This window comes from Lactuca virosa, chromosome 2, assembly GCF_052849685.1.
Source record: "Lactuca virosa cultivar CGN04683 chromosome 2, Lactuca_virosa_CGN04683_v6, whole genome shotgun sequence".
In the NCBI taxonomy this organism is placed as follows: Eukaryota; Viridiplantae; Streptophyta; class Magnoliopsida; order Asterales; family Asteraceae; genus Lactuca; species Lactuca virosa.
In genome coordinates this window covers 172,181,426-172,253,514 of record NC_136427.1, presented here as the reverse complement: position 1 = coordinate 172,253,514, position 72,089 = coordinate 172,181,426, and the positions used below count along the sequence as shown (strand labels likewise).

The 72,089-nt window shown below is 37.4% G+C and overlaps 2 protein-coding genes, 1 long non-coding RNA gene and 1 other non-coding gene across 4 annotated transcripts; 3 read left to right on the top strand and 1 right to left on the bottom strand.

The window, feature by feature from the left end:
* Positions 1–3,041: 3,041 nt before the first annotated feature.
* On the bottom strand, positions 3,042–3,148 carry LOC145161995 (small nucleolar RNA R71). Its single transcript, XR_013738848.1, has one exon. It is a non-coding gene; the product is annotated as a small nucleolar RNA R71 (small nucleolar RNA).
* An 18,634-nt stretch (positions 3,149–21,782) lies between these two features.
* Positions 21,783–31,669, top strand: LOC145159744 (RIBOSOMAL RNA PROCESSING 5). The gene is made up of 37 exons (XM_079078783.1): positions 21,783–22,048; positions 22,592–22,763; positions 22,849–23,201; positions 23,301–23,483; positions 23,562–23,768; positions 23,867–23,989; positions 24,089–24,160; positions 24,226–24,318; positions 24,425–24,538; positions 24,629–24,751; positions 24,915–25,100; positions 25,184–25,258; positions 25,344–25,480; positions 25,563–25,703; positions 25,798–25,943; positions 26,029–26,094; positions 26,209–26,315; positions 26,427–26,507; positions 26,595–26,669; positions 26,746–26,847; positions 26,945–27,113; positions 27,190–27,335; positions 27,430–27,513; positions 27,594–27,694; positions 27,782–27,935; positions 28,031–28,105; positions 28,179–28,323; positions 28,439–28,985; positions 29,082–29,142; positions 29,209–29,354; positions 29,435–29,618; positions 29,720–29,818; positions 29,900–30,246; positions 30,325–30,501; positions 30,586–31,069; positions 31,159–31,242; positions 31,324–31,669. The coding sequence occupies exons 2-37, from the start codon at positions 22,595–22,597 to the stop codon at positions 31,429–31,431; spliced, it is 5,664 nt and encodes a 1,887-aa protein (XP_078934909.1). The 5' UTR covers positions 21,783–22,048; positions 22,592–22,594; the 3' UTR covers positions 31,432–31,669.
* Positions 31,670–44,893: 13,224 nt separating this feature from the next.
* Positions 44,894–51,578, top strand: LOC145159743 (Cleavage and polyadenylation specificity factor (CPSF) A subunit protein). Its single transcript, XM_079078782.1, has 15 exons — positions 44,894–45,330; positions 45,573–45,707; positions 45,808–45,887; positions 46,007–46,093; positions 46,183–46,270; positions 46,373–46,533; positions 46,616–48,488; positions 48,562–48,872; positions 49,713–50,007; positions 50,087–50,242; positions 50,326–50,467; positions 50,553–50,629; positions 50,694–50,839; positions 50,917–51,025; positions 51,129–51,578. The coding sequence occupies exons 1-15, from the start codon at positions 45,157–45,159 to the stop codon at positions 51,327–51,329; spliced, it is 4,035 nt and encodes a 1,344-aa protein (XP_078934908.1). The 5' UTR covers positions 44,894–45,156; the 3' UTR covers positions 51,330–51,578.
* Positions 51,579–52,298: 720 nt separating this feature from the next.
* LOC145159742 (uncharacterized) lies at positions 52,299–53,815 on the top strand. The gene is made up of 2 exons (XR_013737893.1): positions 52,299–52,624; positions 52,870–53,815. It is a non-coding gene; the product is annotated as an uncharacterized LOC145159742 (long non-coding RNA).
* Positions 53,816–72,089: the final 18,274 nt, after the last annotated feature.

Here is a 72,089-nt window from a genome sequence, read left to right as displayed (position 1 = left end):
CGATCATGCCTTCGCCTTGCCGCGATCCCCTGATGTACCTGAAACAATAAACTGAAACTGTAAGCCCGAGAGCTTAGTGAGTTCCTCCAAAATACCGATACACATACAATCCACATAACCATGTCAGCAACATCATATCATAATAAACCGAACAGAACAACACATAACGGATCCATAGCCCTACAGACTGTAATACCCACGAGCCCACAATACGAGTCTCCCTCAGCCCGTAACTGGAATGCTCCCGAGCACACAGTACGAGTCTCCCTTAGCCCGTAACTGGAATGCTCCTAGGGTTTGTTAGCTACGGCACGAAGCAGTACAACCTCAACCCATCCCATATAACAAACACATAACATAACCACTGAGCATGCAATAATCATATAACATCACAGGTAGTCCTACAGGTCTACCTAACTGGCATAAGCACTAGCATGCAACACTAAATCATACTCAACATATAATACTGCTAGGATAACATATCCAATGGGCCGGCCTTGGTGCCTTAGACCCCTTAGTATAGTGAGGACAACTCACCTCGTAACTGTCGTCTGAAACTAGAAAGCTCAACTCCCGGATCACCAACACGAACTCCACCACCTCCAATTGGTGATAAACTGAGGTGGACTTCAGATCTCCAGTTGTTCCTTGCTCAAGGCTCCTTGATCTTCAAACCTTTCCTCACCAAAATCCCTCTTCCAAGTTGAGAATCGGGGCGTTACAGACTTAGTCGAACTAAGTGGGGGAGAGACTTTTTGTAAAGTTCTCCAAATGTGAGTTCTTGTTGCTGATGTTGCCATATTTATACATAGTTTTAGGCAATATTGATCTACATTTTTTTTAATATTTTGGTTATTTTCATAGAATTATGGTACTTATAAGGATAAAATGTTATTTGCAGCCAAAATAAAGCATTTTAGAAGAAAGGGACCAGAAGTGACAATTTATGGAACATTGGAGGCTTGAAGCATAAAAGATGAAGTAATTCACGGAATATACTGGGGCCATGACGTGAACCTGATAACCACGACGTGGAATCGATCTTTTCGGAAGATAAGTACGCGAAGAAAGAATCCTTGGCGAATACGGATAATTCCTGAAGTCACGGCGTGGAGCTTCCTGCCACGACGTGGAACGTGATTTTCCAGAAAATATATAAACCCCTCTCCATTGCGATTTGAGAGACTTTTGGCTGAAGGAAGAGGTTCCAGGAGGCGATTTACAGCAGAAGTAAGGTCCTGGAAAAGGGTTTTCAACACCAAAAGAGTAAAAGTTCATAATTTGTTTACTTGTTTGATACTTATAGACATGTTTTCTTATTTGAGTTGTGTTTATATGTTAGTTGCTACTATGAGCAGCTGAATCTAGCTACTCTTATCTAGCTAGATGAAGCTTCAAACTTATGAATAACATAACTTTATATGGATTTATTTAGTTGGTGAATTGCTTGTGTTTGATTTATTGTTACCTAGTGTGCTTATGTTGTTGCTTTAATTGCTTAAACTCATGTTATGTGTAGCTTAGTGACCATTAACTGCATGAACTTGATAACCTAGTAATTTAGTGAACATTGAATTACTAGAGCTAGGATCAACCAAAATCTTAGTTAGTAATTTAAGTAATTAACTTTGTTGTGCTAGAGAACATAGATTATGATCATAATTGTGTTTGCATGATAAATCTTACATAGCATATTCATAACATAATTGATTATGTGTTTAATTGTGTGTGACCATACATAGCTTTACATGAATTAATTAACTATTGGTAAATTTAGACCTAAATTACTAATATAATAATAACCAACTTAATAATCCATAATTATTAGCTAGCCATAAGGACGAAGTGGATTCGAACTAGATAAAAGTGTCTTTTAATTATTGATTGAATTTGAGTTAAGTTAGTCTGATCTTGCAAAATCAGATAAAAACCCCCATTTTAGCTTGTTAATAATTAGATTAATTTAGTAGTAAATAGATTAATTAATAACACCGTTCCCTGTGATCGACACCCGACTTACCTAAGCTATATTGTAATCTGACTAGGTACATTGCCTACAAGTGCATAGTTAGTCTAAGTTTGTTAGGTTATAAATATTAAAAGTAGTGGGTACTTCCATGCACATCAAGTTTTTGGCGTCGTTGCCGGGGAACGGCTTAGTTTATTGTTTATTTATTTGCTTTAGATTAATCGATCCTTTTTGTGGGGTAAAACCAGCAAAAAGTTATTTGTTTTCGTTACAGAAGTCACGACGTGGAGTATCCTTCCACGACGTGACACCTGTGATTCACAATTTTTTCCCTTTTTCTTAGTTCAGTTTTACGTTTTATTTTCTTTTCTTATTTCAGGAGTTCATGACCAGAGGTTTTAACACACCTTTGGTACCACCACTTGAAGATCCAGAGTCTACACCTCACAAAAAGAAGGATAAGAGCGTGAAAGAAGATCAAACACCAAAGAAGACACCTTTACAAGAATTCAAATCAGTGTTCTCAAAGAAGTCGGGGAAGAAAACGGAGGAGTCAAGTTCATCTTCAAAGAACAAGAGCAAGCTTGAACACTTAGATCAAATACCCGTCCAAGCCGAGTCCGCGTACGATATTGAGCCTGAATTTGAATTACATACAAGTGAACCCGAGAATGAGCTGGAGAACGAGATGGCAAACATTGATGAGATGGCCATGGGGGACTATAAGAAGCGCATTCAAGATGATGTGGGGCCGGGTTTAGTACATCCTACGATTCCTGCCAATGCCACATTCGAGTTGAAGGGACATATCCTTACTACACTTAAGGATATCCCATTTTACGGGAAGGATCACGAGGATGCTTTCAAACACTTAGACGAGGTGAACGATATTGTGGATTATTTTAATACTCCTAATATCCCAAGGGAGACAACTTTGCTAAGGATGCTACCAGTTACTTTTAAGGGAGCAGCAAAAGACTGGTTAAAAGCACTCCCACCTGGTACGATCACCACATGGGCCCAATTGCGTGAGAGATTTCTAGATCAGTTTTGTCCACCCTCCAAAATCTCTAAACTCAAGAAGGCAATTGCCAACTTTGAGCAAAATCCGGGGGAGTCATTATACGAGGCCTGGGAACGCTACAAGGGGTTGTTAAGGAATTGTCCTCAACATGACCTCAATATTCAGCAAGAGATGTCAATATTTTATGATGGGATGCATGTCATGACTAGACAACTCCTTGATTCGCAAGGACCACTAACGAAGAAGAATCTAAATCAGGCCAAGGAGCTGATTGAAGAGTTTTCAAGGCACTCTCGTGAGTATCACAACCCAGGGCGTGATGGAATAAAAGGCGGTGGAGGTACACAAACTGAAGAGATGGCTGTTGTAATGGCAATGCTTATCACTATGGATAGGAGATTGACTCAATTGGACCAATCAATTCATGCAATTCGAGTTGGTTGCGAGAGATGTAGTGGCCCACACTTGACAAAGGATTGCAATATGGATGAATATGGAAACAAGAAAGCTCAAGTATGCTACTCAAGCGGGGACAAATATGATGAAGATTGGAGGAAACCAAAGAAAGAGTGGCTGCCTTACGAAGAATACAAGAAGCAAAAAGAAGAGAAATTTAGTCAAACTGGTCGGGGCTTCTACCAAAGAGAGCAACCACTAGTTGAGAAGAAATCAGAATTAGAGACCATGTTGATGAAATTCATGGAAGCTTCAGAAAAAAGACATGATGTTACTGATGCTGCAATGGAAGAACAAAGAAGTATCATGAAGAATCATCACGCAATGATGATAGATCAGCAAGCATTAATAAAGAATCAGCAAGCCTCCATTAATAACCTTGAAGTACAACTTGGTCAACTTACCACTTTGGTTAATGAGAAGATATTCCCGAAAAATCCTGAAAACAAAACCCAATCTCACGTAATGGCCATAGATATTGAAGAAGAGGCGATTTCTGAGTTCCTAGAGGCCTTGGAAGTGGAGCCCCAGCACCCCGATCCAAAACCGAAGAAGCTAAAATTCGAGAACAAAAATGTAGCTGAAGTACAGAAACCACGTCGTGGGAATCATATGTCCACGTCGTGGCCTTGGTCTGATCAGAAAATTCCAGAAACTGTCTCGACTTATAAACCACCTTTGCCATTCCCGTCTAGAGCTAATCTCAGTCCACTGGAGAGAGAACATCTGGAGTTTATCAAGCAATTAAAGGGTATTCCTATCAATACTCCTTTTATTGATTCGCTTGCAAAAATTCCAGAATATGCTAAGTTCCTACAAGACTTGTTAGACACTCGTCAGCAATTAAAGGAGAATTCTAAGGTGATTCTAAGTGAGCAAAGCTCAAAAGTTGTGTTGGGAGAAATACCTAAGAAAATGGGGGATCCTGGACGACTCACTCTCCCATGTGAGTTTGGGAATAATATGAAGGTTTATGCTTTAGCCGATTCTGGGGCTAGCATAAATTTGATGCCTTATTCGTTTTATCAAAAATTAAATATTCAGAAGTTGAAGACTACAAAGATGACTATTCACATGGCGAACCGTTCAGTGACACAACCCCGGGGCATTGTGGAAGATATTTTAGTAAAAATTGGGAAATTCATTTTTCCAATAGACTTTGTGGTATTGGATATGAAAGAAGATCCCAATGTACCGATTATTCTTGGTCGCCCATTACTTAACACTGCTGGAGCTCTTGTTGATATTCGGGAGTCTAAGCTCACCTTGAGGGTTGGTGATGAAAAGGAAATTTTTGGGATAGAAAATGGCTTTCAAGGGAATCATGCTCAAGAAGAGGTTTTCAACATTGATGAAGAAAATGAACTTGAAGAATTAGAGAAGCTCATGGAAGAAGAAATCAAAACAATTCAACAAGTTAAAAGAACAAAACCGAGAACATCTGTTCCATTTTTGGTTGAAGTCATTGCCTACACGAATCCAACTTCTTGGGTGAGCAAGGAAGATGATGAGATGTCGAGTGATGAAGAGGAGGTTACTTCAAAAGTAACAAGTCCAGTGGTGAAAGAAGAGAAGGATACTTTGGAGCTTAAAGATGATGGAAAATTGAAGACTAAAGGGACTAAACGCAAGCTTGATGGAGACGAGGTCAAAGCTAAAAAGGAAAATTCGAAAAAGGCGTATAAAAGACGTGTTCAAGCTTACAAGAGGCGTTTCAAGGAACAAAAGATCCTAGTGGTGGACTCTTCAGATGATTCAACGTATGAGGCACGGAGTCCAGCTCAAGACTCCTCAAAAAGAAGCGCTTCTCGGGAGGCAACCCGAGTTTGGTTTGCTTTTTCTTTTCTTTTCTTTTTAGTTTTTGAGTTTTTTTTTGAAGGTTATCAAGTCATCATCTATAGACTATTACTTGGTAATAAAAAAATTAGTTGTGGGATGCTTTGGTAATAATTGGAACACAAAGAACATAAATAAAAATTGTTAGATTAGCAAATTTTTGTGACCAGACATCAATCACGTCGTGGTTAGGAGCGCCACGTCGTGATTTTAAGGAACAATTCGGGGACTGATTGCGACTTGACCAGTTTATCTATTATTACAAGTCACGACGTGGTATAGTCTGCCACGACGTGACCTTTAAAAGTCACGGGGGGGGGGGGGGGGGGGGAGGGGGGAACCAGTTATTAAACCCTTTGACCACAAACTTCTTCCCCATTTGTTTACTTCCTCACGAACGGAAGCAAGGTCCCCACAGCTGATTTTTTTTTCAACTTTTCCTCCAAATTTCCTGCATTCTCTTGTCCTTTTACTCCATATGGTATGTATTTCATCCATTAATTGTAGATATTACTTACAATTTATACATTTTCATGGTTAAGGTTTATGTGAATGATAGGATTTCCGAAATTGGATGAAATTGGTTACTGTTTTTAGGTTGCATGCCCTTAGAATAGCAATAGAAACAAACCCCAAGTATTGTTTTTGGGTAAAATCGCGTATTTAGTGTTTGATCTGTGCCAACGATCCGACTGCGAGACCACGACGTGGCGAGCCAAGCCACGACGTGATTCCTGGACGACAAGTTTTCTGCATTGATTTTGATAACATATTTTAGGCGTTTTGTTTTTGTTTTGGTTTGTTTTTGAACATTGCAGAAAGATGGCACCTAGAAGGGATGTTCAACAGGACAATGACCCGATTGATGTCTCGAATATCCATCCGTTATATCGATTTCCGCGAACCATTTCACGAGCCTTGTTGACGTCTTATCAGAACCGTTTGGGATGGTTATACAATAGGGAGTTTGCTATAGCTCCGATTATTGACTGGGGATGGCTTGGCGGTGTTGGAATGGTTGTTGAGTTGGAGCGTCACTGGACAAAAGTATACGAGGGAAACCATTGTTCCTTTACTTGCCATGGATGGAGGAACTTGTTCGCGATCCAAGAACCCGTGTACCGGGAATTATCAGTGGAGTTTTTCTCTACTGTGAACTTTGAAGAACGCACCATTGATTTTGATTATAACCGGGCACTAGTTTTCCGGTTGGGCGGGGTGTATCGGGAGTGTAGTCTCCGGGAATTTGCATGGCGCATGGGGATCTATACGGAAGTGGAGACTCAATCCCCGTTCTTTGTTCCATTTTTACTTGGTTGTGTTCGGGATTTTGCGCCCGGTATTTTTGATGTTCAATTTTGGCGCACTATCGCAAATCACGAGTACAGTTCTCGTGATTCAAGTGAAGCACAAATTCGGAATCCGGTGCATCGTTTTTTTCACCGCCTTATCACCTTTTCTATCAATCATAAACATCACGGTGATAAGGTTTCTTTACAAGATTTGTTCTTTTTGTGGAGTATTATTACTCCCGGGGTGTGTTGTGATATTCCTTACATGCTAGCAAGGTTTCTGGGAAAGAGAGCGGTCAGTTCACGACAAGGAAGTCCAATTACAGGTGGACATTTGGTCACCCGTCTTGCCCGGTTATATGGGATTTTGTCCCAAGAATTTGTGCGGAACCTTACCCGTTTGCCAGATAATGATTTGACTATTCAGTTTTTGGGTGTTATGCGAGTGGTGGTTGATGTCGGGGGAGGTTATGTTATACCCCCAGAAGATAGAGAACAAGAGGTGGAACAACCCGACCAACCTCCTGCGAGAAGACAAAGAAACGTTAGAGCCCGGGGAGAAGTTGAGAGAGACCGTCACCCGGGAGGAGTACCCACCGACCCGTTTCAAACCAGGGTTGGATCATATTTGGATAATCTCCGCGGTGGGATGAATTACAACACACAAATTTTGGAAGCGATGTTTTCCCACATGGGTGTGGTGCGACCACCCGCGGTGCCACCACAATGTCCTTATATTCCGACATGGGAAGAGCTGTGGATCCCGAGGGACGATGGGGAAGGACCGAGTGGAGTGCAGGGACGAGAGGATGATGATTAATTTCTTTTCTGTTTAGTTTTTAGTTTTTTTTATTATTTATTTTATGTGGTGTTAGTTAATGTTGAACTTGGTTTGTTGATGTAAGACTTTAGTAAACTATTATGTTACTCTTTTAGTTCTTTTGGTTGATTACAGCTTGCTAAGGAATCATGAAGAGGAGTAAGGTCGAGTCAAGAGTCATGACCCACAATTTGAAATAAGTGTGGGGTGCGTTAAAGAGAGAGAGGATAGAGTCCACAAGTGTCTTATACAACATTAGAAGAGTCTTAACCCATTCAGATGTTAGTCAAGGTGCTAGGTTGAATGAAGAAGCGGAAAATCTTAATTTTCTGATGGTCCAGTTTCCACGACGTGGTGATTAAATTTTCACGTCGTAGAGTGTTATAACTGGGATATTCTGTTCATGTTTTTATACAATACCACGACGTGGTATTATACACCACGACGTGATTTCTGTTCATTTCACTGTTTTGAAGACCATTGGGTGTTTTTCCATATGGCTTTCCACGCATCTTCTTGGGGTCATTTTAAAGACTATTGTGGTTCGTTTTCCTCCACCATATACTGTAGCTTCAAGTCCGAGTTCTTATTTTAAAGAGGTCCATATTCGAGATGCAATTTTTTTCCACACTTTTGGAGTTTCGTTCACCCCACTATCCCAGGGGAGTCTGTTCCTTTTTCTCCCTTCTCTTAATTTTTATATTATTTTAAGCATACAATGAGGGCATTGTATGAAATAAGTGTAAGGTAGGGGGTAGAAAAAGTAAATTGCTAGATAATTTGGTAAACTTTTAAAAATTTTAAGTTTTTAGTAATTGGATCTAGTAGTAATAATTTGAACTGTACTTGCTAGTGGAATGATCCGATAAGAGCTCAAATGTTTAGTTGAGCCGATATACGTTATAATGCATTTGTGGCCTCCCTTATTTTAGTGAAATCATGGAACAAAAACATGACCCTACTTAGTTTGAGGAATGCAACATGTTTAGCAGCCTAAACCTGAAATGTATCCAGGAAAGATATGTCTTAACCAATAAAGGTTGAAGTTAAGCGCCCCTGCTTAAGCATGTAGGTTTTTGAGTGATATAAAAAAGTGAGTTATACATGTAAAAAAAAGAGAGAAATTACCGAAAAGTAAAAAAATTCTTGAAGAATTTTGGAGCTATCAAAGTATGAAGATCAAAGATCAAAGTTCTGAAGAAATTCAAAAATTTGAAGATGCCAAAAATCATGAAAGAAGTAAATTCAATGAAGTGAAAGATCAAACATTAAAGAAAAGAAGAATTCAAGAGCTCCGAGTTGTGGTATCTTCTAAAAAGTTATAATTCTCTAGTTTATGTATGCTTGGATAGCTTTACAAAAATATCTTGAGGTTAGAAAGCTTTCTGAGGATGGATTCGGAGGGTTGCATAAAATGAGCATTGTTAGTGGGTAATTGTTTATGAAGATTGTGAGTATTTAAAGTATGGGGGGTCATTTAGGAAAAATTTAGACACAAATGCATGCGTTGAGGTCTTGGCATAATGTTTGAGCTGGAATTGGATTGTTTTATAGTGATGAAGGTTTAAGTTTAAATAAGTAGATTTGCTTGAGGGCAAGCAAAGCCTAAGTGTGGGGTATTTTGATGTTGCCATATTTATACATAGTTTTAGGCAATATTGATCTACATTTTATTTAATATTTTGGTTATTTGCATAGAATTATGGTACTTATAAGGATAAAATGTTATTTGCAGCCAAAATAAAGCATTTTAGAAGAAAGGGACCAGAAGCGACAATTTATGGAATATTGGAGGCTTGAAGCATAAAAGATGAAGTAATTCACGGAATATATTGGGGCCATGACGTGAACCTGATAACCACGACGTGGAATCGATCTTTTCGGAAGATAAGTACGCGAAGAAAGAATCCTTGGCGAATACGGATAATTCCTGAAGTCACGCCGTGGAGCTTCCTGCCACGACGTGGAACGTGATTTTCCAGAAAATATATAAACCCCTCTCCATTGCGATTTGAGAGACTTTTGGCTGAAGGAAGAGGTTCCAGGAGGCGATTTACAGCAGAAGTAAGGTCCTGGAAAAGGGTTTTCAACACCAAAAGAGTAAAAGTTCATAATTTGTTTACTTGTTTGATACTTATAAACATGTTTTCTTATTTGAGTTGTGTTTATATGTTAGTTGCTACTATGAGCAGTTGAATCTAGCTACTCTTATCTAGCTAGATGAAGCTTCAAACTTATGAATAACATAACTTTATATGGATTTATTTAGTTGGTGAATTGCTTGTGTTTGATTTATTGTTACCTAGCGTGCTTATGTTGTTGCTTTAATTGCTTAAACTCATGTTATGTGTAGCTTAGTGACCATTAACTGCATGAACTTGATAACCTAGTAATTTAGTGAACATTGAATTACTAGAGCTAGGATCAACCAAAATCTTAGTTAGTAATTGAAGTAATTAACTTTGTTGTGCTAGAGAACACAGATTATGATCATAATTGTGTTTGCATGATAAGTCTTACATAGCATATTCATAACATAATTGATTCTGTGTTTAATTGTGTGTGACCATACATAGCTTTACATGAATTAATTAACTATTGGTAAATTTAGACCTAAATTACTAATATAATAATAACCAACTTAATAATCCATAATTATTAGCTAGCCATAAGGACGAAGTGGATTCGAACTAGATAAGAGTGTCTTTTAATTATTAATTGAATTTGAGTTAAGTTAGTCTGATCTTGCAAAATCAGATAAAAACCCCCTTTTTAGTTTGTTAATAATTAGATTAATTTAGTAGTAAATAGATTAATTAATAACACCGTTCCCTGTGATCGACACCCGACTTACCTAAGCTATACTGTAATCTGACTAGGTACACTGCCTACAAGTGCATAGTTAGTCTAAGTTTGTTAGGTTATAAATATTAAAATTAGTGGGTACTTCCGTGCACATCAGTTGCACGAGGTGCAATCTCTTGGGCGCCTTGTCAACCAGAAGGGTATTCTGGTCAATCCGGCCAAGATAGAGGCCGTGATGCAGTGGGAGATTCCGAGGTCTCCATCTGAGATTCGGAGTTTCCTGGGTCTAGCGGGTTATTATCGGAGATTTATATGGTACTTCTCCGCGATTGCGGTTCCTTTGGTCCGACTGACCAAGAAGTCGGTGGCCTTTCGTTGGGGGCCTGAGCAGCAGGCAGCCTTCGAGACTCTCAGACAGCAGGTTTTGGGAACCAGATTAGAGCTTCAGTTAGGACTCAAGTTCGGCTGAGTGTTAGGTCGAGTGCGTGTTCGACCCGGTTTGGAAAGTGTTGTAAGACTACGGTGGTAGCCGTAGCATTCACTAGCAATCAGGTAGTATGGAAAGTATTGTAAGTCTGCGGGTGTAGCTGTAGCATTCACTAGCAGTAGATAGTGTTGGAAGCATTGTAAGTCTGCGGGTGTAGCCGTAGCATTCACCAGGTTGGAAGATAGTGTGAGAAGTGTTATAAGTCTGCAGGTGTAGCCGTAGCATTCACAAGGTTAGCAGATAGTGCTAGAGTGATGTAAGTGTGTGGGTGTAGCCGCAACATTCACTAGGTTGGTAGATAGTATAAGCGCGTTGTGAGGACGCGGAAGGAACAGTAGTACCCACCAGTTCGAGTGTAGCAGTGAGGATGTGGAAATCCACATATTGGTTTATGGATTTCCCCAGAGGGATTAGATCTGGGTAAGCAGTGATAAGACTGTAGGAACGTCACTACAGTTATGCGATCAGGGAAGCAATAGACTGCTTAAGGATGTGTGAGATAAGGCTACCATTGGTCAGGTAGCAATCACTTTTAGTCTTGGATTTGATGATGACAAGATTCGACCCATGGACCCGATCGGTTAGATCAAAAGGTTGTTAGAGCCACAGTGGCATGATAACTGGTGGCAACTAGTCTAGAGAAGGATTTTGTTCAGAAGTCGTGTGAGGCGACTAAGTGGGAGTCCTTTGGCTCCACAGCCGGGCCGGAACCCAGTATTTCAGATGATTGGCGACGAATTGAGACCAAGAGGTCTCGGTAGCTTTTGGAAAGCATCCATGTGGCAACATACTGCTTCAGGCAGTTCAGTGTTCGGGCAGATTCAGCGTTTGGGCAGTGTTAGTATTTGTGTTTGAGGTTGCAAGTTCAGACGGAATAACAAATTGCTTAGGTTATGCTAACGACCTGCAAGGATAATTGGGTTGGTGATACTGTTTATAGTGGGAATCTCGAGTTATCAGAAGTTGAGTAGTCAGCTGAGGGATAAGTGGACTGGGTTCAACAATACTGATTCGGTATGAGCGATCTGTCAGGGAGTCAGACCACCTCGAGACTGCAGATTTCAGACGAGTAGATGTGAGCTTGTTGCGAGTAATTCATGCACCTGCATATTTTAGGGCTTTGCGAAGATTGGTCACAGCTACCCTGAGAAGGCTAGGGTGTGCCCAGGATGGTGACCATGTTACTTGAGTGGTTTGACGCGTAAGGATTGGAAATGAATGATTTCGAGGACGAAATCTAATTTAAGTGGGGGAGAGTTGTAACACCTCGTTTATTAAATGAATAAATAAATTAATTAATGATCATATCTTAGCCCCAAAAATCAATAATTATATAGCAAGGTGTTGGTCTCAAGGAGCTAATTGTCACGATTTTAGATATTAGGGGTTAAAAGTATAAAATCCGGACTTAATTTGTAAGTATTATTTTATCCCGATATGTAAATATTAGAATAATTAATTATATTGAAACTAGGAGTCTTTCGCGTTTAATTGATTAAAAATATAATTATAGGATTTTGCAAACTAATGGTCAAGTAATTATCTATTCGGATAAATAATAATAATAGTGATATATAATAATAATAAAAATAATAAATATTAGTGATTTATTTAAATAAGTTAGATTATTTTGATTAAATGTATACTTGCATGTCTAGGGTGCAAATTGCTAATTCAGAAACCACTTTAGTTATATTAGGTTGAAGTTAGGGTAGATTTCGTTATAATGCCTAATCCTAGGGACTAGATTTGCCAAGTTTTAGAACTTCATTGTCTTCTTCTGGTGAACCATCGCAGGAGCGAATCACGTCGTTTTTCCCCATTTTCCCCCTCTCGGACTTGTAAGAACTCGACCCGAAAGACATTCAACCCAACCAATATCATCGATATAAATACTACCGTTTAAGGCATTAGGGTTTGGGGGAGAGTGAGAGAGGGAACCGCAAGGGCCTGTCGAGTGTTTCCTGTGTGTGTAAACTCCGATTCCCTCAAGTTTCCCGATGAGATTCTCCATGGTTTCCGATAACATCAGTTAATGGCGTGAGCAGTGAGATAGAGGGATGCACGAGCGAACGTAGTTGACAGAGGGGGTGGACGACCCATCGTGGATGGTCTCCGGGCAGTGGCAGGAAACGATAGGAGAAGATTCAAACGAAGATCAAAGTTATGTACTTCCTTGTCCCAACTTTGCTTGCGATTTCATTGGAGTGTAAGGAGGCAGTCGATGGGATGTTTTCTGCGAGAAGGAGAATGGTTAAGAATGCGAGCTCGTCGTTGAAGGAGGTCACCATTAGGACTATTGAAGGGCCTCAATTTGGAGGTCCTGTGGCTATTACCGATTTCTGGAACAAAAGAAAGTTCGAGAATCTGTCAACCAGCAGCTGGGATTGTGTCTTCGGAGTTCGGTAGTGTGAGGTAAGTTACCTTCCAGTAGTGGTGGGTCTACGGCCACAATGCCGGCCCACTAGTAGGAGTTGTATGTTAGATAATTGTCTTTGTGATAATTATCTAAGTTTGCTACTACCTGTTATGTTTATGTGCTAGCATGATATGATGATTATGTGATAGTGGTAGTAGGGGGGTGAAATAGTCCCCACTTACCGGTCGACAGGATCGAAGTGGTAGGCCAGCACCCAGATATGCTAGGCAATATGTGATTTATGTGTTTATGCTATGCTTTTATGTGGTAGTGGTAGGGGTGAAATAGTCACCGGTTACCGGTTGAAAGATACCGAAGGGGAGGCAAGCTCCCGGTTACCGGCTGAAAGATACCGAAGGGGTAGGTCGGGCACCCAGATATGCCTGACATGGGGTAGGTTGAGCACCCCGGTATGCTCAACAGGGTAGGTCGGGCACCCAGATATGCCTGGCAATATGTGATTGTATGGTATGTGGTATGATGGGGGAACTCACTAAGCTTCATGCTTACGGTTTTCAGTTTTGGTTTCAGGTACTTCATTTTCAAAGGAAAGGAGTCGGCTCGATCGCGGCGCATCACACTATGTTTTTCCGCACATGAGATCTTTGCGATTACACTATGATATTACTTTATGATAACATGTTTTGATTACTGACACTTTGGTTTGGACATGAGATATTAATATGAATGTTTTTATACTGATGGTTTTATATAATAACTTAATTAAAACGAAATTTTTGGTCTTGAATTTTGGGATGTTTCAATAAGTCAACACCAAATCATCGAGGGGCTCATGAACGTTATAGCAAACCATTGTTATGTCTAAACCCTTAGACAATCTACAATCCAATTCATGATAGCCTTAATTCACTACTTACTTCCAAAAGTATGATTGACTGTGGATGTTTGAATAATCTAATTATTATGGAAGTAAAACATGCAAAATGAAACACAATATAAACAATAGACAAAAGATAGTAATCCAGCTCATAAATAAATCTCCATAATATATTCATCAAAAGGCAATTACATTTATTTCGTTACAAGTTTCTAAATAACTATCTGACTACTAAAACTAATGTAACGCCCTATTTCGAATCGTTTCCCATTTCAGGGGTGGTGATCAAGGATTGGGTATTAGCAGACTTAGGACCCTTGAGGAATTGAGATTTGGACTCATTTGGAGGTGGATGATGTAATTTGGATGATCCGGGTGTTCGGTTTGTGTTTTGGAGCCAAAGGGTATTTTGGTAATATGTTAGCTCGGGCTTTTATGGAAATTGGATTTTTGTTCGGGAAATTGTGAGGCAAGTATGAGTTGATTAAAGCGTAGAGATTCTCGTTGCCTTTTCATGGATATAAGGATCGTCAGGATCAGATTTATAACAAAGAAGTTATGGCCTGTGGTGTGTTTTAGGGTTTGAGAGGAAACCCCGGTACGTGGGGTGTACCTAGGTAGTATGTGGGGCGTACTGGTGTGAATGGTAGTACACGAGGCGTAGTGTGTTGTACGCTTAGCGTACTACAAGAGAAGGATCGGGAATGTGTGGCCTCGTACGCTGGGCGTATGAGGAGTAAGTGAAAACCCTAATTTAAGATGTTTTACCCTATATAAGCACTTTATGTTTTTAGGGTTGGCCTCTCTACCAGCCCCCAAGCCCCCAAAACCTTATAAATCGTCCCTTAGCCTCCATGGTTGTGTTTTTGAGCTCATTGTGTGCATATTGGTGTGTTTTGGTCCATATTCAAGAAGAAGGAGTTGGTGCAAGGTTGTGGATCAAGGAAAAGCTTGTGGATCCTGATTCTCTACTTCATTTCCAGCTTGTTCAAGGTAAAAAGCTATGACCTTGCTCATTAGAAGCTTAGATCTAGTTTTTATGGCGTTTGGACCCTTATTGGCCCCATGAATGAGATCTAATGGTTGGGCACCACTCCAGGAGCTATGAGTTGCCACTCATGGTGTTTCTGAGGTTCAAAGTTCATAAAGTTGGCACCTTTAAGGTTTAGAATCACCCATGCATGAGATTATGTCAAAGTTAAGTGGTACATCTTTAAGTTGGGTCCTTTTGGGGCATGCAAAGTCACCAAGTCAGTGACTTTATGGTTATAGACGTTTATTAAGAAGTAGATATGTGGTTTGGACTTATAGTCTTAAGCATTAAGTGCTTAAGGAAAGTTTTGGCTTATTAGGTGAGTACGATAGGCGTACAAGTCTGTACTCACGATGTATAAGCCATTTAGCATGTATGCTTAGCGTACAGCTGAGTACGCCCCGCGTACTCAGCAGGATTGGACTTTGATGTTGGGTTTCGGTTTGGGCCATCTTTTGGGCTTAGTTGTCTTTGTCCCTATTGGGCCATCAGGTTTTGGGCTGATAATTATTTTGAGAATGCCTACAATGGTTTGGGCCCAATTTGGAAAATTGGGCCATGAATTGGGCCTTGAGTGGCTAATTTGGTATTTGGGCCTTTTTGGACTATTAGGTTTGGGCTTAAGTATTGGTTCAAACTAGGTAAGGGGTAAATTGGAATTTACCATATTATTGGTCTGATGGTTTGGATGGGAATCAAATTATTAATTAAAATCTTATTTGATATTGATAGTTCGGGGATCTGTCAGTCAGCAGTCAAAGATTATCTGTGTGATTCGGTAGTGCGAGGTGGGTCTCCTTACTGTGTTTAGCGGGTCAAATGCACCAATGTTGGCCCATGGTTTATTATGTTTAGGATGCTATATATTTGTGTGACTCTTGCGAGTGTATGTATTGGTATGTATGCCGAGCGGGGCTCGATGTCGGGCAAAGCCCGACCACTGTATTGTATGTTGTTATCTTTGTGATTATCGCATATGTTAGTAGGATTATGTGTTTGTATGTTGGGCGGGGATCTGCTGGATTCTCTTCGGATGATATCCTCTTCAGGACGAGGTGACATTCTTCTACTCTATGTCTGATGAAATGGTATTTTTTGTAGATATGTCTCGATCTGCCATGATCTCTTGGTTCCTTTGTCAAGGCAACCGCCCATTCATTATCATAGAAATCCTTTATTGGCTCCTTGATAGCTGGAACAATTCCAATATCTCCAATGAAGTTCTTTAACCAAATCGCATCCTTTGATGCTTCGCTCGTTGTTATGTACTCTGATTCACAGGTAGAATCAGCCACTATCTCCTGTTTGGAACTTTTCCAGGTTACCGCTCCTCCATTAAGGGTAAACATCCAGCCGAATTGAGAACGGAAATTGTCTTTGTCTGTCTGAAAGTTGGTGTCACTATACACAGTTACTCTTAAGTTATCACTGCCATCAAGCACAACGACGCAGTCCCTATTTCTTCGCAAATAATTGAGAATATTCTTGACTGTTATCCAGTGAGTTATACTTGGATTTCCTTGATACGGATCCGGTCCGGTTTGATGACGTCAAACAAAAATCGGTTTCATCGGTTTTGACCGGTTCTCCCTTCAGCGAATCCCAATCGGTTTAATCCGATCCGGTTTGGATATGATCCGAAATTTACAATTAAAAAAAAACATTTTTAGGACCTCATATATAACACAAAATGCAACATAGGTTCATTAAAATAGTTAAAACATACAATGTAGAAATAGAAGAGGTTAGAAACTAGTTAACTAATAATAATATTAATAAAGTGGCGTTATAACATTTTGCCAAATATAAAGAGTTTTTGTAGTCTTCCACTTCGTGTCGGCTTCACTAAAATGTTCTTCAACCGCCACACAAATGGTAAGGGGTATCATCAATACCATATTCTTCATCCTCGTATTCGTCTTCATCGTCGTCGTCTTCGTTTACTTCCGGAGGTGTTGATAAGCCTTATTCATATTCTTCTTCCATTATATCTGGTTCAACGTTTTCTGCTAGTGGGCCTTCTAGTGATGCCAAGTGTTGTATAAATTTCACCGAATCTAAGTAATCCTTCAAGCAAACACAAATCTCTACCGCAACCGGGGTAAGATTCATACTCAACTTTGATAAAACTCTACTGGTAAAAGAAAAAGAGGATTCTGAAGCTACCGTGGAAGCTTGGACGGATAGTAAATTGCGGGCCATGACGGAGAGAATAGGAAATTGTGCTTCCTTTTCTCTCCACCAAGCCTAAAAAGATCCAAAACTTTAAATCGTGGTTCACTCATGAATTTTAAAACTTTGTGTGACAACTGGAAAATTTTGAGTCAAACAAGCCTAAAAGATTTTGTGTACAAGAGAATTCACAATGTAGCCTTGTTGCGATAAAACACTTGAAAGTTAAAAGGACATTATTTGTATACGTATAGGTGTATGTATATATTCATACTTTGAAAATCATGTTTATACTAAACACTTAAAGGGCAAGCAAAGCCAAATGATTGGAACATAAATCATAGAATTAAAACATTGTTTTATAATTTTTGGCCTAAGTACCCCACCCCTTGAGATTTCGGTTTGCTTAGGACCACACAAGGCCGAAATCTCCCACCTAGAACACCCTAGGCCGAAAACACCACTCTAGAACCCCACTAAGGCCGAAAACACAAGCTAGAGGGGGTCTAGGACCGAAATCACACGCCTAGGACCACCTAGACCGAAATCACTTAGGATTTCGGCCATATTAGGGAGTTTCAAGGGGGTTTTCGGATGGATAAATTGGATGAGAGTGTTGACTTTATGAATTGATAGTTTAACCATTTCCCATGCAAAATATTACCCCCCAATATCCCAAGTAATAACCATCAGTTTCCCAAGCAAATATCAACTCATTGTACCCCTTTTATCTATAACGAATTCACCATAAATCAATCCACCACTTTCATCCTCTTTGCTATAACCCCGAAAATCTCTCAAGAACAAACCCAAGAATCTTCCAAGTTCAAAATCCTTCAAGTGGTCCTTAGATTTTGGTAAGTATTTTCGTGATACCCTAGTGATCTAATACATTTTTATGTTAGTTTCATCATCTTTACACACATTATTATGTATTAAACACTTAGGATAATAATATTTCCAAGAATTTCATCAACACCATCCAAGAGTTTAGGCTTGGAAATCTTCTCATCATCACTTCAAACAACCCACAAATCCACTCAATGTGAGTTCATACCCCCACATTTTCAAGCTTTTCCATGTTTTTTTTGGCGGGGGAGGGGGGGGGGATACAAGTCAAATTTTGTTTATCATACAAATATTTGCATGTTTTCATCTTTGTGTTAAAATATAAGATATTGTTTGCATACGATGTGGTTATCACTAGCTTTACCCAACAAATTTGTGTTAGTTTTAAAATGTAAAACTAACAAAACAAACATAATCTATGTTATAAGATCATAAGAAAATTATGATTTGCAAAACTCCTTGGTTTTGAAGCTTTTACTAAAATGTAACTTTTATAACAAAAAGGAGTACACTATTTTGTGGGTCACAACCCAAAAACATGATGTTGACATACACTTTGAAATTAGACAAAATATTTGCTATGTGTTTATATAAAGGTTTATATAAATGATTATTGACAAACATACATGATAAACTATAATTGGTTTAGTTTGGGAGTTACAAACACTACAATATCATTTCAGAAGAGATAAATAATTATTAAAAGTATAATTATTTTACTTACAAGATAACGACTTTTCAGCACTATAGACGTAAATCAGTTGATATAGACTTGTGAGAATCTACTTCATCAGTTCATTGTACCCACCAGAGTACCCACTAAAGTCCTGAATCATAACCAAAGTCTCTTATAGGGAGAGCGTGACACTTGTGTATAGATTTATACAGGATTGACAACCTCACACCTAAATTGTTAGCTGCAGTTAGACCGGCAAGTCTGGGGTGACAAATGTCGTAACAGTTCCGACGCCTGAAGAACGTCGTTCAGGTCACTAGTCGTATAAGTATGGTTATAATAACTCACATAGAGTATCGACGGCGCATTGGATTTACGGGTTAACATACATTCAAGTAGTTTTATACAAATTGATAAAATTACATAACGCTATTTTCAATACAACATTACTTACATTTTTAGTCTTTGGATTAAGACTTACAGCTCATTTATAATAAAATATTGGATTTTTTGGAAGTATACACTATTTTTTACACGAAACCGTTGCAAACTCCTTCGCATACAAAAACGCTTATGAACTCACCAACTTAATTGTTGACACTTTTCAAAATCACTTGTGTTCTCAAGAAACCAGTAAACAGGTAACCACAAGGATTTTTGGTGGATAGGACGTCGTCACATCTCGTTATATCATTTTTGTCACATGTTTTTGATATCATGTAAACAATGTTTTTGAGTGCAATGTAAACATATTTTTCATCAATGTAATGGTTGTAATGCTTTGATCTCTATTATTCAATTGTTCTGATACTGTACATGAAGTCATCCGCCCCCAGATGTTTCCGTCGTTCTGGTTTGGGGGTGTGACAGTTTGACCCCATATACATTCCAAGTTCGCTACTAGGGGTTAATGTGTGTGCTCGTTTGTTTTGTTCCTCCAAAAGGTAGTTATAGAGGTCGATATGAAAATCCGTTCGACCCCCACTACTACCCGATGCACAACTAGTAGAGTAGGTCACACTTGCAAAAATGTTTGACATATTGCCATTGTTTGTAGCGTAAATGTCAAACAAATTAGTACAAGTATTATTAAAATTGTGTAGTTGGTTACGGGTGTAGCTTGAGTCATCTTTGTGCAAATTTGAAGAGATGTAAATTTTGGTAATCAAAGCCTCCACACTCGTAACATTGATACATGAGTTTAATGTCACGGCGCAAGTAAAAAGTGGTTGCATTTCTTTGAAACATTTGACTAATTTTTCTCTCATAAGTTTCATAACAAAACAAATATTTCACTTCTTTGTTCAAAACACTCTAATTGTGCGGACATCAACCATAACTCATTTAGTAAGAAAGAACTTGTAGGATAATACACGTCCGATAAAAAAGTAGTTGATTGTTTAAAAACTTTTAACATTTCCACACTCTTCTATCAAATCTCAATCAAAATCACAAACCAAGTTTTTTCCTTATGAAATTGTGTCGTAAAACAATTGCAAAGCAATTCTTGACGTGTCAAACTTTCAAACATCATGCACGTCAAACTCCATTTAGTGTCAATATCCCAATGAGGACTATATGGAGTTATGTTAATGGAAACGACAAACTTTCGATATTTTTCCATTGTAGCTTTATTTTTTTTCCAAAAACTATAGTTAACACATTTTTGAATTTTTCAGTTGTAGAATCTATCATTTTTAAACCATCTTGTACCACTAGATTAATAATGTGACAAACACATTGAGTATGAAAAAACGAGCCATCCAAAAATAGGTCTATATTTTGCAATTAATCTTTTTGCGGTGACGATATTGTTACTTGCATTGTCAAACGAAACAGAGAAAATTTTGTCGCCTAAATTATAAGTTTCTATAACGATTACTAACCGTGCCCCCGTGTGAGGATACACAAAAAGTTCAAAAGCAATAATTTGTTTGTTCATTACCCAAGTAGAGGGGCCTATCCAATGTGCCGTGACGGCAATATAACTTTTGGAAACACTTCCAGTGGAGGACCAAACATCACAAGTTAAAGAAACACCGATTTTTAAATTTAAAAATCCCAGTTGCATATCTTTTTTGGCTATACCCCAATACTTTATAGCATCACGTCTAAGAGTAGTGCGACTTACTTGCCGGTACTGAGGTTGCAATTTTTCCCGTAAAATTCGTGCCAATCGTGGGTTGTCAAAGTGGTTAAAAGGCAATCCCTCTTGAATCACGAACTTGCAAAAGCTTTCACGAACGTCTTCATTGATGTAAATAAATATCGCCCCGTCGGGAGTAATATTAGGTTGACTCGGGTCGTCTTGACCTTTTACAACCGGACAAGTTTTAGTTACATGACTCCTGAACGTACTATTGTCATCTTTACCCATTAACAACCCGCACTTCTTGCATCGAGCTTTTTGATTTCCGTTCGACAATAACACCATATCAAAATGTTCCCACACTTCTTTATTCCAACCGGTTGGTAAGATTTTCACCACCATTGCATCCGAGTCTTGAGCACCAGTAGCGGTAGAATCTCTCGAGCTCATTTTTTTGAAGTTTTAACAAAACTAAAAGATGTGAAAAATATGTGTGTATTAAAAACTTAAAATCTAGCAAAATACATGGTATTTATAAGTGTTAAGGGGGTAAAAAATACAAAAAAATGAATTATAGCCGTTTATAACCGTTTTTTAATGGCTAGAAAAAAAATTGAAAAACATAGATTTTTTTTCCAAAATTCTTGTTTTTTAACGATAATATTCCAAATCCGGTTTGGCTCAAAACCAGTTCCTGATCCGGGGGTCAATCCGATAACTAGTCCGAAAGACAAATCCGGTTACCGGTTTCAATCCGAACCGGTTCGGTCAAAACCGGTTTTGACCAAATCCGGTTTCCAGATCGGATCGAAAGCCTCAAACCGGTTTTTGTGTGCATCTCTGGCTGTGATGTGAAAAAAGAATAATAAAAAGTTAAAAATCATTTTGGTAAATGTTAAATGGATAATAGAAAAGAAAAAAAAAAAAAAACCCTTTGACAATATTGACCAAGTTACCCTTTTCGATGGTAAAAAAACTTTTTAAGGATTTAACCGGGAAACGTAGAACCCTAAACCCTAATCCTGTCCACCATTTGATTCTCCGTTGTCCCCACGCCGAAGCCCTTCTTCGGTCTCCTCTCTTCCTCTCGCGGCCTCTCCAATTAAACGTAGAAACCCTCTGTTTAGCATCCTGTTACAGGGAGGTTGCATCTCCTCCGCCGCCTGATTCCTGACTAGCTGCAGCCTGCAGTTCGGGACTTTAACATATCTTCATTTGCCATAGACCTCCGAGTCTAGACTTTCAACTATACAGAAGTACTGCCCATTCAGCTAACTACAGAAGTAAGCAGAGTTTCCTTTTCACGGTCTTCGCTTTTCATGTTTTTTGATGTTGCGCTTGCATACTGCACGCCGCGTAATCAAAATTCAGTTTTGCTAATTTTAAGTTGTTACTACCACATTTTATCTGCTGCAAATGTTGAAATTAAGTCGACGGGACTCTTGAAACTGGCAGCTTCGAGTATCGCAAATGATGCCCCTGTATAAGTGGGGTGCTCTCAGCTCGATAGTTGATGCATTAGAAATTGGTAGCAAATCTTATTTGAAAGGCTAAGCTTTTTTCATGACGATGATCAATCAATATCAGACATTGTGATGATCAAACAATATTGATTATTTTCAACATATGGAGGAGCAAACGCTTGTTCTGCTGTAAACTCTTTGAGTACTAGTATTGATTATGTGTAATTAGTATCATGTATGACTAAAATAATTAAAACGCAGCTAGTTTTCTAGAAAGGAATGAGTAATTGAACAGGGAGCTGAATGTTCTTCTTCATATATGTATGCATCCAGGTGCTCATTATTCAATTTACATTTGTGCAGGGCATGACTAAACCTTCAAAGAAACCCTTCAACAAGACATCAGAGGACAGGCTTAAGACATTTCAAAAACCATCTAAAAAGCCTTTTAAACCACTTCAAAAATCAAATGGCTCCATGTCTAAAGATGCTCAACCAATTCATCTTGAAGACGATGTCCCTGACTTCCCCAGAGGTTTCAAGACTTCAATAATTTTACACACGCTTGTTTTTTAATATGCGTGCACACAAGTATTCATGCAAGATTTTATGTGTTGTAGGTGGGCAGAGTTCACTCAGCAGGGCAGAGGTAGATAAAGTTCGGGCAGAGGTTGACAAAGAGTTTGGAACAGAGACTATAGTTTTGAAGAAGAAGAAGAAAGAGAAAACTAGAAACTTGAGTCAATCAAATGAAGATGAATTGGGTTCTCTTTTTGGTGATTCACATGGTGGGAAATTGCCTAGATTTGCTAACAAGATTACTTTCAAGAATGTTACTCCTGGAATGAAGCTTTGGGGTGTAATTTCTCAAGTGAATGAGAAAGATCTTGAAGTTAGTCTTCCAGGTGGCCTTCGTGGGTTAGTTCGTGCTTCTGAAGCAATAGATCCTCAGTTACATGATGAAATGGAAGTGGTACTAATACTATACTTTCAAAATCACTTTATTATCTTTCTTGTATCACACTAGTTGGATTTTTCTAACACTCTTTGTGTTTTCTGGTTAAAATTTCAGGATACAGAAGATGAAGTTCTTTCTTCCATATATAGCATTGGTCAACTGGTTTCATGCATAGTACTTAGATTAGACAATGATAATAAGAAAGAGAAAGAGAAAGGAAAGCATAAAATCTGGCTCTCTTTACGTCTTTCTTTGTTGCATAGTAACTTCACTTTGGACATTCTTCAAGAAGGAATGGTGAGTCATTTTTCAGATTGTTTGATACCTTCTTGAAAGTCTTTTTTATCTGACATCTTTTCTCCTGTACATTTGAAGGTCATTAGTGCATATGTGAAAAGCATTGAAGACCATGGTTACATGCTTCATTTTGGAGTCACTTCATTTACTGGTTTTATGCAACACAGCAGCAAAGACACTAAGGTGGTTGTTGGGAAACTTGTACAAGGAGTTGTAAAGAGTATTGATAGAACACGTAAAGTTGTTAATCTTAGTTCTGATGCTGATGAGGTGGCCAAGTCTGTGGTATGTATTTGTCATTTGACTCAATTTTTCTCTCTATTACCATGATAATCTTTTTGTATAACTGCTTCAAGTTATCTCATTTTGATTCTTTTATACAGACAAAGGATCTTAAAGGCATTCCATTCAATCTACTTGTTCCTGGCATGATGGTTAATGCTCGTGTGCTTTCAACTCTTGAAAATGGCATCCTACTCTCCTTCCTCACCTTCTTTACTGGAACTGTAAGTTTGCAAGTTTCTTTACTTAATTTAAATTGTAATGAAGCAATGAAATTGGTTTTTGATGTATATTTGATGTAATTGTTCCTCCAACTTTCATAGGCTGATGTATTTCATTTGGGAAAAACTCTCCCTGATTCAAAGTGGAAAGACGAGTATCCTCAAAATAAGAAGGTAAAATTTCTTAAAGCTTCCTAATATTTTTTTTACACCCTTCTCTTCACCTTTTTTTTTGTCAGGTCAATGCTCGGATTTTGTTCATCGACCCTTCAAGCAGAGCTGTTGGTTTGACTTTAAATCCCCATCTTATTCATAACAATGCTCCACCTTCAGTAAGTTTTTGCACTGACCAAAATCTTTAAACTAATATTTGTGTAGAATGTAGATATCATTTCAAACTTTCAAGTATGCATCTATATAATATAACCTGTTATGCAGCTTGTTAAAGTTGGAGATATTTTTGATGACTCAAAAGTGATCCGAGTTGATAGGGGATCCGGACTTCTATTGGAAATCCCTTCAACTCCAGTTCCAACTCCAGCATATGTTAATGTAAGTTAAAACAGTTGCAACATATGATAATCTTGACCAAATAGTTTGACCTGAAACCTTTTTTTTCAACATTATTTTATGATATTGCAGGTGTCAGATTTGTCTGACAAGGAAGTCAAGAAATGGGAGAAAAGCTTCAAAGAAGGAAGCCTTGTGCGTGTGAGAGTCTTTGGATTTCGACTCTTGGAGGGCCTTGCTACTGGTGTTTTAAAGGTTCACTTTCACTCTTTTTTACAATTTGCAATCTCAGTCATGTTATTTTTAATCTGGGTATTTGTAGATTATACAAAATTGTTAAAAAAATGTGAACTTTCTATTACCAACTTAAGCAAACATGATTTCTTGATCTTGACTTTTGATGTTTTGGTCTAAACAGACTAGTGCATTTGAAGGAACTGTTTTCACTCACTCTGATGTGAGACCTGGAATGATAGTGAAGGCCAAAATCGTAATTATCGATAGTTTTGGGGCAATTGTGCAATTTTCTAGTGGTGTGAAGGCACTCTGTCCTCTTCGCCACATGTCAGAATTTGAAATTGTAAAACCTAGAAAGAAGTTCCAGGTAATGTGCCACATACTTATATGTGAATCTTTTTTCTCAATCTATTGTTTTTTTTTTAATTGAGATTCTTGATTTCTATACAGGTTGGTGCTGAATTAGTCTTCCGTGTGCTTGGTATCAAGTCTAAAAGAATTACAGTCACACACAAGAAAACACTCGTATGCTCTTCTCTCAAATTACTTATTTCTTGCTATTGTTAGTATTCTACAACTGAGTCAATGGAGGATTGCTTGACTATTTTAGGTAAAATCAAAGCTTCCGATTCTTAGCTCATATACAGATGCAACCGAAGGATTATGGACACATGGATGGATAACAAAAATTGAAAGCCATGGATGTTTTGTCCGATTTTACAATGGTGTCCAAGGATTTGTCCCAAGGTTAGATTCAAATACTTAATACTCAGTCATGATGACATCAGCATGACCACATTAGTTAATTCCTTTTCTTTCTTTGAATTAGGGCTGAACTTGGTCTAGATCCAGGATCTGATGTGGGTTCAATGTATCATGTTGAGCAAGTTGTGAAATGCAGAGTTACAAGCTCAGTTCCTTCTTCAAGAAGAATCAACCTTAGTTTCTTAGTGACACCTACACCTGGAAGGTTTGTTTCCTATATCTTCTACAAATTCTACTCTTAACTATGTAAGATGCCATGAACATATCAACATTGATATTTAAATATTGTTTGTTTACAGGGTATCTGAAGATGATACAGTGAAACTTGGGAGTATTGTATCAGGTAGTGTTGAAAGAGTAACTCCTCATGCAATAATAGTTAATGTTGATGTTAAAGGTTACATCAAGGGCATGATTTCTCCTGAACATCTGGCAGATAACCATGGTAAGATTTTGAGTTCTCCATGAATGTCTCTGTATCTTGATGATGATCATACATTTTATCATTTGACTTATTTTGTCAATTTTAGGGCTTGCTTCTATGATGAAGTCGGTATTAAAGCCAGGATACAAGTTTGAAAAACTTTTGGTTCTAGGTAAGTATGTATATTCAATGTTTACATATATATATATATATATATATGTATATATATATATAAATTGATCTCATTGCATTTACAAATTTTATCTTTTTTTTTTTTTTTTTGCAGATGTTGAGAACAAAAACTTGATACTAACTGCAAAGTATTCTCTTGTTAATGCAACTCAGCAATTGCCTGCAGATGTCAGTCAAGTTTATCCACATTCAGTGGTGCATGTATGATTCTATTACTTTTTTTTTTTGTTAAGCATGATATATGTAGAAAAAGGGAAAATACATCAGTAGTTTGTTTTTGAATATAACAACTTACTATCTCATTTGATTCAGGGGTATATCTGTAATATCATCGACACTGGTTGTTTTGTGCGCTTCATTGGGCGTTTGACTGGTTTTGCTCCTAAAAACAAGGTATTATCACTTATGTCTGCTAATAATTTTTAATTAATATATTTCTGTTAATATTGGTTATGTAACCATATATTTTGTATTGTTCAGGCTGTTGATGACCAAAGATTTGATCTTTCTGAAGTGTTTTTTGTTGGACAATCTGTTCGTAGTAACATACTTGAAGTAAGTGTAGTTTCTTGGAAATATTATATGTTTCTATTAACATAATAACATGTGTACTTTTTTGAAATACATTCAGGTTAAAAGTGAAACAAGCAGGATAACACTATCATTGAAGCAATCATTATGCTCTTCTACAGATGCGTCTTTCATTAAAGAATACTTCCTCTTGGAGGAAAAGGTGATTATATATATTATATCAAATATCAATCTCAATCTCATTAAATGATCTTTCTAAAGTCATTTTTCTCATTGGTTGTTTCTTATTTATCTTTCAGATTGCAGAGCTGCATTATTCTGATTCAAAGTCCAATAGTCTGAAATGGGTGAAAGAGTTCCCTATTGGTAATGTGATTGAGGGAACTGTTCATGAAGCAAAAGAATCTGGAGTTATTATAAGCTTTCAGAAGTATAATGATGTTTTTGGATTTATCACACATCATCAATGTAAGTAATCAATGAGTTTTTTTAATGCCATATGCACAACTAATGTTATGTTTTTTTTTTAACAAATTTTATGCAGTTGGTGGATCAAATGTAGATATTGGTTCAACTGTTAAAGCCACAATTCTTGATGTATCCAAGATGGATCGCCTTGTGGATTTATCTTTAAAACCTGAGTTAGTTAACAGATCCATGGAGACTTCTAGCTCCAAAACTCCCAAAAAGGTTATTCTTTTTAATTCATACTTATACTCTGTGTGGCGTTTTTGTAAATTTTACTCTTCTTTTCCATCATCCTTGTTTACCTTTTGTCTTTCAGATGCGCAAAAGATCAGCTTACAAGGATTTGGAGTTGAATCAAACTGTAAATGCAGTAGTGGAAATTGTGAAGGAGAATTATTTAGTAAGTGTTTTTATTTGATCTACTATTTCTACTCATTTTTTTTTCTCTATTTTTATTTTTTGTGTATATATTTGGCTCAGGTTTTATCTATCCCAGATGCTAAATTTGCATTGGGATATGCATCTTTAAGTGACTACAACACCCAAGCATTCCAACAAAAACAATTTGTCAGTGGACAAAGGTAAAAAGATCAAAATGAAAGATTTTTGACTTTATAATAAGGTTCTTGTTTTTTGATTTATGATAAATGTGTTCTTTTTTGTTGTAGGGTGATTGCATCTGTCATGTCTCTTCCAGATTCTTCAACAGCTGAAAGGTTACTATTGCTGCTTAAATCCAACAATGAGATTGTAGACACTTCCAGCACAAAAAGGGCAAAAAAGAAGTCTAGTTATGATGTTGGATCCACTGTTCAAGCTGAGGTGGATTTTTATTTTTCTTTTAATTTTTAAAACTAGTATCAATCTCAACAATCAAAACAGGAATCCCCATAAAAGATTTTGTTTATTGGTTTCAGGTTACAGAAATAAAGCCTCTTGAACTTAAACTGAAATTCGGTTCTAGTTTACATGGAAGGATACATATCACAGAGGTAATCTCTTGCATTATAAACTCAATTTTTTAATTTTCTGTAATGGATTTGTAATTTCATCACATGTCAATAGGCAAACGATGACAACATTCTAGAAGATCCATTCAGCAACTTCAAAATTGGTCAAACTTTGACCACAAAGATTGTGTCAAAAACCAAGGGTGAAAATAGTAACAACATTCGGTGGGACATGTCCATTAAACCCTCAGTAGTTTCAGGTAAAGAACATGTTTCATTTATCAAAACTCACACATTTCTTTAATCATATAGCATATCATTTACTTTTTTTTATTTTTTATTTTTTTTATTTTTTTATTTTAAATAAACTTGCAGATGAATCATATGTGAGTAAACCACAAGATTTCAGTTACTCAATTGGTGAAAATATAACTGGATTTGTGTACAAAGTGGATAAAGATTGGGTCTGGATATCAGTAACCCGTGACATAAGGGCACAGCTTTATATTCTTGACACCTCATCTGATCCTTCTGAGCTTCAAGATTTCCAAAAACGGTTTCATGTAGGAAAACGGGTATCCGGATATATTCTAAATACTAATAAAGAGAAAAGATTATTACGTGTAATATCACATCCAGTAGTTGATAATGGAGCTTCAGATGAATCTTTCACATCTCATATCTGTGAAGGTGAAGTTGTTGGTGGAAGAGTTTCCAAAATACTGCCAGGTGTCAGTGGCTTAATTGTCCAAATAGATCCACATCTTTCGGGTAAAGTTCATTTCACAGAGTTACAAGATCCATGGGTACCAAATCCATTATCTGGATACCATGAAGGGCAATTTGTGAAATGCAAAGTTGTGGAAATTGGTCATTCTGGAACAGGAACTGTTCATGTTGATCTCTCTTTGCGTTCATTTGTGTAAGTATATGTTTATTTATTCTAGATAATTGAAAAAAAAAAAAGATTTGTGAAACTTTATTTAACTGTATTGATAATGATAATAAATGTTTGCAGGAATCCTCAAAGTAATCGTTATGAAAAGATTGAGGATCTTCACCCTAATATGACAATAGAGGTAAATGGTCTTATTCTTTATGATGTCAAAAATATTGTTTTTTGACTTTTTTATTAATCTTTTTAGGGGTATGTGAAGAATGTAACACCAAAGGGATGTTTCATTATGCTTTCAAGAAAGCTTGATGCAAAAATCCTCATCTCAAATTTATCAGATGACTTTGTGTCAAAACCTGAACAAGAGTTTCCAATTGGGAAACTTGTATCTGGAAGGTAAAAGATTATATCTTTTTATTAATTGTCTTTTCTTTTTTCATGTAATGATGTGTTTTCACTTTTCACTTTTTACACAGGGTGGTTTCATTGGAGCCTCTGTCAAAGAGAATTGAAGTCAGTCTTCGGTCAACAAGTGGTACAAAAAGTCAAAATTCTGACATTGGTGACTTCAGTAGTCTCAATGTTGGAGAAATTATAAGTGGAAGGGTGAAGCGAATCGAATCTTTTGGTTTGTTTATTGCAATAGATCAATCTAAATTAGTAAGTTGATGTGTTTATTTATTATATAATATAATAATCCTACATTCATTTCATTGAAAGTATAAAATATTAAATAAAAGTTTTCTCTTTTCTTTGCATAGGTTGGACTATGCCATGTGTCTGAGCTCCCTGAAGGTCATAGTGAAGACATTGAAACAAAGTACAAAATTCGGGAGAAAGTTAAGGCCAAGATTTTGAAGGTCAGCATATAAAAAAATAAATATCCAATTTGCTAGGCTGTAGTGAATTGTCTAATATACCCTTGGCTTGTCATTTGACAGGTTGACGAAGAGAGACAAAGAATCTCTTTAGGAATGAAGGGATCATATTTCGATAATCAAACACAAGAAATTCATAATTCTGATTCAGATTCGGAATCAGACAATCCTATTCCAACCGAGACCCCCCCGGAATCACTGATTCCATTCTCAAACGGGAAACATCCAGCATTAGCTGAAGTGGAATCCAGAGCTTCTGTTCTTCCTCTTGAAGTTACTTTAGATGAAGAAGCAGATGAGTCACCCATGGAGGAAGAACAAGCTCAAATTCCAGAGCCTCTTGATAACAAAAAACCTGAAAAGAATGAAAACAAAAGTAAACGAACAAAAAAGAAAGAAACAGATGAAAGGTAATTCACATAGGTTAATAATTAATAATCTCATTATGAAAAGGGCAATATCGTAATTTTTAAGTTTTTTGTAAACAGGGAAAGAGAAATTAGGGCTGCAGAGGAGAGACTATTGCAGAAAGATGTTCCAAGAACAGCTGATGATTATGAGAAGCTGATAAGAAGCTCCCCAAACAGCAGCTTTATCTGGATAAAATACATGGCATTTTTTCTCTCCTTGAATGAAGTTGAAAAGGCTCGATCAATGGCTGAAAGGTATAAAAATAAAAATTCTTCATATTTCATATCAAAGATTATGTAAATTATGTAAAATTTAAAAAAATGTTGGTTGTTGTTTAGGGCTTTGAGGACAATTAATATCAGAGAAGAGTCAGAGAAGCTGAATGTTTGGGTTGCATACTTTAACTTAGAAAACGAATACGGATCCCCTCCAGAGGATGCAGTGGTTAAAATATTTCAAAGGGCATTGCAATACTGTGACGCGAAAAAAGTCCATTATGCCCTTCTGGGAATGTATGAAAGAACTGAACAACACAAACTAGCAGATGAGCTTCTTGAAAAGATGATGAAGAAGTTCAAGCATTCATGCAAAGTCTGGTTAAGGAAGATTCAAAGGGTGTTGAAGCAAAACGAGGATCTTGTTCATTCTGTTGTGAAACGTGCTCTTATTTGTCTTCCAAAACACAAACACATTAAGTTCATTACACAGACTGCAATTTCTGAGTTTAAAACTGGAGTTCCTGATAGAGGAAGATCAATGTTTGAAGGAATGCTTCGTGAGTATCCTAAAAGAACTGATTTGTGGAGTGTTTATCTTGATCAAGTAAGTAATAATAGGATTTTGATTTTTTTCAATTTTAGAAGAAAGTGTTTATGTTTGCTATTTTTTTCATATAAATTGAAATTTGATAGGAGATTCGGATTGGAGATGTGGATGTGATTCGTGCTTTGTTTGAGAGAACTATATGTTTAGAGCTTCCTGTTAAGAAGATGAAGGTGAGTTAGTTATTGTTGTTAATTCTAGTTTTTATATATTTGATTATAAGATTGATATATATGTTTTTTCGGATTTTGCAGTTTTTATTTAAAAAGTATCTTGAATTTGAGAAGTCACATGGGGATGAGGAGAGAGTTGAATATGTTAAGGCGGAGGCTCTTAAGTTTATTGAGAAAACCCGTGGTTAATTAAAGATCACATGAGCAATTTTTCTGAAATTTTGAAATTTTGTTAGGATGGATATATGGATTTTAGGGTTTTGTAGAGGCAATGCATTTTATGTATGTGTTTTGAGTAATTTATATTTCTAGCAAGTGAGGCAATTTGTATGTTTTTTTTTTTTTTTTTTTTGTATTGGTAACAAGTGTATTTTGCATGTGAAATGGGTTCTTTTAGAGAAGGGTATATCAGTAAATTCATACTGAACACGTGCCGAAATGCCACATGCATAACTCACTTTGCCAAAATTGCCCAACTTTATCGGAGGGTATATCAGTTCTTTGCCGAAATGCCACATGCATAACTCATTTTGATCCAATCTACCCCTTAGGTTATTCATTGATTTATCTATCGATCTATAAAGATCTGGATATATATACTCTTCTATAGCATTTCACTCGTATGTCACGACACCCTAATTCCAAACTCTATGAATATATGTAGCCAAACATTATACATCCATCTACGATGATACTGTATTACAATTTGTCCAAGAATTGTAATATACTAAAAAGGAAAACGACATAGAAAGGTAACTTACTTTGGCCATATATCTATTACTTATTGGTAATATATATATATATATATATATATATATATATATATATATATATATATTATTTATTTTTATTTTTTTAAATAAAAGGAGAAATACTATTTTTTTCATTTAATATATATTTTACTATTTTGTTCAATACAAGGAAAAATAGTATCAAAGATTTTCATTTAGTGTAGGTTATATTATTTTGTAAGTAATAGAGAATGTGCTATGGGTCTTATATAAATATATGGGTAAACATGGGGGACTTAACTGTAATATCTATTATTATCTATTTTGCACCCTATTTAGAATTATCTGAAGAATAGCATAAATAGAGTAGTGATAGGAGTAGTGAGGTATTCAGTATTTTGTAGCTTTGAGTATCGGCTTTAGCTTGGGCAGGAGGTTTCTCTTGAGAGAACTTTTCTGATTAGGGCAGGAGAACAATCATTTGGATTTCCTTTCTGATTTGTTCTTATTTCCATTTAGTAATCAAATAGCTTCCTAGATCTATATATCTCATATTTTAGTTTCATTTATCTGTTATTGGATTCACGTTCTTATCAGTAAGTATGGTCAGTCTTATTTTGATCATAGAATATATAAAATTTTGAAAATATTCTACACTTTGTTTACGAAAAACAAATCTCATTACCTGAAACAAAAATTTAACCGAGTATGTTACTTTTTTTTTATAAAATGCTACCATGGATGCCACATCATATTTTCAAACACATGACATATCACATAAGCGATTAAAAACTTGTTCATCTAGTAAGCCACATTATAGGTAGAAGTTACCTAAAATACATGTTTTTGAAAGTACATTATATCTTCTTGGGGCACAAGAAGTTTATTATCGAGAATAGTATCTATATGCACTTTTCCTTTATAAAAATAAAGAATTCATCTTGATTTTGTTACTATACTCAATACTTATTATCCAAAAGTATTTGAGATTGTAAGAATTGAGGTATATTCAACACATATCTCATTTGAAATATAAATGTTACATTCTCTCATCTTTTTTATAATTAATGATGTTTTCTTTCTATTTTGATGGTCCTTTTATGATATATATGTAATTTTGTTAGCCGCTTGTTATACTATTTATAGTATGACCGGTTGTGTCTATCCTATTTATTTTCACCATATAGACGCTTTTACATTTTCTATGATATATTGTTTCTTATGACCTTACTAAATATTGAAATGATAACTATAATTATATAGACAATAGCACATGCGACTGCTCCCAAAGTTGATTGCACGTGCACTAAGATATCTCCCAAGGCTTTAATCACTATTTCGCTTTAATCGAAAATTTATGAATGACGCTCAAGTTAACATGAATATTTTAGACACCCGTACTATGTGTCATGATGCTATCTCATCCTTATATAACCATATTAGTTTGTAAAAGAGATCTCCTTAGTTGGTAAGAAACATGACCACACATTTGGGCTCTTCACACACAATTCTATGAGAACAAAAGGCTCTCCTCGAGAATTTGGAATTTGTTTGGAAATTGACAACTTTGATGGTGTATTCATGTGACATCTTTAATTTTCTCGGAAAAAAAAAACTGTTTTATTTATATTTATTTTAAAACAGAGTTTATTGTAAATGTGAAATTTGTCCTATAAAAAATATTTTTAAAGAAATGTTTTTCATTGAATATTATAAACTTTGGGATGTCATAACTGATACAAGAAACATAAGTATAAACGTAATTATTATAGGCCTTATATTAACTCATTGCACTAATGGCCTATACTACTTGAATCTCTTAGTGGATTGTTCCTTCGTACTGATACTTACGATACAAAAAAACTGAGTGGACCAGGCTTGAGAGTCTGGTGAGTACATAGGGTTTCCAACCCACAATATTATTATTATATTGTTTTAAGTATATATAACACACCAAACATATTAATCCCGATTACCCATTCCTGTTATTCTCACTCTTCCATCCTAAAATGATAATCTCAAGGGACTTATCCTAAAGGATCTCTATAACAACAAGTAGACATCATTGTCTCTCACCATTATACAGTCTATTTTCTCTCTCTACCATTTTTACCCGATACAATATAAGTATAATAAAATACATATATAATTTACTGCGAGTAAAAATCATTATCTCATTTAGCACAGTTATCATGAACGCAACTAATAAAAACGCAAGGCGTCTAAGCAAATTAAATACTTGATATATATGTGTAAGCTAAAAGTAACTGTATACTCACTTGATAGAAGTGGACGCCTCAAAATTTGGGCAGAATTCACCTTGGTACTTTATCTTTTCTTCTGACATGACTTAGGTTCATATTACTATGTCTTAGTCCTATATTCCTAGCGACTAATGATATTCTAGATTCCTCACTAATCCCAATGTCTAGATCAATATCTATCAAGTAAGGAACAACCTGGTAGGATCATATCGGAGGTACGATCCGTTTGATATATACATAATATACTGTTTGGAAATCTCACTTTAAACACATCACTAAATCCAGCCTAGACATCATCCCCGTAAGTACATCAATCAATATAATGACTTGGAATCACTGATAAATCTTATTTAGGATCATAATAACGACCTATAACTATAAATATAGGTTACACTGAAAGCAAAATAGTATAGCTTAACTTATAGAGGTTTTAGCGAAACCCGGGAAATTGCGGACATAATCCCAAACCGAATACTCCTGCTTGTCGGACTCCTAGATATACGCTAAACTACTCGGAAACTTGAAAAACTCGGATTCCAAGGCTAGAGAGGTTTGAGAGAGAATTGAAGTGATTTTGTGAGGAAAAACCAAGAAAATCGGAGGATATATATAGGATAAGGAGCGCGCGCCACACATCGACCATAGGCGCGCCGCGCCCTACTGCTGGTGCTGCTCCTTTGAGTGTGCGCTACGTGTCACCGTCAGATCTTGACACCTCGCCCCTTCTAGAAGACCGCCATGTGGCCTACTCTTGTGGTGTCACATGTCAAATTTTCGTTGATGGAGATTCGATCACCGACCATGCCACGTGTCCCATCCCGAATGTGCTACGTCATTAGCACAGTGTAATTTTCGTAGATCTTCGGATGACCATAACATTCTCATCAGAGCTCCGTTTTAGATGTTCTTTAAATCCCCAGAATCCTCTCGGCGAGCTCTGAAACTTTAATTATGGTCTCAATATCTAATTCTTGTTCTAACAAAATTCATATTTAGACCGGTTTAGACTGTTAAAGTCCGTGCGAAGTTCATAACTTCTTCATATGATCTCCGTTCTCGACTGCCTTTATATTGACGGGTTCATATTCACGAGATCTTCAATTATCGTTTAGTTTGTTTCGGCTAACAATAAAACGATTTGAATTCCGATTTCTATGCCTACACTGATGCGCTTAAACTTCGAAAAATCATAACTTCCTCTCACGAAGTCATATTTGGACGTTCTCTATATGCACGCTCTCGGTTTAACGACTATTATGAATTTCGTTTAGATTACTTAGGCTAAAAATTAATTTATCAAAATTTTACTTTTTACGATACGTAGAGCCGTGCTGGTTTAATCATGAAACTTCGAAGAAGCATGCCTTCTTCGTACAAAGTCGGATTTCAACGTTCCTTATATGTACGAAATCCTTGTCACATATGTTATAACTTTGGTTAGGATAATTTACCCTAAATATTCTTCTATCGAAAAATCATTTTTAATTGACTAGCCCGGATCTGCGGGTGTTATAATTCATATTTACCTACATAATATCTATCCATATTTTCATCTTTTGTAACCCAACTACAAAGTTCTCTGTAACATGATCTCATTTCCATGCAGAGAGTTATAATGATAAACTACCATAAGGAATTTGATGTTCAGATTTCACTTGATGACAAGAACGATAATCTTAATATTTAGTCTAATTAGTGAAGGATCTATTAAGGAGCCCAAGGTAACCCGTGCTACCCCTCAAATTTTTAAGCATAGTAGAAATTTTTTGAATTTTTTCCAGGGTAGTGTAATTTGCGTGCTACCCCTAAATTTTTTCGTGTGCTACCCCTAACATTTTGTTATGACTCCGCCACCGTGGATCAATTTCATCTGTCCTCACCATCAATACGTCATCTTTAAATCAATGTATATGGAATCACTATTGTCATAAGTTGAATATATATATATATATATATATATATATATATATATATATATATATATATATATCAATTTATGATATTTCTATATCAGTCGTTGACTTAACTCTATCATTTAACTATTTATACCAAGGTTCTAAATAACGTTAGGCGGTGATTTAGCGGCAATGTTAAGCCTCAAGTTTTTACGAGTCGTAGTGAGCCACGTCGTTTGTAAGGCGTGACATAATGCGACAATTTTGTATATATATATATATATATTCTACTATTATTAATTTTTGTATATATATATGACTTAACGTTTGTTAAAGCACGATGTCAAATACAAGCCTTGGAGCCATGACGAAGCCATCTCGAGCTTTTTAGAACCTTTGTTTAAAGTAGTGGGTATGGGCCCATTAAGGGGCGTTATTGCCTACATGGAGGCACCTCAATGCCGATATAACGCCACCAACCCCCCCCCCCCCCCCCCCCCGCGCGGCCGGCTTTAAGGTAAGCGACGTTGTGACAATAATGGGAGCTAACACGTTTCTTTTTTCTTTTCCGGCTGTTGACAAACGGTCAAATTCAAAAACATTTTTTTACCTATTAATTTTTTCTATATAAATACACAACTTTACAACATTTTACCTACACCATTCTTTTCTTTCTCTCAATATTTACAAAAATCGATTCCCTTTTCAACCACATTATGGAGCTAAACCCAAACACCCCTCCACTAAACACAAACCCACAAACAAACACAACTGTTCCAGTCATATTCGTGCAATTTGAAAACTACATAAAGCTACTCAACTTTCAAACCTCACCCCAAATACCATTCAAATAAAGCTTTTTTTAATCCCACCTCACCCCCAATGTAATTTCCTACATCACCATAAATCCAACAAAACCTTATTGGCCATAACCCAAATCAACAACAAAACTTTTTCAATACTTTTTCTTCCATTCCACAAACAACCACCCACACAACTATTGGAAGATACCGTTCCTGAAACGCAACCGGGAGGTAATACGAGAGGGAGAGGGAGAAGGACAGGGACATGGAAAGGGAAACGGTCGCAGAAAGTGAAGAACCTCTACTATGGTGAACATGGGATGAGGAGTACGCTTTGGCGGTCGTGTGGTGCGGGACGTCAAAAAATGAGCGTCAAGGAAATGATATGAGGAAATTTGCTTTTTGGGAAGTAGTGCTCACAAGATTTCACGCTCTTATGAAGATAAATCCATATACCAATGCCGATATGCTTAGTAGCAAGTGAAATCCAATAAATCGTAGGTGCACCAAATTCAATGGGATGGGATCTACAACAACCTTGTTTTAGAAAAGCAAAGTGGTGCCAACGATTTTGATTTGTTTAAAGCCGCAAAAGAGCAATATCGCGTCGAAATGGGTCATGTTTCTAGTATGAAAAAGCATGGGAGATATTGCGATTCGATCCAATATGTATTAAAACTCCAACATCGTCATAGGTACAATCGAAGAGGTCACTAAATTCGAGTTCGTTCGACATTTACGACGCACAGACTAACATTGACCTTAATGCTGACGCCGATGAGATCCCGTAAGACATCGAAGAGATCTCCCCACCACAACGAATGGTACGATGCGACAAAGCGAAGTGCGCTCAATTAGGGATGTTAACGGGACAAAACGGGAACGGAAATAGTTGTCCCCGCCCCCGAATCCCCCGTTTACATAGCCCCCGATCCCGCCCCCGAATACCTTCATCACCCCCGATCCTGCCCTCATTCCCCTGTTTTATAGGCATAAAATTGACTTTTTTTGCTAAAAAAAATTGTTATATTTTGGGATAAAAAAACTATTTTTCATAACTTTAAAAGCTTAAAATCTAGTTTTTTAACAACTAAAAAAATTAAAAATCTGACATTACAAAATGACAAATCCAAAAAACTTACAAAAATAAAATACGACAAATCAAACATTACAAAAAATAGTATGACATGTCCAAAAATATATGACCAATTCACTATCGTATCGTCGTATGTTGTGAAGTGGAAGAAAGTCAAAAAACCCTAAAATTAGATAATGTATTGTCTCTCTCTCTCTCTCTCTCTCTATATATATATATATATATATATATATATATATATATATATATATATATATATATATATATACAAACGGGGACCCCGCGGGAGTACGGAACGGAAATACCCACACCCGCCTCCGGTCCCGAAAATAAAACGGGGTTTAATCCCACTCCCGTCTCCGGATTTTTAAAAAATTAATCCCGTACGGAATCAAGGTCCCACGAAAGTTTTGACTTCCCTACCCTCAACCACATGCTGATGAAGTTGGAAAAAGGGCACAATAATTGGCCGAATTGAAGGAGAAGTTTGACACACACAATTTACTAGCAAAAGAGGGAGTTGAAGTGCAACGTGATCACTTTGATTTTCTTCGGAAGCAAGCACGGGGAGGAGAGAGATGTAACACTCGGTTTCGAATTGCTTCATTATTCGGGGCAGTGGCCTGATCATCAATTATTATAAGGCTTAGGTCCTTGGGGAAGAAAGGATTTGGCCCTTGTTGGATGTGTGTGTTATAGTTTAAGTGATCCGAGTGTTCGATGGTGTTTCGGAGTCCAAGGGTATGATCGTAATTTGTTAACTCGGTCCTTTATGAAATTTGGGTTATTGTTTGGGAAGTTTTAAGGCGAGGGTGAGTTGAATAGAATCGTAGGGCTTCTCGTCACCTTTTCGTGAATATAAAGTTCGTTGGAAACAGACTTAGGACGAAGGAGTTAGGGTCGAATGAAGTTTTAGAGTTTTGGAGGGCCGTCTAGTACGCGGGGCGTAGCGAGTAAGTTGGTCGCGGGTGGTCCATGAGTACGCCGAGCGTACTAAGGGGTACGCGGGGCGTACTCCCTTCAGCCATGAAACCCTAATTTTTGGTCCTTGACCCTATTTAAACCTCATTTCCTTTCATGAGCCTTGTCTTTTATCAGCCTCTGAGCCTCCTAAACCCTAATAGTCGACCCTTAGCCTTTATATTGGACCTTTTAAGCCATTGTGAAGAATCTTGGAGTATTCTTGTGCACTTTGAAGAGTTTGGAGCTTGTTGAAGAATCATCAGCTAGATGGGATCTTGTAGATCCAGAAGTTTCTCATCTTTTTCAATCTATTGAAGGTAAAATGCTTTAATCTTGTCATCTCTTTGGTTGGATCTTCTTTTGGGTTGTTTATGGTCATTTTAGCCTCATTTGGTTGGTCCTTGTGAGCTAAGGTTGTTTCAGAGACTTGATCTTGTAGATCTGTGCGTTTTAGGTGTCCCAAGGGTATAAAAATGTGATCTTTATGGTTTATTTGGACTCATGCATGTGTTAAGACCCTTCATTAAGTTCTTTTGAGCTCTAGAACCCCATTAAGCCATGCATGCAAGTAAAGTTGCCAACTTTATGTGATAAGTCATCCATAAGAATCAGATCTGAGAGTTTGGAGCAAGGACTTAAGTAGTTAAATGCTAATTGGAGAGGAATAGGGTTCAAGGGAGTACGTTGGGCGTACCATCTGGTACATTGCGCATACTGGCCCCAAAGGGTGTACGCTGGGCGTACCAGCTGAGTATGCGGGGTGTACCAGTTGAGTACGCGGGGCGTACCACCTGAGTACGCGGGGCGTACTCGACCTGTTGGACTTTTCTTGTTTTGTTGACTCGTTGTCCATAAATCATTGACGAGAAGTTTGACCAGGGTTGACCATTGGTTATTTTGAGCCTTTTTGGATAATAGGCCTTCTCAGGTTAGGCCCATGATTGGTGTGGGCCCAATTTGGATAATTAGGCCTTATTGGGCTTTGTGGTGTCATTTCGGGTTTGAGCTATTTTTTGGGCTTGGTTGCTTGGGGCATTGTTGGGCCAACTGAGAACAAGTGTTTTGGACTAGTAAGAGTTATTGGGCTTTAGGGTAAGACCCATGTAAGGGTTTGGGCCCAATTTGTAAAATTGGGCCATAAGTGGGCTTTGGATGATTATTTGGTCTGTGGGCCTTTTTGATTGTGATTTTGGGCCTTAGTCTTGGACCAAACTAGGTGAGGGGTAAAATGGTCTTTTTACCCCATGTATGGATTATTGGATTTGAATTGGAAACCAAATGTTAATTGAATGTTATTCATGTATGTTAGCGCGGGGATTCTAGCGGATCTGCAGTTAGAGATTTATTCGGGGGTTCGTGTAACGACCCAATTTTCAAAAGAAAATTTTCATTTTTGATTAACCAAAATACTTTCCACAAACCATGAAATCCCAAATACAATTGTTTTCAAAATTCATATCAAATACAATTTCATTTCAAATCATCAGAGTGTCCCATAAAAACGACTGAGAGAGAGTGCATGTCGCGCCATCAAGCCTTGCCCTTGCCCTTGGGCTCAGATGTACCTGAAACAAATCCACAAACTGTAAGCTAATGCTTAGTGAGTCCCCCATAGCATACCCCACACACAATCCACATAACACATATCATATTAGCTATAAAAGCTACATATATCACATAAGCCATGCATACTACATATAAGGAAGCCATGGAAACCCTCCAGGGTCTTACGCCTAGTGCCACTGGAACCCCCACGTGGTCTTAACTACCTGCCATAGGAACCCCCACATGGTCTTCCTGCCATGGGAACCCCCACATGGTCTTCACTAACAAGCAAATATCATACAAACTAAACATGCAAATATACTAGGATGCCATGGAAACCCTCCAAGGTGTTATACCAAATGCCACGGGAACCCCCACGTGGTCTCAGTCTACTGCCAAGGGAACCCCCCGGGGTCTTCCATGCAAATGTCATACTAACATAACGCATAATCAATCAATAATCCACATATCATAAAATGGGCTGGCCTTGATGCCTTAGACCCATTGGTATGGTGAGAAGACTCACCTCTTGAATGCTGAACTGACAAGCTAAGATCGGATAAATCCCACACACTGCTCCAACTCAATTGCCTATAATCATCATGTGATTAACTTGTCACAATCCCGAAATACCATAAATACCCTCAAAGTCAACCCTGGTCAAAGTCAAGGTCAACGGTCAAGGTCAACAGTCCATGTTGACCTCATCTCGCCAAGTGCATCCAGCAACTCGTCGAGTTCCTCCCGAGTCCATTCCACTGAATCCCGAGTCAACTCTTCGAGTCACCTAAGTGACTCGTCGAGTTCATCCAATGTCCAGAAAACCAAAAGTTCATTCAGACCAACACTATGATCCTTCACTATGCTCATTCAGAAACTCGAAAACGGGTAAACCCTACCCTGACTCGTCGAGTCGACTAATGGACTCGACGAGTTCCTTCAGTCATTCTATGTTCAGTCCTTTCCAGTGGGATCTAAGGTCCCAAACTTCAGATCCAACCTCCCCTAGTGCAGATACCACGTAAAGTTGCAAACTTTACGTGCATGCAAGGCCTCCCACGACTATAACATCAAAACTGAGCTTCCTACAAGGTTTTAGTGCATGGAAAGGGCCTAAGCTGGATAAAGTGAGCAACTTTATGTCATTGAGGACCTAGAGATGTCCAGATCTGGAACCATATCCTTGTGATAAGTCCAAATCCGAGTATGACCCCATTTTGCACCAAAAATGACCAAATTCTTCCATAAAATGAGATCTAAGTAAATAGAGATCAAGTTAGCAACTTTTTAACTCTAAATGGATGCTAACAACAAGTAGATGTCGGATCCAAAGCTTTCTCGTCTCTTCAATCTCCTCAACCTTCAAGTTTCCTTCTCAAAAGCACAAGTTCCACTCTCCAAGGCTCACACACACTCAAGGAAGCACCAAAATGCGGCTAGGGTTTCTTTCTGGACTGTAAGAACTATGAAGGAGGATACAAATGAGCCATAAGTTCTTTAAATAGGGTACAAACCCCTAAAAATTAGGTTTTCCCTCTACATCGCCTACTCGTCGAGTCGGGGCCTTCCGACTCGTCGAGTAGGTTCTAAGTCCCGCGTCCACATGAATAATCTCTACTCGATGAGTTGGAGCTTCCAACTTGCCGAGTCCATGCACAAAACCCTAAAAAAATAGATAACTTAATTAATACCTGGAACAGGTGTTACAGTTCGGCTTTCGAGGTGAGTCTCCTCACTATACTTTGGGTCGAAGACACCAATGCCGAACCATTTGGTTTATGTATTATAGGAAGACCAGGGGGTGGCCCTTGGCATTTGTATGAAAGACCAGGAGGTGGCTCCTGGCAAATCCGTATGCAAGACTAGAGTTTGGACTTTGGTAGTTAAGTAGATAAGTAGTTGTAGATTGTATGCTAGTTGTCTTTGTGATTATTGCATGGAAGACCAGGAGGTGGCTCCTGGCACTTGTCTGTAATACCCAGGGTTTTGGTGCCCGGCCTGGCAAGGAAAAACCATGATACAGCTCGTGACATAATGACAAGACTATGGTTGACACATAGCACCTTCTATTGTATGTTTGATATGTATGGCTCATATGTTATGTATGGTATGTGGTATTTGGGGAACTCACTAAGCTTTGTGCTTATATTTTGTGGTTTATGGTTTCAGGTACTTTCAGTTCGAAAGAGAATGACCCGACTTGATCGCAGCGCATACACCCGTGTTTTCCGCAACTCGTGATTTTGGGATTTTACTTTGATAATTGTTTTATTCTGAAATATTTTAAATGTTTGAATAAAGGATAAATGAGTGTTTTCATTATATTAAAATGAAAATTTTACATTCAAATTTTTGGGGTGTTTCAAGAGAGCTTCGCGAGCAAGCATTGGAAGTGCTTACGAAAGAGAAGATTCGGAAGACTTATTTGGGCTAGAATTATCGTTTTAAATTAGGACTATTGTATGTTTTTCTTGTAATGTTTTTTTTAGTTTTTAAATGTTTGCTTAATTAAAAAACTAGGTTTTATTTAAATAACATGTTTTATTAAATTACATTTGTTTTTATAAATACTAAAAATAAATAAATCGAAAAAAAAGAAAAAGAAACATTGATATGAAAATTAGTGGGTGTTAGAGGATCTCCAATGATTAAGCTATACTAAGAGTTAAAACTATTGCCACATCATCATTCCAAAAACTTAACATCTCATTAAATAACCTCTCCAATGGTTAGACTCTTCCTTTTTTTTTAATTATTTTTTTTTAATAAAAAGTTAACTAATTTACCCATATCTATCTAAAATGTTCTATAAAACCCCCCATTATTTAATTGTTTGTTTTTTAAACACACATCATATTTTTAATTTATTAAAAATATTAAAATACGTGTTTCAAAAGAAATATTTTACAAAATTCCGTTCAAAAAAATTAATATGAAAAAACTATTACAAAATATTTATAAAAAAGATTGAAAAAAGTTATATAATAATTATAATTTTATATTGTATAAATGAAATGTCATTAAATATTTAATAGAAATAATTATTTAGTATAAAAATAAAAAAATATTTAAAACTAAAACATATTTAAATGGGTAAAGTGAAATATAACTAAAGTATGAAGGTGATAAGTGATAAAAAATAGAAGTATATTGACCTCTCAATATATATTGAGTGGTCAAAAGAAAAAACAAATAAGTTGAAGACTCCAATGACAATAAGTGCTTATTTAAAAAAAGGGAAAATACCGGGTATAAACATGTTTTGGGGTTGAATTCCAAAATATAGACACAAAAAATTGGATTTCCGGGTATAGACATGGATTCCGCGGAGGTAGCTCCGAGGAGCTCCGCGGAATCCATTGTAGCTCAGTGGAATGGCAAAATCGTAAATAAATCAGGGTATTAAAAAAAAAACTCAAGATCCATTCCGAAGAGCTACCTCCGAGTAATGAACTCATTCCGCGGAGGTAGCTTTGAGGAATGGATCTTCAGAAAAAAAAAATTACCTCCAATGATATTCTTTTATGTAAAGATCTCCAATTAAAAGACCAATTTTTTTTCCACCTCACATTCATTCCAAACATTGTTAAGAAAAATTCATACTATCATAATCTTTTCTTGAAAATAATTAGTTGGGGAATTGATATAAACCTCGAAGAATTGATGTGAATTTTTTTTTGATCCGTTCCTCGGAGCTACCTCCGCGGAATGAATTCATTCCTCGGAGGTAGCTCCGTGGAATAGATCTTGAGTTTTTATTTTTTATTTTTTATTTTTTTAATTTTAATTTTATTTTTTATTACCCTCTTTTATTTATGATTTTGCCATTCTGCAGAGCTACAGTAGATTCTGCGAAGCTTCTCGGAGCTATCTCCGCGGAATCCATATCTATATTCGGAAATCCAATTTTTTGTCTATATTTTGGAATTCAACCCTAGAAAATGTCTATACCCGATATTTTCCCTTAAAAAAATGAATAGTAAGTTATAAAAAAAGTTAGCATTTGAGATGCTCTTATATAACATATTGATCATTTTTTCAATTGGTGTTATAAAATTAAAGATGATGTGATATGTGAGGTGACACTAAAATAATGTTATAACTTGTTGTACATATTAGTTTTATACAATGGTATAAATGTATTTTACAAGTGGAAACCTAAAATGAATTTTCATTTTATGTAAAGCGAAAAGAATACATCGTTTAATACTAGATGAATATTAACTATGTTACGTTTAAGAATCATCAACCTAAAATAAAAATAAAAAATAAAAGTATATTTCATCACTTTCCATTCTAATCCGATTCATGTGTCATCCTTATCAAATAAACCAACATTAATAACTCAATTTAGCAGTCGATTTCCATATGGCATGTGGCATATGGCCTATGGGGGCTACATGACACTACGCCTGTTGCCTTGTTCCTCGTTTCGTTTCTCCAAAACCACTGCTCGTGTCCCAATCTATCAGCAACGAACCCATCACAAACAATTAGAGACAGATACTGCAGATGCATTATTATTGCATATATAACTCATCTGGGTTTTCAATTCTCTCGTGAATTCATAATTTTAATAAGCAACCCTAACTAATTCCTCTCCGTCGACGTGTGGTTATGGCGGTTTCAGAGGAGGAATCATCGTCGGCGAGTCGGAACAACTCAAGATCACCGTTGCCCCGCGGTGGCCCTCACTACCTCGCTAAATGTGTTCTTAAAGGAAGCGTTGTCCTTCAAGTCGTCTACGGTCACATCCGATCCCCTTCCTCTAAAGACATCGTTTTCGGCAAGGTTTTATTTTGCTTTCCTTTGCAAAATTCAACTCAATTTCATGTTATATAACGGTTTCTATGCAGATATTATGCCCAATTTCTAGAATATAAAACAGTAAATTGTCCCAAAGCCTTATTGGAAGTGATTCGAACTTCGACATCATACTGCATATGCAATAGAAAAGTGCTTTCAGTTGCTTGTAAATGATGTATAATCAGGTATTTTAATCTGTAACGTTTTCACCCATCTTATTGGCGTAGGAAACATCCTTAGAGTTGGTTGTAATCGATGATTATGGAGTCCTCCAGTCCATATGTGAGCAGCCTGTGTTTGGAACAATTAAAGATGTTGCTGTTCTTCCCTGGAATAAGAGTTTTCATAGAGCAAGCCCACAGGTACTTTCACATCATTTGATTTCTAAAATCTTTTTTGTGTTCTGGAAAAGACCTATTGCATTTGCTTGTTAAAATCTTGTTTGATTGTATGTTGTTGAAGGTACAAGGAAAAGACCTATTGCTTGTTACTTCAGATTCTGGAAAGCTCTCAGTTCTCACATTCTCAAATGAAATGCACAGGTTTCTTTTCTTGTTCTTGCATACATACAATGATCACAAAAAGATAGGTCTTATTTCTCATTTAATTGCTCTATACTTTGTTTTGTAATACTGTCTTTCTGTACACTCCACTTGCTTAGGTTCTATCCTTTAACACAAATTCAACTATCCAGCTCACCTGGAAACCTAAGGCATCATGTTGGAAGAATGTTGACTGTTGATTCCAAGTAAGTTTCTATTATGGTTGAATTTGTTTACAGTTGACTAATATATGGAGTTTCCAGCATATGTAACTGTTTTAATTCTCATTTTTCAGTGGCTGTTTCATTGCTACAAGTGCATATGAGGATCGTTTGGCTTTGTTCTCAGTTTCTAGTTCCAGTGATGCTGACATCATCGATAAGGTTAACTTCTTCTATCATTATATTGGGTTCTTAAGATTGTAAACATACTGATTGAGCAAGATTCAAGATTTAAGATACCCTTTTTTTTTCTTTTACTTGCAGAAAATATTTTTTCCTTCTGACACTGAAATGAATACAAGTACAAGCATTGGAGTTCCTGGTATACATGGTACTATATGGAGCATGTGCTTCATCTCAAAAGATTTGAGTCAAAGTCAACCGAGTAAGGAGCACAACCCTGTGTTAGCCATTCTTTTAAATAGGTATGATAATTAATTAATTCCTTATTGGTTAAATCATACTGGGGATTTATCCATTTAGGTAAGTTTGCTTTTACTTTTGCAGAAAGGGGTCACTACTGAATGAGGTTTTGTTATTAGAGTGGAATACTAGGGACAAATTTGTCCATGTACTTTCTCAGTATGCTGAGCTTGGACCACTGGCACATGATATAGTTGAAGTTCCCCATTCTTATGGATTTGCATTTCTTTTTAGAGTTAGTGATGTTCTTTTGATGGATTTTAGAGATGCACACAACCCTTTATGTGTATACAGAACAAGCCTAAACTTTTTACCCTCAGTGATAGACGAGCACAATTTTATAGATGAATCATATAGAACAAATGATGTTGATGAAGAAGGTAACATCTGCAATGTTGCTGCATCTGCTCTTTTGGAGCTAAAAGACATAATTAAAGAAGATGACCCCATGAATATAGATGATGATAACTATTCATCAAAGTCAACATCCAACAGAGTTATCTCATGGACCTGGGAACCAAATGTAGAAAACCCAAGAATGATCTTTTGTGTGGATACAGGCGAGCTTTTTGTAATTGAACTCACTTCGGATTCCAATGGTCAAAAAGTCAAAGTCAACCTCTCTGATTGTCTCTACAAAGGTTCACCTTTCAAAGAGCTTTTATGGGTTGAAGGTGACTTTTTAACAGCACTTGCTGAAATGGGAGATGGGATGGTTTTGAAATTTGAAGAAGGAAAGCTCCACTACAAAAGCCTTGTTCAAAACATTTCACCAATCTTGGATATGTCATTAGTGGATTACCATGATGAAAAACATGAACAAATGTTTGCTTGTTGTGGAATCACACCTGAAGGATCTTTAAGGGTAATCCGGAATGGAATCAGTCTAGAAAAACTTTTAAAAACTGCCCCTGTTTATCAAGGAATCACAGGTACATGGACAATTAAAATGAAATCAACCGATTCTTTCCACTCTTTCCTTGTGTTATCTTTTGTAGAAGAGACACGTGTACTTTCAGTTGGCGTTAGTTTCACAGATGTAACCGATTCAGTTGGATTCCAACCAGATGTTTGTACATTAGCATGTGGTGTTATTGATGATGGGGTTTTAGTTCAAATCCACCGTAATGCAGTCCACCTATCTTTACCTACAACCACTGCTCACCCTGATGGCATCCCTTCCACATCTCCAAATTTTACATCTTGGTCCCCTGAAAACATGAACATTAGCCTTGGAGCCATCGGGGGTAAATTTGTAATTGTAGCAACTTCAAATCCGTGTTATTTATTCGTTCTTGGAGTCAGACATGTGACACATCATCAATATGAAGTCTATCAAATCCAAAATGTCAGATTGGAATATGAATTGTCTTGCATTTCCATTCCTCAAAAGCCAATTGAAATTGGAATTGGAATTGGAAATGGGAATGGGAATACGTTTGTTATAGGCACACATAGGCCTTCTGTAGAGGTTCTATCTTTTAAACCTGATGAAGGTATAAAAGCTGTTGCAATTGGATCAATTTCATTGGTGAACAGCATTGGGACAACTATAAGTGGCTCTGTACCACAAGACGTGCGCATTGTACAAGTTGATCGAGTTTATATACTTTCAGGGCTTAGAAATGGTATGCTGCTTAGGTTTGAGTGGCCTTCTGTCTCTACAAACTCACCTATACGTTCTTCAATGATGACAAAAGACGAATATACCCCTGTTTGTCTTCAGTTGATTTCAATCCGACGTATTGGAATCACACCTGCTTTCTTGGTTCCATTGAATGATCTCCCTGATGCTGACATCATCGCCCTCAGTGATAGACCTTGGTTATTACAAACTGCAAGACACAGTCTTTCATACACATCCATCTCCTTCCAAGCTTCCACACATGCAACTCCTGTATGTTCAAGCGAATGCCCTAATGGGATCTTATTCGTCTCAGATAACAGTCTCCATTTGGTAAGACTTTTCAAAATTACCAAATTACCAAATTACCCTCGCATCTTTATGTTTTAACATTTTTTTGTTTTAGTTGGAAATGGTGCATAGCAAGAGGCTGAATGTGCAGAAGTTTCACCTTGGAGGGACACCAAGGAAGGTTTTATATCATTCTGAAAGCAAATTGTTGGTGGTTTTGAGGACAGATTTGAGTGATGATTCGTGTTCATCTGATATTTGTTGTGTGGACCCGTTGAGTGGTTTGATTTCATCATCTTTTAAACTTGAGCCTGGAGAAACAGGGAAGTGTATGGAGTTGTTAAAAGCTGGAAGTGAACAGGTGTTGGTGGTGGGGACTAGTCTCTCCACTGGCCCTGCCATAATGCCAACTGGTGAAGCCGAAAGGTTAGTATACTCTACTCTCGACTAAATTACGAAAACAGTCCCTGTGCTTTCTGATTTTTACCATATGTAGTCCCAAAGTGTAACTTTTCTCAGTTTTGGTCCTTATTGAAAGTGTTCCATGAAGCATATGGCAAAATTTATAAAAATAGGACCAAAATGAACAAGGTTTCAGTTTTGGACTCAACTATGGTAAAAATCAGAAAGCACAGGGACTGTTTTTGTAATTTACTCTTCTCTTGAATAAACTACAAAAATGATCTTTGTGGTTTATTTTCAGTTTAGTCCAAAATCAGAGTATTTTTCAGTTTTGGTCCTTATTTTCAATGGTTCATATTGGTTTTTGTCTTTATTTCGAGGTTCCATGGTCCAAAATTAATATGAAACCTTGAAATAAGGACTGAAATTGAAATAAATATTACAAATTTGGACTAAACGTGGTACAAATCAGAAAAGCACTAAGACAATCCTTGTCATTTACTCTTCTCTTAAGTAAATTACAAAGATGGTCCCTATGCTTTTTTTTTTTTTTTTTACTTCGCTTAGTCCAAAATTTAAACTTTTTTCAGTTTTGGTCCCTGGAACTTTATTATTTTTTGGTACTTCTTTCAAGGTTTCATATTGATTTTTGTCTTTATTTCAAGGTTTCATATCAACTTCCATTCTTATTTCAAGGTTCCATGGACTAGAATTGATATGAAACCTTGAAATACAAACGAAAATTGACAAAGGTTTGAAGTTTGGACCAAACACAGTAAAAATAAGAAAGCATAAGGACCCGTTTTGTTATTTATGTGATTTTTGAATTGTTTTTTTTTTTTTTTTTTTTTTTAATGTTTACAGTACAAAAGGCAGATTGATAGTCCTGTGCCTTGAACACAAACAAAACTCAGACAGTGGATCAATGACATTTTATTCAAAAAGAAGTTCACCTTTTTGTGAGTATGGAGGAGAACTTTCAAGCAGTAGTCTTTGCAGCAGCCCTGATGATATTGATAATAATAGTTCTGATGGAATCAAATTAGAAGAAACCGAAGCATGGAATTTAAGATTAGCTTATGCAACAAATATGCGTGGCATTGTTCTTGCTTTATGCCCTTATCTTGATTGCTATTTCTTAGCCTCTGCTGGTAGTTCTGTAAGTCTCTTCCTCTTCTTCTTCTTTTTGAGTAAATTACAACAAATGGTAATTTGTTTGTTTGTTTGTTGTTGTTTAGTTTTATGTATGCAGCTTTCAGAATGATAGCAGTTTAAGGGTGAAAAGATTGGCTGGTGGAAAGACACGGTTTATGATCATGACTTTGACCACTCATTTTACTACTATTGCTGTTGGTGATTGCCGTGATGGCATTCTTTTCTATGCTTATTATGAGGTCCTTTACTCCTTTAATATTTTACTTTCTTTATTAATAAATAATGTGATGAGACAGACTTGTTTATATTTTATATGTAACAGGATGCCAAGAAGGTGGAACAATTGTACAGTGATCCTGTTCAGAGATTGGTTGCTGATTGTCTTCTTATGAATATTGATACAGCTGTTGTTTCAGATCGTAAGGGCAGCATTGCTGTCTTATCATGTTCCCATCATTCAAGTGGTAACCTTTTTAAAATAAATAATCTTGATTTTTAATTTTGTTATTTTTTTTTGATATTTGTATTAATATCCAATGTAATATGCAGAAAATGCAAGTCCTGAATGTAACTTGAAGGTTTGTTCTTCCTTCTATATGGGTGAGGTCGCAATGAGCATCCGAAAGGTATATAACTTGTTAAAAAAAAAAAAAATTTTTTTTTTTTGGATTTACATTTTATTTTTTGTAGGGTTCATTTTCATACAAACTTTTGGCGGATGATGAAATGAGGGGGGATTGCAATATTGCAAGTTCAATTATGGATTCATCATCACATAGTAGTATTGTCGCAAGCACTTTGTTAGGAAGCATAATTATCTTTGTTCCTATATCAAGGTATTTATAATTTATTATTATTATTATCAATATTCTAATTTTAAATAACAAATTTCTTTTTTGTTTATGTTTTTAAGAGAGGAATACGAGCTTCTAGAAGAAGTACAATCCAGAATCGCAGTTCATGCTTTGACGGCTCCTATCCTGGGTAACAATCATAACGAGTATCGCAGCCGTCAAAGCCTGGTAAAAAAAACAATTAACCTTAAACTTTCCAAAATATGTTATTTTATTAATGATTGTGAGCTGAAACACATACATAGAATTTATGATGAAAATTGGGTGGCAGGCGGGTGTAGCAAAGATTCTGGATGGTGACATGCTGTCACAGTTTTTAGAGCTTACAAATACCCAACAAGAAGATGTTCTAGCAGCATTACCTCGATCCCCTACTCATAATAATATTTTCACAAAGCCTCCATTTTCAACAAGTATTAATGTTAATAAAGTTGTTCGACTTCTTGAACGCGTTCACAATGCTCTAAACTGATTTCAAGTTGATAAAAATTCGCCTTTTTTCTTTTGGGATTTTTTTTCTTTTTTATTTATTTATTTCCGTGGTATATGAAGGGGAATCTCGACTACTTTATGGTTACTTGGTTAGCTTTTGTTGTATAGAATGAGAGCTAGAAGATCATTAAGAGGGTTATCATATGTAGGTTTTTTTTGAGGCCAAAGATTCTTGTATTTCTAGATTTATATTTATATGTAAATACAGACAGTGGGATTCAATTTTCAACTGTGTTTTCAATTTTCCACATGGGTATCAGACAAGTTTGTATGTCAATATTACAAATAAAATTAAAACATATTCAATACAATTCAAAAATAAGAATAATGAAACAAATCGATGTGCGTCACAATTGACCCTCTGAAGTATAGACTATAGCAATGCAAAAGGAGTTGGGAATTGTTTTTTTCATGTCTTTGTATGAACTTTTAAATAATCGAGTCAACTTTAGATACGTTATTACTATTTTAAAAACATGGAGTAGTTTAAACTTTAAAGTTTGACTAACTAAATGTGGCTAAGTACAATAATTCATTTTCCTAATTAATTTACTATAATTTGGTAGACACGGTCGTACATCATTCTTTAGTTGGTAAGTGGGGATTTGTTCACTACGTAAACTTCAGTCAAAAGACTTTCTGGTAGCGACCGACCCTAAAAGAATTAGATTGTTATCAAAATATATAGATTTTAGTTTTATTCATATTTAATTGAATCAAATCTCCTTAGGAAAATCAACTTTGAATAAAATATAAATGTAAGATATAATAATATATCGAGTAATATCACGGCGTAGCCAGTCATGCACAAGGTAGGTCCTAGGATCTATCTTTTTTTTTTCTTAATACAACAAGTATATATATATATATATATATATATATATATATATATATATATATATATATATATATATATATGGAAAAGTGAATAATATAAGGTTAGGTACCATTCCTCAATTCCTCAATACTGCGTAGTTTTATCACTTGGTTTAATTTTTCTGAAAAAAAAAAAACAATTTCCATAATCGACAGACTTCATCAAACACAAAAATATGTTTCTGATTTCACATCATCTTCGTCTCTTCCAACACTAACGTTGACATTCACATATCTTGGCACCCGTCGTTGTTTACAGTTGAAGCCCTTCCCTTGTTCGCCGACTATCTCACCTGCGATGCAAGGCATGTTGAGGCCCGGCGAGACGAGGCAGACAGCCCCCCAGCCTCTACTCCGTCGCAACAACGCAGCAAATCGACAACAAACTTGGGGAATTTGGTATATTCTCGGTTAATAAAACACTTTGCCATCTTCAAATTCCCATTCTTTATGTATTATTTCTTCTATTCATCTTCAATTTATAGTCTGATCAGTTGAGTTGATTAGTTTCTTGATTCAGTGAACTGGGTCTTTACTCTTTACATCATTTCTAAATTGGTTTGAAATAATGGATTGGTTTAAGAATGTATCTCCAAATCATCATTATGTATAATTGGGGATGTCTAATTCCATCTTTCTTACAGGGGAAGAGGATACGATGTGCACAGTGCACATAAGGTGCTCGATGAAATGCCGGAATCACTGGATGCAGTTTTCAAGGCTTTTGAGAAGATGTCTAAGCCATGGATGACCGTTATCAATCTGGTTGATGTCCATTCTGGTGATCTTTTAGCTGTTTCAAAGATTCGTGGAAGATGAGGTGGCTTTGAAACATTGGAGAAGTGGGTCACTGGCTCATTTGCTGGTCATACAACAATTTGTTTGATGGATGAATTCGGTAATCTTTGCGATAGGAAAGCACTAGTTCAGACCCATAATTCCACATCCGTGGACCCGAATCGGAGATGGATTAACTTGACCCAGTTAGAGTATCCAAATACTTGACTGTAATTTTTGGGTTAGATTTGCTTGTAGTTTGCTTAGGCATGATATGAAGCAGTTTCATCTGAGTCAAAAAATCGATCGTGTATTGCTGCAGATTCTGTATTTCGTATACAAGAACATTGTATTTGGGCTTACGTTATTCTACTATGAACTCTATTCCAAATTCTCGGGGGACGTGTTACATGACGGATGGTATATGCTTATGTTCATCCTGATGTCCGTGAAGAGACAAAGGTAAAAAGTACATTGATAATGTGAAAAGTTTTTGAAAATTGGTATATTTAACATGGTTTGGATTTGTATGGAATTCTTGAAGAGACAGAAAAACAAGGCATGTCCTTTGATGAGTTGCTAACAATCCCAGAAAATGATGAATGGATGTACAGTGATGGGAAATCAACAACTTGTGTTGCCTTCATTCTGCTATGGACTGAAAACATGAAGTGTTGGAAGAATTATAGGAACTCTAGAAAAAGTGTGTGCTGTTGTACAATGAATAGACAATGTACACGTTGATAGAAAATGTATAAAACATAAGTATTTTTTTTTTTGATTGAGCTGAAGTAACAACCCACTTTTCATATTTATCCGAAATATAAATGTACTTATCATTTTTAATTAAAATTGTCAAATGAGATTTTTCGCTTTTGGTTGTATTGTTTATGTGAATTAAACTTCCCCATCATTAAGTTCGCGAGGCTTGTTCTTGAGGTTTGTTCTTGCCATTTTTAGGACAAGGGCAAAATTGTCAACAATGTGAAAAACCATCATACTTTATTTTATTTTCACCAAATAGCATCATAGTTCCATTTTTCACAAAATATTAGCATACTTTCATTTTTAACCCACAATTGCATAAAAAATTACATTTTTAACCCAAAATGACACCATACTTTCTTTTTTACCCACAATTACATAAAAGTTACATTTTTAACCTAAAAGACAACATGCTTTCATTTTTAACCCACAGTTGCAGAAAAGTTACATTTTTAACCCAAAATGACACCATACTTTCTTTTTTACCCACAATTACAGAAAAGTTACATTTTTAACCCAAAAAGACAGCATGTTTTCGTTTTTAACCCACAATTGCAAAAAAGTTACATTTTTAACCCACAATTGCAGAAAAGTTACATTTTTAACCCAAAAAGACAACATGCTTTCGTTTTCAACCCACAATAGCAACATAATTTTGTTTTTCACCCACAATAGCAACATATTTTCATTATTTACTCACAATAGCATCATATTTTCGTTTTCAACCACAATAGCATCATATTTTTGTTTTTCACCCACAATAGTATCATATTTTCATTTTTAATCCATAATAGCATTATGTTTTCGTTCTTCACCCATTATGGCAGCCTACTTTTCAGTTTTTACCCATAATAGAATTGATTTTTCAGTTTTAACCCATAAGAACAACCAGCATTCAATTTTAAACACAAAAATTATAAATAATCAACAATTTTCATTCGAAAATTGTTAAGCATCAAAATACTCTATAAAAATGACTTTTTCCTTTCCCAATAAATGCATATAAAATGAACAAAGAACTACAATTATCAAATTAACATGTATAAGTTCATCATAAAACATAAAAATTCGCCGGTACTTCATAATGACATCTCTTGGGCTCTAACACATTAACACATTATAACATAACAGGATTCCTACACTTGTTGTAACTATGGTTGATAGAATTGTAACCAAAACTAGCTGGTGCGTGCAATTTTTTCCAGCATGTTCATAATACGTAGTTTTTGCTATTTGAGAACAATTGTTTTCCCTATGAAAATAGTGACAAACATTGTGGAACTATGTTTCTTGGGTACAAGAAGCAACTAGTTTTGTGACAAGCAAAACTCCTAAAACTGGACGTACAAACAAATTGAATATATGATTGAGTGATAAAAAGTTATAAAAATATTACTTGGAAGAGCTCTAAAGGAATCACGATTTTTGTATGTATGAAGCAGCCACACTCTCGTTAGTTTCTTTGAATCAAGCCTGTGAATTCTGATTTATTTGAATCCGATTTATTTGAAATCGTTTTTGTGATAGTATCTCAATTTAGTTTTTCTTTCACAACCAGTCCTTGAAGTCGATCAAGGACGCATCCGATCAAGGAATTCTGATAATCGATTTATTTGAAATCGTTTTTTGTGATAGTATCTCAATTTAGTTTTCCTTTCACAACCAGTCGATCAAGGACGCCTCCGATCAAGGAATTCTGATAATCGATTTATTTGAAATCGTTTTTTGTGATAGTATGCCGATCATGACGTAGAAAATCAAAGAGAATGAAGTTTCGGTATTATCAGTGAAAAAGGAAACACGTATAAGGAAATTGTTTTTTTTTTTTTCAGAAAAATTAAACCAAGTGATAAAACTACGTAGTATTGAGGAATGGGTACCTAACCTTATATATTCACTTTTATATATATATATATATATATATATATATATATATATATATATATATATATATATATATATATTCCTTAAGAATACCTTAATTTTTCAATTTTGGTCGTAAAAGGCTTTCTCTTGTAAAATGGTTAATTTCATAAAAAAAACTTTGTATTTTATTTTATTTTTCGGATTAAACCTAAACTTTATTTTTTCTTAAAAAGCCTTGTATTTTTTATTTTTTCTGAAAAAACCCTCAACTTTTTACGTTCATATTTTACAAGTTTTTTTTTTAAAAAAATGATTAAAAGGGCCAAATAAAAAAAATAAAAATTCAAGGGTTTTTTTTTTCAAGAAATAAAATAAAATTGAGGTTTAATCCAGAATAACACAAAATATAAAGTCTTTTATAAGATTAATCTTAAATTTTAATTGTTATTTAAGGTTTTTGTAATATTATAGGTCCCATATTTTTTAACAAAAAAAAAAAATCTTTTATACTTCTTATTTCTGAACCATAAGTAATCATTTTATTTGAAATTGGACATAACCTTATAAAATTGCCATAGAAAATAATTTGTTACCAAAATTCGAAAAGTCGGGCTATATTTGCAGACGAAAGTTATAATTTACTTTATATGAATTTGAATATATATGATCTTAAATTATAATATACTAAGTCTTATTTTACATGAAATGTATAGATTTATAAGTAACATAATAGAAGAAATATAGAAAAACATAACCATTTATCTATCTGTATTTAGATAAACCTTTATATTTTATTTATATGCAGAGAAATCCTTATATTTTCAGTTATCTTCCAGATTTACCAAAATATCTGTTTTTCTAAGAGAAGTTACATGTTATTTTGTGACATAACATTTATCTTGTTCGTTTTTAAGTTGACATGAAAAAATATAAGCGATGTTATTTACTTTTGCTCGAGTAATGATCGTTGACTAAATGATCTATTTTCACGTTTTTACTTAGACAAAAGACAAGATCGTTTATTTTTGTTTCCATGTAACCTAAAAACAAAAAAGATAAATGTTATGTCATAAATCGGCCGGTAATTTAAAAAAAAAGAATATTTGGGTTAATGTTAAAGGTAATTAAAAATGTAAATGTTTTTTTTATATATAAACAAAATATAAAGGTTTTTCTGAATATTTATAAATAAACTTTCTGCATTTTGCAAACAATGAATGTATGTAAGATGTTTAAAAAAAAGGATTGTACAAAATGATATAAGCGAATTGTCTAAATAGACAACTTTGATTAGATTATACTGATCAAATATTTGAATATTTTCTATCAATTTCAACTATTTTGGATTTCATATTGATTTTGGCTACTAAAATTAAAACAAAAAGCAAAATCAAAAAAACAATTATTTAATTTATTTTTATTTTTAATATACAACTAATTATTTATTGATTTATTAGCGTTGTTTATTAATTTATAATAGAAGCGCTCAACCTAATTAGAAAACACGTGTTTATAACATTCACATTTGATATATTTGGTTACTTTGCACCAGAGGTTGTGTAGCTCCTTAATAGAGTTTAAGAGGTCATACATAATAATGTTATGACCAGGGGCAGATGTGAATTTCTTAGGGGGTTCCTGTACAACCCACTCAAATTTTGCAGCGCAATGTAAATTTCTTAGGAAATTCCGCCATCGGTTATGACCTTAAATTTGTAGATGTCGTTTTTAAAAGAAAATAATTTTTTCTTTAAAAAATGATTAACAACGTAGTTTATTATCTGTTTGCCTTCCCGTTCGATATAAACTCTTAATTTCAAATTATATATATATATATATATATATATATATATATATATATATATATATATATATATATCGGATTTTATTTATTCTCAACTATTCAATTATATATTCTAAAAATTAAAATCAATTTGAATTTTCGTGGGTCGGTAGTCGGTGATTTTGAACAGTGCTATTCGGGTCATCAAAAGTCCCGTAAAGTCTCACACGTGTGAGTATGGGAGTTTGGTGTGGTGTCTACTCGCATGTCCAGCGTGTCAGTCACTTTTGGTCGGATGACAGGCTGTGCCGTTTACTAGTATGGTACCTTTTCGTACGTAAAAAGGCGGGGGAACACCGATATAGCCGGTAGTCGGTGACACCACAGCAGCGTTTCTGATTCTGTGTGCTCCCCCCGACCACTTTACGGTGCACACGAATCTAATCTATGATCCTTGATTTGTTTCCTTTTTGAATAAAGAGCGATCTCAATTCTCACAGTCTCACTCATTTTAATTTAATAGTATATTTTATTTCTCAAATATGGAGACAACCCACTTAAAATTTGATTAATCGGTTATATGTTAATTAAATAGAACAAATCAAACTGATTGGAAATTATATTTTGTAACACACAACTTTTTTTTTTTTTTTTGATGTCTTGAAAGGTAATCTTTTTATGCATGTCTTATTACAAATTATCATTCAGTTATTTTATATAATTTTAAAGAAAAATATAAATTTATGCAAAAAAAATTAAGTTTTTTAAAAAGTTAGATAAAATTAAAACTTTTTTTTGTTTTCAAAACTAATTAGTAATTTCGCAAGCTCTACTGTGAAATGAGCTTTTGCCCGTTTTAATCTTTAAATTTTCTGACGTAAGGAAAACTTAAAAAAAAAAAAAAATCCTATATAGTTCAATTTTTTCAAGCGTGCTCCATAAAATTATATATACTACCCTAAAATTTTACTATGACTGTCATTTGTTTTGAGTTTTGACCCTTATGGTGATTTTTCATAAATATATTGTTAATTTTTTTAACATCCTATTTTTGTTGAATCAATTCCAACCTAAAAATTGATTTAATAATATAAAATATCTTTTATACTACAAATATTCTTTGAAAAAACTTACCATAGAAAAAAAAAACTTTAAAAAACACTTTAACAAAAAATCATGATTTGTGTGGATCAAACCTTCATGTTTTTTCATTTTTGCAAATCAAAACCAAAGTTTTTTCTTAAAGATTTTCGTAGGTTAATGGAACATCCCAAAAATCATGACAAAAAATTTTCATTTTTAAATATAATACTTATAAAACCATTTATCTGAAAACAACCATAGTATCAATTAATATCAAAACCAGAGTATCAATAGTCAAGTCATATCATGATAAAACAGTGTCAGAGTACAAATCCCAGAAATCTCATATGCGGAAAATCGTGTGTGTGCGATGCGCTGCTACCGTGCCGGCTCCTTCCCCTTCGCTGAAGAGGTACCTGAAACAAAACTGAAAACTGTAAGCACGAAGCTTAGTGAGTTCCCCCATCATACCACATACCATAAACATATACTGCCTATCCCTCTGTATCTTTCAACCGGTATCTGGCTGACATAATCAGAAGCTGGACTTCCCTTCGGTATCTTTCAACCGGTAGCCGAGAGCTGACCTCCCCTTCGGTATCTTCCAACCGGTAACCGGGAGCTGACCTCCAATTCGGTATCTTTCAACCGGTAAACATGGACTATTTCACCCCTACCACTACAACATAAGAACATATCATGAACATACTACTAGACATGCGTGGGTTCTGACGACCCCTTCGATATCTTTCAACCGGTAACCGGGACTAATCCCCCTACTACCACTATCACATATATCACATCATGCTAATCACATAAAACATATCAGGTAGTAGCAAACCTAGATAATTATCACAAAGACAATCATCTATCAACCAATTCCTACTAGTGGGCCGACATTGTGGCCGTAGACCCACTGCTACCGGAAGGTAACTCACCTCGTAAATCTGAGTGTCGAATCTCACGAGAAGTAATCTCTTACAGCTGCTCCGATGACTCCCGACTATCATAATCATAATAGTACTCAGTCGGAATCTATAACACTACTTAGGGTAAAATGACCATTTTACCCCCTTGGCCTAACTTGAACCATTCCTAAGGCCCAGTTCTACTTTATTAACCCAGAGCACACATAGCCCATCAAGGCTCCCTAAGGCCCACTAATGGCCCAATTTTCCAAATTGGACCCAACACTTCAAATGGGCCTTTTCACAAGTCCAATAAGTCCTTAGCCCAAAATGAATAATCTCAAATGGCCCAATATGGCCCAAAAGGCCCAATACTTCTAATTCCAAATTCTCGGGCCCAGAATTATACTCCACAGTGGGCTACAGGGCCCAATAGTCCAGACCTAGCCCTCTAAGGCCCAAAATCCAAAGTACGGGCCAAACCAAGGCCCAAAACACGCCAAACCCATATCTGTCGAGTACGCGGGGCGTACTCCTCTGTACGCTAAGCGTACTGGCTAAATGGCGTGTATGCTGCGCGTACCTGCATGTACGCCCAACGTACTTCCCTATTAAGTCACTTTTCCCATTAAGTGCTTAATACTCTAATACAAAGGCTACAATTACAGATCCAAGTCCTCTTCAATGTCTTGATCCATAAAGTCGATCACTTGGTGGCTTGCAACCCACCAAATGAGCCCAAACATTGGATAATAGCAACTAACTCCATAGAAATGGCTAGATCTCATGCATGGTTACATAAAGGCCTTAAAGGTTGAAACTTTACTGCTAAAGGAAGGCTTTGAGCTCCAAGGGTGGCGACCCTAAGCTCAAAAACGAAGTTGCATGATAAAGATCCAATCTTTGGACCTAAAAAGGTCCAAATCTCCATAATCCTAGATCTAAGCTTCTAAGAGGAAAGTTAGGAGCTTTATACCACCTTTGAGTGCCAAAAGATGAAATAGTCCCAGATCATTGAGCTCAAGATACTCAAGTTCTTCTTCTTCAACTCTTCTTCTCTTCTTCCAAGCCTCTGTTCACCAAAAATGAGCTCAAAAGGTTAAACACACACAACAATGGAGTATGAAGGCAAATTAGGGTTTTCTGAGGGTAAGAGGCTGGTAAGGAGGCCACGGGGGCTATAATGGGGTATTTATATGTCTTAAATCCTAAAAATTAGGGTTTTGGCATCTGCTCACGTACGCTGCGCGTACGTGTGCGCTTCCCCCGCATCCTAGGCGCCTCTACGCCCCGCGTACACTGAGGCTACGCCCAACGTACGTCTTATAGGCAGCCCAAGTTCTCGGCCCACTTGCTTAAGGTTCGATCCAAAAATCCACTTGTCCAATTAACAAATATTAATTACTTAATTAAATAATACCTCGAGAGACGGATGTTACAATTCTCCCCCACTTATTTTAGACTTCGTCCTCGAAGTCTGCTGCGGTGTCTGGAAAAATCTCGGGGTAGTGCTCCCTCATCTCGTCCTCGGGCTCCTAGGTCCACTCCAAGCCCTTGCGGTGCTGCCACTGCACCTTCACCAGCTCCACTTCCTTGTTCCTCAACGCCTTCGTCTTCCTATATAGAATGGCTATCGGTCGCTCGATGTAGTTCAGGCTGTCATCCACCTGAATATCCTCGAGAGGCACCACTGCAGATTGTCTACCAAGCATTTCCGCAGCTGGGAGACGTGAAAGGTGCTATGAATCTGAATAAGCTCGGCTGGCAGATCCAACCTATACGCCACCTTGCCCACCCGTGCAACAACCCTAAAAGGACCGATGTACCTGGGGCCCAACTTGCCCCACTTCCTGAACCGGATAACACCTTTCCAAGGTGACACCTTCAGGAGGACCATATCCCCGACCTGGAACTCTAGGTCCGAACGACGCTTGTCGGCATAACTTTTCTGCCGACTCTGAGCAGTCTGAAGCCTGCTCCGGACCTTCTGGATCCTCTCCGTCGTCTTGAGTACCACTTCGGTACTCCCTATGTCTCTCTGCCCAACCTCACCCCAACAAATCAGGGTCCTGCACTTCCTCCCGTATAGCATGTCGAAGGGAGGACGATCGATACTCGCGTGGTAGCTATTATTGTAGGAAAACTATGCCAAGGGAAGGTAGGTATCCCAGCTACCACCGAAGTCTAAGACGCATGCCCGCAGCATATCTTCCAAGGTCTGGATGGTCCGCTCGCCCTGACCATCCGTCTGCGGGTGAAAAGCGGTGCTAAAGTGCAGACGAGTACCCAACTCGTCGTGGAATTTCTTCCAAAATCTGGAAGTGAACCGCACATCTTTGTCCGAAATCACGGAGACTGGCACTCCGTGTCGGGCTACAACCTCTCGAATATAGATGTCGGCCAGCTTCTCGGCCGAAATGCTCTCCTGGATCGGTATGAAATGGGCACTCTTGGTCAACCGATCCACGATGACCCATATGGAATCCACTCCCCGCGCGGTCCTGGGAAGTTTGGTGATGAAATCCATGGTAATATCTTCCCATTTCCACATGGGAATATCTAGCGGCTGCATCTTGCCGTGTGGCCTCTGGTGCTCGGCCTTGACTTCCTGCAGGTCAAGCACGACTCTACATACCATGCTACGTCCCGCTTCATGAAGGGCCACCAGTAATCAGGGCGAAGATCTCGGTACATCTTCGTCGCCCCGAGATGAATAGAAAACCTGGATTTGTGCTCCTCCTCCATCAGAATCTGGCGCACACCTCCATGATAGGGAACCCACACCCTACGATGTAGTGTCAACAACCCACAACTGTCGTAGTCGAAGGAGGAAACCTGTCCTACAATACGCTCGCTCTTCCGATGTTCCTCCTGCATAGCCTCCTGTTGGGCCTCTCGGATCTGTTCCAGAAGCGGAGTCACCACTATCATCTGCAAGCAAACGTCTCTGATCGGGGCTGCCTTGCGGCTAAGAGCATTGGCCACAACATTGGCCTTCCCCGGGTGATAGAGGATCTCACAATCGTAATCCTTCACCACATCTAGCCACAAACGCTTCCTCATGTTCAGATTCGGCTGATCCATGAGGTACCCCAGACTCTTGTGATCCGTGTAAATGGTGCAACGGACCCCGTAGAGGTAATGTCGCCAAATCTTGAGGGCGAAGACGATCGCCCCCATCTCCAAATCATGCGTCAGGTAGTTTGTCTCGTGAGGCTTCAGCTGCCTCGAGGCGTAGGCGATGACATGCCCTCTCTGCATCAATACTGCGCCCAAACCCGAAATGGACGCATCGCAGTATACTACAAAATCCTCCACGCCCTCTGGCAGGGCGAGGATCGGCACCTCGCATAATCTCTGCCTCAATGCCTCAAACGCTGCCTGCTGCTCAGGCCCCCAGCGAAATACAATGACTTTCTTTGTCAGCCGAGTCAAGGGTACGACTATATTGGAGAAATCCTGAATGAATCTCCGATAATAGCCCGCCAATCCCAGGAAACTCCAAATCTCAGATGGAGACTTCGGAACCTCCCATCTCATCACGACCTCCATTTTGGTCGGGTCAACTAAAATACCGTTCTGGTTGACAAGGTGCCCAAGAAACTGCACCTCGCGCAACCAGAACTCACACTTGGAGAACTTGGCATACAAGCTCTCCCTCCTCAATGTATCCAACACCTCTCGCAAGTGCTCCTCGTGCTGCTCCTGCGTATTGGAGTAAACCAAGATGTCATCGATGAAAACTATCACAGACCCATCCAACATCGGTCTTCATACGCGGTTCATGAGGTCTATGAACGCGGCAGGAGCATTGGTGAGCCCGAAGGGCATCACCACGAACTCATAGTGGCCATTGCGAGTTCGGAACACAGTCTTCTGTACATCCTCGTCTCTGACCCTGATTTGATGGTAGCCGGAACGTAAAGCTATCTTGGAAAACCAAGATGCCCCCTGTAGCTGGTCGAGAAGATCATCAATCCTCGGGAGTGGGTAACGGTTCTTCACCGTTACCTTGTTCAGCTCCCGGTAATCTATACACATCCGATACGACCCGTCCTTCTTCTTCACGAATAGAATCGGGGCTCCCTAGGGTGAACTGCTCGGTCTGATGAATCCTTTGTCTAACAGCTCCTGCAGCTGTGTAGACAACTCCTGCATCTCGGGAGGAGCCAACCGATACGGTTCCTTGTCTGAAAACAACCATAGTATCAATTCATATCAAAACCAGAGTATCAATAGTCAAGTCATATCATGATAAAACAATGTCAGAGTACAAATCCTAGAAATCTCATACGCGGAAAATCGTGTGTGTGCGATGCGCTGCTACCGTGCCGGCTCCTTCCCCTTCGCTGAAGAGGTACCTGAAAAAAAACTGAAAACTATAAGCACGAAGCTTAGTGAGTTCCCCCATCATACCACATACCATAAACATATACTGCCTATCCCTCGGTATCTTTCAACCGGTATCTGGCTGGCATAATCGGAAGCTGGACTTCCCTTCGGTATCTTTCAACCGGTAGCCGGGAGCTGACCTCCCCTTCGGTATCTTTCAACCGGTAACCGGGAGCTGACCTCCCCTTCGATATCTTTCAACCGGTAACCGAGGACTATTTCACCCCTACCACTACCACATAAGAACATATCATGAACATACTACTAGACATGCGTGGGTTCTGACGACCCCTTCAGTATCTTTCAACCGATAACCGAGACTAATCCCCCTACTACCACTATCACATATATCACATCATGCTAATCATATAAAACATATCAGGTAGTAGCAAACCTAGATAATTATCACAAAGACAATCATCTATTAACCAATTCCTACTAGTGGGCCGACATTTTAGCCGTAGACCCACTGCTACTGGAAGGTAACTCACCTCGTAAAGCTGAGTGTCGAATCTCACGAGAAGTAATCTCTAACAGCTGCTCCGATGACTCCCGGCTATCATAATCATAATAGTACTCAATCAGAATCTATAACACTACTTAGGGTAAAATGACCATTTTACCCCCTTGGCCCAACTTGAACCATTCCTAAGGCCCAATTCTAATTTATTAACCAAGAGCACCCATGGCCCATCAAGGCTCCCTAAGGCCCACTAATGGCCCAATTTTCTAAATTGGACCCAACACTTCAAATGGGCCTTTGCACAAGTCCAATAAGTCCTTAGCCCAAAATGAATAATCTCGAATGGCCCAATATGGCCCAATACTTCTAATTCCAAATTCCCGGGCCCAGAATTATACTCCATAGTAGGCTACATGGCCCAATAGTCCAGACTCAACCCTATAAGGCCCAAAATCCAAAGTATGGGCCAAACCGAGGCCCAAAACACGCCAAGCCCATATCTGTCGAGTACGCGAGGCGTACTCCTCTGTACGCTAAGCGTACTGGCTAAATGGCGTGTACGCTGCGCGTACCTGCATGTACGCGCAACGTACTTCCCTGTTAAGTCACTTTTCCCATTAAGTGCTTAATACTCTAATACAAAGGCTATAATTACGGATCCAAGTCCTCTTCAATGTATTGATACATAAAGTCGATCACTTGGTGGCTTGCAACCCACCAAATGAGCCCAACATTGGATAATAGCAACCAACTCCATAGAAATGGCTAAATCTCATGCATGGTTACATAAAGGCCTTAAAGGTTGAAACTTTAGTGCTAAAGGAAGGCTTTGATCTCCAAGGGTGGAAACCCTAAGCTCAAAAACGAAGTTGCATGATAAAGATCCAATCTTTGGACCTAAAAAGGTCCAAATCTCCATAATCCTAGATCTAAGCTTCTAAGAGGAAAGTTAGGAGCTTTATACCTCCTTTGAGTGCCAAAAGATGAAATAGTCCCAGATCCTTGAGCTCAAGATACTCAAGTTCTTCTTCTTCTTCTTCCAAGCCTTTGTTCACCAAAAATGAGCTCAAAAGGTCAAACACACACAACAATGGAGTATGAAGGCAAATTAGGGTTTTCTGAGGGTAAGAGGCTGGTAAGGAGGCCAGGGGGGCTATAATGGGGTATTTATATGTCTTAAACCTTAAAAATTAGGGTTTTGGCATCTGCTCACGTACGGTGCGCGTACTCCCGGTACGCTGCACGTACGTGTGCGCGTCCCCCACATCTTAGACACCTCTACGCCCCACATACACTGAGGCTACGCCCAGCGTACGTCTTATGGACAACCCAAGTTCTCGGTCCACTTGCTTAAGGTTCGATCTTAAAATCCACTTGTCCCATTATTAGTCTAATTAACAAATATTAATTACTTAATTAAATAATACCTCGAGAGACGGATGTTACAGTTAAATATGTTATTTTTTTTAAACCAACAACGTTTTAAATATTTTATAGATGTCATATATATCTTACATATTGAACCTACAAAATTAGTGACTATTTCGAAAAAGAACTTTAATTTTCTATAAATTTAGAAAAAAACTTAACCTTTTTTTTTTTTTTTTTTTTTTTTTTTTTTTTTTTTAGTTTTGCTTGTATTTCTCTCTTAAATATTATTCACTATAAATTTTTTATGGTTTGCACTTTTTTACTGAGGTCCAAAAATGTTTCGAATTTGAAAAAATAATCCTTATTTAAGAATTTTATTATAGATTTGGACTTTGTTAAATATATTAAACTGTTCATTTTGCCCTTACTTTTATTTTTATTATTAATAAAATGTCATTAAAAGGAAAAACTCACACCATTAACCACCCTATCCCTCATAATGTCTATTCGTTTAATAAATTGTATCCCCTCTATGCACCTTCACTGCCTCCCACTTCCTTTGACAACTGCACTCTGCCTGCCACCTCCCTCCCTCCCGCCTTCTTCTTTCTTGTTTTTCTTCTCAATTCTCCATCGCATCAGCTCCAACAAGCACCTACGTTTAGCAACTTAAAGAAGATCATTAATAATGGGGGCTGTAACGATGAAGTGGTGGGAAATAGTTGTCGGAGGTGAATTACTGATGTCATGCTTCAACTTTGTCCCCAAAATCGTTTATGTGTTGAGATTTATTTATTAAGATCATGATAATGGTCGGAAATTAAAGGAGTTTGAAGCAAAAACTATAACTTATTCGACTAAGTGCAATAATCAAACAAGATTTTGGACCTATATAATATAAAGAACAACTCCTTAAAACGCTGAACCACCGTTAAACAACAAATTAAACCACCGGCCACTTGACTCGTCAATGGGATAAACAACAATGAAAAGCAATTTAATATTCTAAATTAAAGATCTAAAATTGCTCTCATGGAACGATTGTGTCATGTTCAGTAATGAAGATATGAGATCTGATGCGATGTTGATAGGGTTTCTAACAAATTGACGCCCTCCTACTCTAGATCCACCAACGATAAGAATGCAACTAACCACGACGACTTTTGAAGATTAAAGGAAGGTTATTTGCATAAGGAATGATTAATGGCTTTTCCCGTTGTAATCTTTAAAATAAATGGTCACCCACCGGAAACTTGTAACGCCCTGTTCCGAATCGTTTCCTATGCAGGGTGGTGACCTGAAGACCGAGTATCATCAGGCTTAGGGACTTTGAGGAAAAGAGATTTAGACCCATTTGTGTGTGGGTAATGTAATTTGGATGATCCGGGTGTTCGGTTTGTGCCTGGGAGCCAATGGGTATTTCGGTAAAGTGTCAGTTCGGGATTTTATGGAAATTGGATTTTTGTTCGGGAAGTTTAAAGGAAAGCATGAGCTGATAGAAGTGTAGAGATTATCTTTACCTTTTCGTGGATATAAGAATAATCGGAAACAGACTTATAACGAAGAAGTTATGGCCTTTAGATGTTTGGTGATTTTAGGGTTTAACCGGGTACACGGGGCGTACACAAGTGTACGCATGACGTACTAGTGAGAAGACCAGTACACGGGTAGTACATTGGCGTACGTTGGGCATACTAAGCAAAGTGATCATGATTCTTTAAGGAGTATGTTGGGCGTACTCCAATCAGACCCAAACCCTAATTTAGGGTCTTGGACCCTATTTAAGCTCCTTAACTCACCACCAAACCCTATTATCTTCAGCCTCCATCCCTATAAACCCTAGAAACAAAACCCTAGCCCCTATTTGAGTGGGTTTTTGAGCCTTTGGTGGTATTTCATGTTTTTTGGTGTTCATAGAAGAAGAGGGAAATTCTTGGAGAAGTGTGGGAATGCTTGAAGCTTTTGGATCCATGCTTGTTGCATCTTGATCTACATCTTGGAGGTATAAAGTTTCTATCTTGACGAGTATATATGTTAGATCTAGTTTAAGGAGTATTTTGGGGTTCTTTTGGTCCTTAGATTCATCCTTGTGAGTATGAGCTACTCCAAGAGCTTAGAATGTTGGATCTTGGCCTTAGGGAGGTCCGTTGTTCATAAAAATGTCATCTTGATGAGTTATTGTGGTGCATGCATGAGTTTGGGTGATTATTATGGATTATATTAAGGTTTTGGTCCCATTAAGCCTTACAAAGGAGTAAAGTTGCCAACTTTATGTGTTAAGACATCTCATTAGGGTCATATCCAAGTTTGGAAGTCATTGTCTTAACCATTAAGAGCTTATTTTGGATTTTTGGACCCTGGAGGAGTACGTTGGGCGTAAGCAAGTGTACGCTCAGCGTAATGCTAATTTTATGCATCAGGGGCTTGTACTTTGTGCTTCGATGGCGAGTACGCGGGGCGTACCATTCTAGTACGCATGACGTATTCCTCAGTATGTCATTTTAGGCCTTTTTAAGGTTTGGGCCTCGTTGGGCCATTGGACTTCTGACTTTGGGACATGGATGGACTTAGGGGTTTCTTGGAAGTAGGTCCATGTTGGTTTTGGGGCCCAATCGGGTTATTGGGCCATAATGGGCTTTTGTTGCTTTTGATTTGGGCTTTGGGTTTCCATTTTGGGCTTTTGTGCATTTGGGCTGGACCTGGGTTATGGAACAAGTAAGAAAAGGGTAAAAATTGTCTTTTACCCTTTAGGAAGTTGGTTTATGGAGTGGGCCTCAGATTTTGGATTATCGGGTTAATTACTGATTAAGATTGTATTTTTGTTAGTTGGCGCGAGGTTATCCGGTGCAGCGGTCCGAGCAGTCATTTGGATATCAGCAGATTGAGGTGAGTCTCATCACTGTGTTTAGCGGGTCGAAGACACCAATGTCGACCCATGGGTTTTATGTAGGATGTTAGATGTCTACGTGACTCTTGCATATGTTATGTGATGGTATGTTTACCGGGCACGACTCGATGCCAAGCGAGGCCTGATGAGTATATTGTATGCTAGTTATCAGTATGTGTTTTATGCTTACCGGGCGTGTAACATGCCATTTATTAAATAAATAAATAGATAAAATTAATAAATGAATAGTAGCCCTAAATTCAGAATAATTTAGCAAGGTGTTGGTTTTGGGGTTAAAATGTAATTTCCAGAATAGTTTGTAAGAATTTTGAAGGCTGAGGGCTGTTTGGTAAATTATGGATTTAATTTGAAAAGGATTTCAGAAGTCAAGGTATGTTTGGTAAATATTGGACTTAAATTGAGAATATTTTGGGATGTGGAGGGCTAAATGGTAACTTATGGACTTGTTTTGAAAGGATTATGGGTGGGAGGGACCGATTATGTCAAATTTGTATAAAGTTGTATTGGAGTCACGGGATTAACCCGATTTTCCCCCTCTCGTTGAACGAGTGCAGCCAAAGAACCCTAACCCTAGTGTAACTTCTTTCAGCCGCCACCATTCTTGGAGCCCCTCTAGCCGCCGCCTCCTTGCCGTTGAAGCTGGAAACAACCGAAGCCAAACCGTCGGTGAAGCTGCCGACATCGATGAAGGGCAGCACGTAGACGCTAGGGATGGCAATGGGTACGGGTATACCGGGTTTTGTGTTCCCCATCCCCATATCCGAATCTCCATCCCCATCCCCATACCCGACCCCATCCCCATCGGGGATTAAAAATCTATCCCCATCCCCATCCCCAATGGGTAATCGGGGATTTTTACCCGTTACAAAGTTTTGAACTTTTATGAAAAATTACTCATAATTATATATTAACCAACAAAACAAAAACTAACAGAACTAATATAAAGCACTATAATCACTGAATGTCTTCAAACACGAACAATAACATTCAAGTTTACAAATTAACCCATTTTTTGCAAAAAAAAAGACATAAAAAGTCTTCCCAAAACTATATGTTTGATTGTTAAAAATAAAAACATAAATAATACTATATATATATATATATATATATATATATATATATATATATATATATATATATATATATATATATATATATATATATATATATATATATATATATATATCGGGTACCCATCGGGGCCAGTTTCGGGTACAGGTATGGGTACCCCACAGGTAGAACCATCCCCATCCCCATCCCCGCTTTTTGCATTCAGGTAATACCCATCCCCGTCCCCGTCCCCGATCAACTCGGGGATTTACCCGATCAACTTGGGTTAGGGTTTCGGGTGCCCATCGGGTACAGTTTTTTTTGCCATCTCTAGTAGACGCCAACAGTGGGCCGCTGTTGTCCTCCTCTGGTGAAGACGCGACCTTCATTCTCCGCTGCGACCACCCCCTTTCGCTTCCCGTCTTCATTCAGTTCCACCGCTGGAAGCTCTCGGTAAGTCCTTTGTTCCACCTTGTGTGTGTGACGTGGTCGTTACTATTGCTGCCGGCCTCGGCCGCCGTTTCTGTTAACCTCAACGGCGTCAGCCACCAAGTGGGTGGTTGAGAGTGGTGGTTTCATGTCGTGTTTTGCATGTGTTGCTATTAGAACCTGTGAAGAGTGTTGGCCGGAGGTGAGGCAAACCACCATGGCAGCCAACCATGGTGGCTGCCGTTTTCTGCCACCCATTGCCGCCACCAGCCACCATGGGAGGTGGCTGTGTGTATACTATGTGTGTGTTTTAATGGTGAATGCTATATCAGTTTTCTTGGTCAAAAGTGAAGAAAATCACCACCACCGACGTGAGCGCCGTTGACCACCACTACCCGAGGTGGCAGTGGGTGGTGCTCGACATAGTGAAACCCTAATCGGCGCAATAGCTTGATCTTAGACTTCGTTGGCTTGTGATTGGGTTGAAAACCCTAATCAGGGTTCAGAAAGCCTTAATTTTGGAAATGTTGGTTTGGGATTTGCCGGGACCCACGTTTGGACCGTTGGATTGGGAATTTTATTTACGCCTGACCACATTGTATGATTGGTCTAGTGGAGTGATGGACTTAATGGATTAAGTCCTTAATGGGTTAAGTAAGAACACTTAACCCTAATCGTCATTTTATGTGAAAACCCTAATTATGATTGGGCTTCAAGTTGGGCCTTTCTTTTGGGCTTAAGTGTTTGGATTCTTGTTGGGCCAACTGAGAACAAGTATATGGACTATTATATTTAGATGGGCCCTAGGGTAAGGCCTATGTAAGGGGTTTGGGCCTAATTTGGAAAATTGCGCCATAATTGGGCCTTGGTTTATTAATTGACTTTTGGGTCTTCAGAGTATGAGTTGGGCCTTGATCTTGGACCAAGCTATGTTAGGGGTAAAATGGTCCTTTTACCCCAAGTGTGTATTAATGGTGATGTATTGAAACCCAAATGGTGAATTGGGTTTTATTTTGATGTTGACAGTTCAGGAATCTGTCAGCCAGCAACCAGCAGCCAGGGATCGTCTGTAGTGCGAGGTGATTTTCCTCCTGGATTGAACGGGTCTAAGGCACCAATGCCAGCCCATGTAGTTTATTTGTTCTTAATAGGAAATAGAGTGTGGGCGGGGCCCGTATCTCATTATTACCTGAGTATAGATATCAGTCAGGTTTTTGGATTGTTATACCTGTTGTATGTGTGATACTTGTATGTGTTGTTAGGAATGTGAGTGTGGGCGGGGCCCATATATCATAGAGTGTGGGCGGGGCCCGTATCTCATAGTAGCTGAGTGTGGGCGGGGCCCGTATCTCATAAATAGCTGATATGGTACATATTTATATGCTTAGTTATCCTTGTTGTCTGTATGATACCTGTATGTATTTTCATGACTAGCTGAGTGTGGGCGGGGCCCGTATCTCATAGTAGCTGAGTGTGGACGGGGCCCATATCTCATTGAGTGTGGGCGGGGCCCATATATCCTAGTTTCATGTTATGTGTATGGTTGTGGTAGTTTGGGGAGACTCACTAAGCTTCGTGCTTACAGTTTTCAGTTTTGGTTTCAGGTACTTCCGGTAGCAAGGGGAAGAGCTCGAGATGATTGCAGTTCACACACCATTTGTTTATCCTGGGATGTTATACTTTGATATATTTCGACAGATGTTATGATATTTTGAGATACATGACTTATGGTTTTTATATAATGTTTGGATGACTATGGTTTTCTTAATGATTTAAAATGAAATTTTTGGTCATGATTTTTGGGATGTTACAAGTTGGTATCAGAGCGTTGGTTTGAGTGATTTGGGCACACTATCGGGTGTGTCTGAACTCAAACTAAGGACTTGGTATAAAAATTTTAAAGAAAAACCATTTTTTTACAAAAGGAATTTGAAAAGAGAAAAAGGGTGTGGTGCATGCAATCAGCCGAGCTCAAGTAAGTACTCCCAAATTACCCATACAAGTTAATGTTATGATATGTTTATGAGAACTGCATGCTAGATTAGGGCTAAGGATCTAGGAAGGATGCT

What these genes read in the sequence shown, in the direction of transcription:
- LOC145159744 (XM_079078783.1), top strand. Translation starts at nt 22,595, where the DNA reads ATGACTAAACCTTCAAAGAAACCCTTCAACAAGACATCAGAGGACAGG. An exon ending in ACATTCTTCAAGAAGGAATG is followed by an intron (nt 23,484 to 23,561) that starts GTGAGTCATTTT and finishes GTACATTTGAAG; the next exon opens with GTCATTAGTGCATATGTGAA. An exon ending in TAAACCCTCAGTAGTTTCAG is followed by an intron (nt 28,324 to 28,438) that starts GTAAAGAACATG and finishes ATAAACTTGCAG; the next exon opens with ATGAATCATATGTGAGTAAA.
- LOC145159743 (XM_079078782.1), top strand. Translation starts at nt 45,157, where the DNA reads ATGGCGGTTTCAGAGGAGGAATCATCGTCGGCGAGTCGGAACAACTCA. An exon ending in TTCATAGAGCAAGCCCACAG is followed by an intron (nt 45,708 to 45,807) that starts GTACTTTCACAT and finishes ATGTTGTTGAAG; the next exon opens with GTACAAGGAAAAGACCTATT. An exon ending in TCGCAATGAGCATCCGAAAG is followed by an intron (nt 50,630 to 50,693) that starts GTATATAACTTG and finishes TATTTTTTGTAG; the next exon opens with GGTTCATTTTCATACAAACT.